Source organism: Nicotiana tabacum, chromosome 17 (assembly GCF_000715075.1).
Source record: "Nicotiana tabacum cultivar K326 chromosome 17, ASM71507v2, whole genome shotgun sequence".
Taxonomy (NCBI): Eukaryota; Viridiplantae; Streptophyta; class Magnoliopsida; order Solanales; family Solanaceae; genus Nicotiana; species Nicotiana tabacum.
The window spans coordinates 7937518-8009606 of record NC_134096.1 but is presented as its reverse complement, the minus strand read 5'-3'; the positions used below and the strand labels follow the sequence as shown (position 1 = coordinate 8009606).

The 72089-nt window shown below is 37.2% G+C and overlaps 1 protein-coding gene and 1 pseudogene across 8 annotated transcripts; one reads left to right on the top strand and one right to left on the bottom strand.

The window, feature by feature from the left end:
• The first annotated feature begins 37170 nt into the window (after nt 1–37170).
• Nucleotides 37171–47261, top strand: LOC142171505 (putative late blight resistance protein homolog R1A-3). 8 transcript variants are annotated; one of them, XR_012701044.1, is made up of 7 exons: nt 37177–37385; nt 37501–37615; nt 40703–40921; nt 41639–41938; nt 42755–45436; nt 45519–46253; nt 46329–47261. XR_012701044.1 is itself a non-coding variant. In XM_075233969.1 (7 exons), the coding sequence occupies exons 4-6, from the start codon at nt 40784–40786 to the stop codon at nt 46217–46219; spliced, it is 3903 nt and encodes a 1300-aa protein (XP_075090070.1). In that variant the 5' UTR covers nt 37181–37385; nt 37515–37615; nt 39850–39928; nt 40703–40783; the 3' UTR covers nt 46220–46253; nt 46329–47261. The 8 variants fall into 8 exon arrangements, 6 of the variants coding, with proteins under 6 accessions (XP_075090072.1, XP_075090068.1, XP_075090070.1 ...); XM_075233969.1 differs by adding an exon at nt 39850–39928 and having other exon boundaries at nt 37181–37385; nt 37515–37615; nt 42755–46253; XM_075233968.1 differs by adding an exon at nt 39850–39928 and having other exon boundaries at nt 37181–37385; nt 42755–46253.
• Nucleotides 47262–57220: 9959 nt separating this feature from the next.
• On the bottom strand, nt 57221–57924 carry LOC142171501 (protein TRANSPORT INHIBITOR RESPONSE 1-like; annotated as a pseudogene).
• Between the last annotated feature and the right edge of the window lie 14165 nt (nt 57925–72089).

Below are 72089 nucleotides of genomic sequence, written 5' to 3'. Positions count from 1 at the left end.
CTTAAGTGAAATCCGCACCTGCGATGATTTTTCCGCAGGTGCGGCAGTAAAGTTGTAGGTGCGACATAACTGGGCAGAAAAGAGGATTTTTTTAGGGTTTGCTTCATTTTCATGTTTGGGACTTTGAGAACTCGGATTAAGGCGAGATTTTGAGGCATTTTCAGAGGAAGCATTTGGGTAAGAATTCTTGACTCGTTTTTGATTAATTCTCATGAATCTACTGTTAATTACATCTTTTAATTATAGTTTTGGAGTTTAAAATTGGGAAACTAGTGTAGAACTTCTTAGACCATATTTTTGGGTTTTAAAAGGCTAAATGTGGTCGGATTTGAATAATTCTTGTATGGTTGGACTAAATATCGAATGGGTATTCGGATTTTATAATTTTTGTCGGGTTCCGAGACGTGGGCCCGTGTCGAATATTTGGAGCGAATTTTCAATTCTTAGCTAAGATCATTATTTCATTATTTAAATTAGTTTTCTATAGTTATATTTATAGTATGAAATTGTTTTGGCTAGATTCGAGCCGTTTTGGTTGGAAAATTGAGGGAAAAGCCTTCTAATTAATTGATTGAGCATGGTTTGAGGTAAGTGACTTGTCTAACCTTGTGTGGGGAAAATTTCCCTTAGGATTTGGTATTTACTTGATAATTTATGATATGTAAAGGCCGTGTACACAAGGTGATGAGTGTGTATACAAGCTAAATGTAAAAATTCAGTTTTTGCTACATAGTTTCCTTTTCATACCTTAATTGAGTTACTTTAGCACGTTATAGTCATCATCTTTAGCCTAATTTCACATGTCTACTTGTCTTATCTCCTATTTGCAACTTGTATCACATGTTTAGTTGAATTACTTGTTTTTCTTGATTTCCGTATTTATTACTTAGCTGTGTAAATTCTTTACTTCAAATTGCTATCCATAGATTATCATTTATTTAGTTGTTGTGTTTTGGCTTTCGTGTTATTGTTGAGGTGATTGTTTGGTTATTATTGTTTGCACGAGGTTTCTGTCGTGCCGTTGTTATTGTAGCATGAGGTTTCTACCGTGCAGTTGTTATTGGTTGCATGAGGTTTCTACCATGCGTTTGTTATTGTTGCACGAGGTTTATGTCGTGCCATTGTGATTATTGATACGCATGCGGTGGTATAAGGTCTGGGTGTTGAAACACATACTGTGAGATAAGGTGGGCTTGAAACGCGTGGCTAGTAGGGGAACTACTAGAAGTCATTCGGTGTGATAAGGTGGGCTAAAATGCGGGATGCTATTTCGAGAAAATAATTTTCAAAAACCAAATATAAAGGCTCCCGCTGTGATATACGGAAACACTGTGATTTGTTTTTACGATTTGGGACTACGAGGCGGTATCTCGGGAGTGCCCCTGTTGATATTCTTTATTTGCTGTATTGTTTGGTTCTTCTTTTCCTTAACATGTAAAATCCTTATTTTCCTTTCATGTTGTATTAGCTTTTCCGTGATTCCGTATTTTTATTTCTCGTAAATTCATTATTGTTCACTTCCCTGTCATTTCATTATATCATATTATCGTTGTCTTATTTTTTATTATCTCAAGTAGGGCCTTGACCCGACCTCGTCACTACTCTACCGAGGTTAGGATTGGCACTTATTGGGTACCGTTGTGGTGTACTCATACTACACTTCTGCACATGTTTTGTGTAGATCCAGGTACATCCTATCAGGCTTGATATTAGTGCGTTGTGTTGCTCCTTGGAGACTTCAAGATACATCTGTCCGCGTCCGCAGGCCTCGGAGTCCCCTTCTACCCTGCTTTTCCTTATTTCTTTATGTTTTTGATAGACAATGATGTATAGGATTGTTCAGCATTGTATCTAGAGCTTATGACTTATATCTCACCGTGTTTGGGTAAAATTGTACGTATTGAGCTTATAGTCTATTGGTAAAATTGTTGATGTTTTGAAATTTTAAGTTTTTATTTGATGTTTCCGCATATTGTTAGGCTTACCTAGTATTAGAGACTATGTGTTGTCACGACATCCTACGTAGGAGATTTGGGATCATGACAGGGGAGAGGGCAATAGGACCCCCGTAAAAATAAAGTGTGTAGTTGAAAATCCGGCTATAGGTCAGGGGGTTCTTATGCATTTTTCCTATTACCTACCATAGTACTCCTTCTGTTTCATTTTGTGTTGCACTATATCTTTCAGTTTGTTATAAAAAGACATTCGTAAATTTTAAAAATGGATTAACTTTAAATCTTTCATTTTATCGTTAATGACATACTTATGTAGGCACAGAAATAACAAATATATTTAAGGCTAAGTTTCAAAAAAAATTCTTTCTTGCCGGTAACACTATCACATACAATAACGTTAGAGGATTTGTGTAAACAATTCTTACAAATAGGTTGGAAATGAGTACTATGGTACTGTTATACTTTATATTTATTTAATTTTTAATACTTGTATACACAACTCCAGCTGAAAAAAATGAATTTAGTTAAATTTACAGAACCTGTTCTATATCCGCGCGTCCTTCCGTTCATAGAAAACATCTAAGAACAACACACATGGTTCTCTCTATTCAAGAACTTGTAATGTAGTTTGGATATCAATGGCTCGTAGATGCTCTTTAGTATTTACTTCCATGTTCCCAAATCTAAAACCTTAACCCTCACCACAATTTTACATCTGCAAAGACATGTCCTTATCTATTTGGTTTCTTTTTGTTTTGATTCTAATATTGTTTGCTTCTTCTTTGTGTTTTTTTCAGTTCGGACATCCCTAATTAACATTGGCAGATTACCACATGGGTTGGTCAAAACTTTCAACTCACTTGTTCTGCTTTCTCAATATGATTGGCCCTTGATTCACTTCTTTTTTTCCTTAGAATTTGATTTGATTAAATATGGTACACCTTTGATTCCCAAGTTTCTCTTAAAAGAAATTATTTGGTTTTAGAATGAAATAAGTCCAAATAGTGCGGAATGAATGTAGAGATAATTTATGTAGCTATTGGCGTACACATCGTTTTGCATGCGCTATTATTATTATTGTTCGGCTTGTAAGTGTATTTCAGCTAGGGGTATTTTTGTCTAAGTTTTTATTTTTGCATTAAAAATGCAGCTAAATATTGAATAATTTTGGAATAGTAAATTAACGGCTGAAAGGTTGCTATGTCCAATTCTTTTTCCTGATATGCCACGTGCAAAGGATAGAGTGCCCGTAGATGGATCTCGGCCCCATTTTAAGAGGTGGAACTGAAAATGAGTTTGAATTCTTGTCATGTGCCCCATCTCATATTTAATTGTTTTACCTTTTTTAGGCTACTGTATTTGCTTTCATTTTTAATCCACACTTCTCTATAAACTAATTAAATTACTAGCGAAGCAGAAGTTACATTCAAGAAGTTTTGAAGCTACAATATTAATTCAGTTTCAAGTACCAGGACTTAATAATAGTTTTATATTATATGATCATAAATAAGAACTAGAGAAAGGTTAAAGCCCATGCATACTATTGAACATTGTTTGGTTGCTTGAGAAATGTAAGTGTTGAGAAATGTAAGTGAAGAAGATGAGCAAAAACTCTATTGAAAGACATTAAAGCTCGTTTAAGCTTGAGTAAGAAAATTCAAATTTCCAAAATTGGAATTTGTTCGGGTAGGTGGTGTTGGATTATATTAGATACATCTTAAGGAGTTCGATTCTCAATTTTGGCATAATCTGATGGAGATTTAAGGTGGTTTGCATTGAAAATTTGAAGTAAATGATGAACATAGAAGAAGATGAGTTGTGTATCCCCTTTGTATCCCCTGTGCAATGTATATCTGCAAGGAACATGGGTGCACCAGCGAAAAAGCGAGAAAAAAGAAGTCGTACTAAGTGGGAATCGATACATATTTCTTAAGATAAATAACTCAACATTCAACCAGGTCCATCATTCAACCTTTTTGGAGCATAGGTCCAACATATAGTATTGAATCAATTTAACGAAATATATATAAAATTCCTAATTTAGCGAAAAGATCATGGGTTCACGTGCACCATTAAAACGGTCTAACTCCGCCCATGTATATCTATGTATATTGTTGTATGATATACATGTGTCACCGATAAATTTTTAGGGAGAAGGTCCAAAATTGCCCCTCTATTATCGCTTATTGTTTACGCCTAACCCCCATTATACTTTTCGTCCATTCCAATCCCTATCGTTAACAATCCCTTTTAAATTACCCCTAACCCTAACGACCGTCCACTGTGGTAGCTGACCCCTCCAACTTTTTGTCCATCTCAACTGCCACATCAGATGACCCCACCAAATTAAAACCCCTATCCAGAAACTTGACCCTAATAATACCAACCCGATTCTACCCGTAAGTTCCTACCTGATTGCCCACTACGTATATAGACAAAACCCACCTCTATTAAGAAAGAGGGTTATTAGGTTCATCCGTTCTTACCAAAAAAGCAAGAGAGAAATTCACAAACCTTTGCGTTTAGTGCTTAATGCGCTCAAAGGCACCATTTTTTCCCGTAAATCTATCGATTTCTGTTATTTTTCTTAGTTTCTTGTATCTAAATGAAGATTTTTCGTCTTTGGGCTTTGTGTTGTCTATTAAACATAGGGTTTTCAGATTTATGCTTTGTAGCTTAGGGTTTGCTCATATATGTTTGTAGACTTGTCCCTAGATCATTTAATGCTTTTACGTTGTGTGTGTCTTTGTTGTTTTTTATGCTTGCATGTGTCTTTTTTCTTCATACCCTAATTTTTATGGGATTCTGTGGCTCAGTTAAGGTTCAGAGGTGAAATTGTTGATATCTAGTTTTAAAAAACTCTTTTGGTTTTCGGGTTAGTGGTCCCAACTTATTTTAAATTTTAGATGTGTATGTTTGTGGTAGTTAACTGAAGAATAGAAATGTAATGACCTGGCCGGTCGTTTTGAGTATTACAATCCCGTTTCCCTATTTACTGCTCAATTTATGCTTTACAGTTATTTTATGACTTACCGGATTAATTGGTTCGGATCCGGTGAGGCTTTGGAATAATTTGGAATACTTAGTTCAAAGGTTTAGAACTTAAGTTGAAAAGGTTAATCAGATGTTGACTTATGTATAACGACCCAGAAGAATTTTTACTATGAAAACTAAGGTTTTGTGGTGCCGAGGAAGATTAATTAGTACAAAGGTTGTAGCTCGGACATTTTAGGTTGAACAATGCACTGGGAAGTAAAAGAAAAAGTTTTGCCGGAAGAAGGCCATTTCTGAGGCCCACTATTCAGTCGCAGAATCACTATGTGGACCGCATAATGGTCGCAGATTGAGGCAGCATTGCCTAGTTCCAGAGGCCATTTGTGCGACCCATTATGCGGGTCGCGGAAGCATTATGCGGTCGCATATGCGATCGTAGAGTGAGTTTTGAAGCTTTATTTTTTTGGTTTTACAAACCCGAACTCATTCTTATAAAATACTATTGTGGGTCATTTTAAAGGGTTTCATTTGATTTTTTAGAGAGTGGTGAGAGCATCTTAGAGAGAGAAAGTGAAGATTTAGTCAATTGTTCATCAATTCTTGTTCAAGGCTTGAAGATTTCACAAGGATCTTGCTAGGCTTCAAAGAAGTAAGCATCTCTTTCCCCCAATTCTTCAATTTCGATTTTTGGGATAAAATATGAGAGATTAAGAGTATCATTTATACATACACATACGAATAGGGTTGTGAAAAGATTGTTGAGTTCAAATGGGTAAAGATTAGGTTGAAAATGGTAGAAATCTTTAAAGACTTTAATTGAAGATTTGAGAATCGAGTTGATGTCGGAATTTTGTGAAATTTATATTGTTGGACTCGTGGTTGGATGGGCGTTCATATTTTATAACTTTTGTCGGGTTCCGAGATGTGGGCCCCACATGCGATATTTGAGTTAAATTTGGATTTTATTGAAAAATTTATATTTCCTTATGGAATTCATTACAATAATTGGTATTGACTGAATATAACTAATTATGGCTAGATACGAGGCTTTCAGAGACCAATTCTCGTGGAAAGGGCATAGCGGAATAAAGTATTTTACAGTTTGAAATAAGTAACAATTCTAAATTTGGTCCTGCGTATGAAACCTTGGATTATGTGTTTTGCGATTGGTTTTGAGGTGACACACATGCTAGGTGACAGGCGTGTGGGCATGCACCGTAAGAATTGTGATTTGGTCAAATTCCATGGAACTGTGTAGTTAAATAATCTGTTGATATCAGTACATTCTCTACGTGTTAGAGAAAATTGAGCTGAGACTTGTATTAAAAATCATGCTTAGATATATGTTGTTATTATTGGTATCCACTAGAGTCATTTCTGTGGTTGAATTATATGTTCAAATTGTAATTTCACACTCAGTCATGTTCATTCATTTCATATCATATCTCAGTCTCTGTTGCTATTTATTGATGCATCATATTATCATTTTTGGGCTAATTTTCATGACATCTTGAGCCCGTGAAAGGTTGATGATTAAGTGAGGCTGGGGGCTTAATTGTGAGGATATTTATGGGATCGGGCTGCACGCCGCAACATGTTTCATTGCCATATGCCATGATTGGCATGATATAGCACTTCGGCTGAAGGAGCCCCTCCAAAGTCTGTGCATATCCCTAGTGAGTACAGGTACCTTCTGAGTGCGAGTGCCGAGTGTCGAGTGCTGAGTGATTATGAGGAATGGGTGACTGTGAGGTTGGATTGAATGGGAGGACTGAGTGACTGTTACTCTGAGAGGATGCATTGATTCCATTATTGCTGCATTTCAGTTCTCATTATCACTGTTTTGGAAAAACTCAGAAAGACATTACTTATGTTTCAGTCAAATTTGATATGAAATTACTATGGAGTTTTAAATGTTGAACTTGAAAGCATGCCTACCTTTTCATGTTGGAAATTACTGTATTTGGACATAGTTGTGAAGCTCGTCACTACTATTAGTTCTTTATTTATTATTGTTACTTACTGAGTTGGTTGTACTCATACTACACCCTGCACTTCGTGTACAGATCCAGTGATCCCGTACACCGCGGGTGTTGATTCTTTCACACAGTTAATTTTTCAGAGATTCCGAGGTAGCTGCCATGTTTCGCAGACCTTGTCTCTCCTTCCATATCTCCTTGTTTACTATATTTGGTCTCAGACTATTATAGACCGTATTTTCCAGACTTGAAACATATAGATACTCATGTACTCAGTGACACCGTATTTTGGGAGTAAATTTATATTCAGTATTGGTGGTACTTTTTCCCTTAAATTAATTATCATGTTTCCAATATTTAAAAGAAGTTGTGGGTTATTGATGTTGTCGGCTTGCCTAGTATCGGGATAGGCGCCATCACGACATGCGTAACTTTTTGGCCGTGACAAGAAATGTCAACTTTCTGTGTTTCTTTTAGCTTGTTTTGGATTTATTGGTTGCTACCAAATATTGGGTCCCCTGTGTAACATACATTTGCTTTGAAAATGATGGTTATGTGGGTGTCATAGTGTTGTGTTCCCTACTTTGTTTATTGTAGTGGGGCTCTTAATTTGCTACTTTATTTTATGGCCCCCTCCCAATAATGCGTGTGTCCCTTTCTTACAGCGTGTACCTTATTAAAGTTGGTTTCTTTATTCATCTATATTTGTACCTTATCTATTTAATATGTGTCTTTTCTATTGTTTATTTAGATTTTCTACTTTTGAAGTATTTTTTATGTGTTGTACTTCTTCTGTACTTCTTGTTATTTCTATTTTCTATGCCTTTTCTATTGTTTATTTAGGTTTTCTGCTTTTGAAGTATTTTTATGTGTTGTACTTCATTTGTTTTCTCTTTTCTATGCATTTATGTTGTATTCTTGTATTTAACTACTTACTTGTTTTGTTCTTATTCTGCAGCCTATTATCAATGGTATTAGTTAATTTAATGTTTCATCATGGTGAAGATTGGATTAAAAAGCCACAACTGGTTATTCAAGCAAGAATGTGCACACTAAAAAGGTTATGACACTGACTTGCTTTCTTTTGAAGACTTAGTGGATGAATATAATCCAAAATTGGGGTATATAGGGGTGCAACAACTAATAGTTATGGGTCCCTCAGGTAGATACTATAGGATAGAAGGGGATGCTGGGATTAGGACTTTGTTGGATTTTGTTAGTGACTAGTTTACTGTTATTAACCTCTTCGCTGTAGAAGATTGTGAACTTACAATTGATGTACCTAACATAGTTAACTACATTGAGTCACACACATCAGAACTTGAAGTTGCCACTAACTGCAGTGGTACTGAAAGTGAAGAAAATGAGCCTGATGCTCCAAATTTTTCAGAATATGATTCTGATGGACTGGAGCAACTTCAAGCACAAAAGAAAAAGGTGCATCAATGATAGGTTGACTAACTATAAGGAGTTAGATAAGTCAGTGTCATTCAAATATATACCTCAAACTAGGAAAGTAATCTACATGTACTGTCTTGCAAATGGGTATGAATGAAAACAACTTAAAAGTGATCCATCAAGGCTCAGGTACATCTGTGAAGATCCCTTCTGCCCCTTTGTTTGTCATATTTCTAAGGATTTTGCAGGAGGTGGGGTTAAATTCAAGACCTTAAAATTAGAGCACAAATATGAACCTGTATTTGAGAACATTAGAGTTGAAGCAAATACAATAGTTGCATACTTCAAAAGAGGGTTGCAAGATGATCCAAAAGTTAAGGTTAAAGAGATGCGGGTAAGCTTGAAAGTTGCTTTTAAGATCAATGTTAGTGAATCTAATTGTAAGAGGGCAGAGAGAATGATCTTGGAGAAACTTGAAGGTAGTTTTTTAAAATGAATATAATAAGCTTGTGCTTATGGTAATGAACTTAAGTTTAGTAATCCTGGTACTGATGTGATAATTAATTTATCAAAGGATGCTCTTGCTGAAGGGAAAAGAAGGTTTTTAAGGATGTATATATGTTTTCAAGCAATGAAGTTTAGGTTTAAGAGTGGACTGTGACCTTTTATTGGGCTAGATGGAACATTTTTAAGAGGGAAAGCTAAAGGTCAGCTCTTGGTGGTCGTTGCTCAAGACTCCACAGATTATTTTTATCCATTGGCTTGAGCTATTGTTGATAAAGAAACAAAATTGACTTGGAACTAGTTCCTAAGTCATATATAAAAGTCATTGGACCTCAAGGTGGGTGAAGGCATCACTTTTATATCAGATATGCAGAAGGTATGAATAATTTACTAGCTTATTTTGTTGTCAATTAATACTTTAAATATGTAGTTACTAGAGTTTTATCTTTCTGCAGGGGTTGATTAGTTCAATCTAAAATGTTCTCCCTAAGGCACACTTTAGGTTCTGTGTAAGGTATATAGAGGAAAATTGGTCTCAATAAAAGAAAGGCAGGTTATGACATGTAGTACTTGTGGTGAACCTAGACACAATGCAAGGGGGTGTGCCAAGGTAATCAATTGTTTTACATTACTATTTTTAATTTAATATTTTTGCTTTCATCATCTAACAATAGCTTTCTTTTTTACTAATAGCAATCTAAAGAAAAGCAGTCCATTAGAGGAAGATCAAAAGGGATGCACAAGAAAAGGCAAAAAACTGTACTGGATGAAGCCACTGATGATGACCAACTCAGATCCCCAACTACTGAAAATATGCTAAATGAAGATGAAATACTATTATATGCACCCCAAGCTACCTAGATAATCCAATCCAACAACTTCAAGTTTATGCCAACCCCTTCAGTGCCAAGACATGAAGCAAGCAATAGTGCTTTTCCAAACTTCGACTACCCTGACTTTGAGGATGAACCTGACATGAATGTACGGCCAAAGAGTATATCAAAGGCAAAGACTAGACTCCAAATGAGACAAGAAATAGTGCTTTTCCAAATTTCGACTACCCTGACTTTGATGATGAACCTGACATGAATGTACGGCCAAAGAGTATATCAAAGGCAAAGACTAGACTCCAAATGAGGCAACAACAATATAAAACAGTTAGAACAAGGGCAATTGGGTTTGTTGGTGATGCAAGTAGTGTGAGTGAGCCATCAAAACTTCCATACTCAGCAAAAAAACTGACTTGGCAGGGTAAATCTGTTATAACTGGTAATCAACTTAATAGACAAAAACTAGTCAGGTTGCAAGCAAGAAGGGGTAATAGTAAGGAGCTGAACTCTGATGGGATTTGAATGATAACTGGACAAGTGGACTTTATTTAGGATGTAGCTAACACTCAGAACCAAAAATCTGATAAAGATACCTCGAACACAAAATAGTTTACATAACACCAAAATTACATTATTAGTCGTAACACTAATATTACATATGCAGAATCTAAACATAGGATTACTAAATAATCAAACCAGAATTCACTAAAAATATTACACATACATACTCATTAAACAAATATCATAACAATACACATCAAAGATGATTCTACAGAAGGTCACTTTAATATCGACGCTGCAATAAATCCAACAAACAATGCCCATGAAATCATAAGCAACATCCTCATGTTTAACACTTTGTCCTCAAATTTTCTGACTTTGGAAGTTTCAGCTTGGTGTAGAACCTTCATGGCAATTAATTCTTCTTTCAATTTGTTCCTTTCAATTTTAACCGCTTCCAAAGACAACATTGTAACCAAATCCCTATTATGGGATATTTCATCTTCCCATTCAAAATAACCTCAAGAACTAAACTGCGGAAGACAAAGCAAAGAAGAACATAAAGGCTTTACGTAGACCAAAAATCAAAACAAACTAATAAAAAGCCAACTTTTGTGATAGAATTAGAATTACACATGCCTTAGACTTCGGATATTTATAGAATCTCCTCCCGGGGCTAAATGTAGTCATTGAAGTCAAGTGGTTAGCAATAATGCCACATCGACACCTGATCTGGCAGGAACAACTACCTTGCGACATTGATGGGAGAGAAATTTGTAAAACATATGAGCCCTAATTTTTCAACAATGGAGCCTAAATAAGCATAGGGAATTACGGGTAGGGGTGTTCATAAAAATCCGAAAAACCGAACCACACCGAATCAAACCGACCAAAAAATCGATACTTTTTAGGTTTGGTTTGGTTTTGGTTTTGAATTTTAAAAATCGGTCAAATTTGGTTTGGTTTTGGTTTTAATCAAAAAATAACCGAAAAAAACAAATCAAACCGACTATAGAAATAACTATTTAAAATTTATTATTACATCTATATATATATATATATATATATATATATGTATATTTTTATATAAAGTTTATAATATTTTATGGTACATATTAGTCGTTTATATTTTTTGGCTAGTTTTTTGCTATTTTAATAGTCTAATTCTTTGCCTTTACATTCTAGTTTGATTGGTAGTTTTCTTTTGCTAAGTACAAGAATTTATTTCATGTTAAAAATAATTATTTTCTAATTGAGTTCTTAAATTATTCATCACTATTTGATTCAATTATCATCAATATTTCTTGGTAAATGATAGATTTCTCAAAGAGCAATTGGTTTGATAGTGTTACGTTGAAAATGTAGTCGCAGGAATATGTGTTTGGTAGTGTATGTCTCATATTAAGAAAAAACCCGAAAAACTGACAAAAACCGACAAAAATTAAATCGATAAAAAACTAAATTAATTGGTTTGGTTTGGTTCTAATATTTGAAGAACTAACTTACTTGGTTTGGTTTCTTTTTAGGGAAAATTCGATCCAAATCGAATCATGAACACCCCTAATTACGGGTAGAATCGGGTTGGTATTATTAGGGTCAAGTTTTTGGATAGGGGTTTTACTTTGGTGGGGTAATCTGATGTGGCGACTGAGATGGAAAAAAAGTTGGAGGGGTCAGCTACCACAGTGGACGACTGTTAGGGTTAGGTTTTAAAATGGATTGTTAACGGTTGGGACTGTAATGGGCGAAGAGTATAACAGGGTTAGATGTAAACAATAAGCGATAGTAAATGGGCAATTTTGGACCTTCTCCAAAAATTTTAACTCGATTTCAACTACAAATTTTGACTCCAAAATTAGTTCATCCAATCTTCCTCAAATTGTGTATATTGTCTCGATACTATGTGTTTTTGATAAAACATTGAAACAATTCAGTTTCATTTTATGTGAACTTTTTCAGAGTTTATTTGACTCCCCAAATAATAATAGGTTCACATAAAATGAAATAGACGAATTATATAATTAATAATTCATAAAATTTGTGAAAATTCACAAACACGTGGATCAAAAGTGCACATGTCATTTAACAAATTTCGTCAATGTCACATTCAGAAGGATCAAGATAATGATTCGATCATATTTGAGGGACTAAACTAAAAATACAAAAATTCCCTAACAACTGTAAGTAGTTCCTCCTATAACTTAACTTTTAAATTCACATGTGAACAAATGAGGCTTGTTCTGATGGTAAAAGCACCTCCACCTACGGCTGTTGGGTTTGAGTCATGTGAAAACACTATAGATCCTCCTAATTTGGGAGGAGTTTTAAAAAAAATCCACACACGACATTCCTCTCACTGCATGCAAGTGAAAATCAATGGAACGCTTGGAAAGCCTGGAAAATATGAGGAAGGAATTGGCGTGGTGGGACAATGCAGTGTTCTATTATCAAAAGGACAATTATATTAAGTCCCACAAATGATGCGGTGAGCGGGGTCTTGTTAAATCGTTTATGAGGATTTGCTAGCAAATAAAGGAGCAGATGGCCACCGATGAGTATGCTTCTCTCTCTTGATTTTTGGCTCTTTTGATCTGTAATTTTCTTGGGTTTTGTCTATTATTTGGTTATAATATTGAGATTTTAATTATTCTTGTCACATCACCTTAACGATTATAGACCCATTTGTAAATTTAACTCAAATCACTCCCGGGAAAGAAAATTACACAAACATATACTTGCATTTCTTACTCAAATTTTTAAGACTCGGGGCAATTGGTTAGATCATTATATCCTCCATTTTCTTCTTCTAGCGTATATGAGTTCCAAAATTATAAGGAGAGGACTATATAGTTTGAGGAGATCTTCATTTGCAAATTCTCAACTCTGATTGATTATATATTCCTTCAGGAGTTCTCTTTGGAAAATGACTCCAACACCCTTGGGTGATGCGAAACCATACAGATTTGACGATTTGAAAGATATGATTGAAAACTTTGACTGGGATATTGCAAAGACTATGCACGGGAGATTGTACAAAGGTGTCATTCGCGATGACAAAGGCGGACAAGTGCTAGAAGTTACTATCAAGACATGGGATTTCTTTTTTCCAAACCAGAGGTACTATGGTGACCATCAAATTTTGTGTATGTTACATATCGGATCCCGTTTCTCTTTCTCTCTCCCTCTCCCTCTCCCTCTCTCTATCTGAGTATTTGTGGCTAAACTATTTGGAAGATTTGCAGAATGAGCATGAAATATTGACGGATGAGAGTGGTAATCTCTACGACTAGATAAGCCTATCTAATTGCGAAAATAATAAAAATGAAAGTAAAATTTAATAACTAACTGCAACAGATAACCAGATAGCTGGTAACAATGTCGTTCGGCATGTACAATAACCAACACTCTAGAAATACACAGTATTCCCAAAACCCGGAACATCATAAGTCACAAGCTACAGAAGGAAACTAGTATCTCTATAAAAGATACTAGAAGTATATAAGGTAATTGACACAGAGGAGAATATAGGGGGACTCCGAAGTCTGCGGACGCGGCAGATATACCTTGAACTCTCCAACTGTCACTGCTCACTGATGACGTGGCTGATAATTAGCACCTCGATCTGCAAATAAAACATGTGCTGAAGAGTAACATGAGTCCACCATAATGGTACCCAGTAAGTGCCAACCCTAACCTCGGTCGAGTAGTGAAGAGTTCAGGTTAGGCCTACTATAATGTAATTAATAAGGCAGGGGAATATAACACTATATTAAGAGACTGGAATTTATCAAAAGGAAACACAACAAAAATAGCAGTACAACACACAAGGGTATATAGTAGGGGATCTTCCGAGATACCGTCTCGTAGTCCTAAAGTAAATAAGCAAAGAGATCTCCCAAGGTACCGCCTCGTAATCTCAAAAGTAAATGTGCACGCAGAACTCCCGAGATACCGCCTCGTAGTCTCAAAAGTAAATATACATGAAGAACTCCCGAGGAATCTCGAACCGCCTTGTAGTCTCAAAAGTAAATGTGCTGGGGTAACTCCCGAGGTATCGCCTCGTAGTCTCAAAAGTAAACACACAGCTCAAATCGATAAATACATCAGTTAATAGCAAGAATCCTAAAATTAAGACTGATAAAGAACAAGGAAAGAGCAGGAAAATCAACTAGGCATGCTGCACAAAGTTAAAATAAGTAGTTAAAGCACGTAGACATGTGATATTAGACTAGATATGTTAACTACACATGTTGGCATAACTAAATTAAAAATGGAAACAGGTTACTACTGAGTAAAAATCATGTTTTTCAATAATAGCCTGTGTACGCACTCGTCACCTCGCGTACACGGCGCTCACATATCACAATAGTACCAAATCCTAAAGGGATTTTCCCCACACAAGGTTAGGCTAGCCACTTACTTCAAACCAAGCTCAATCAATCTGTAAGAATGCCTTTTCCTCGATTATCCGACTCCAAATGGCCCAAATCTAGACAAACACAATTACATATCATAAATACAACTATAATAGACTAATCCAATTAATGAAATCAAGACTTTAACAAGAAATTCAAAAAATCGCCCTAAAAAGCCTCCCTAGGCCCATGACTCGGAATCGGGTAAAAGTCAAAAAATATGAACACCCATTCACTCACGAGTTCACTCCTAACAAAATTATCCAAATCCGATATCAAAATCCCAATCAAAACTCAAAAACTTAGTTGAAGAACTTCTCCCATTTTCCCCAAATTTTTCAACCAAATTCCTTAATTAGATGATGAAATCAACTACAGATTAGTGGAATATAACCATAAACGAGTTAAGAATCATTACTCCCAAAGTTCTCTCTGAAAAATTCTTGAATTATCGCCTTAATACGAGCTATCAAAATCCCAAAATAGAAAATGGGATAAAACCCTCGAACTTGGCCTTTTCTGCCCAGCGATTTCGCATCTGCGGGGTTCCATCGCAAATGCGGTAATGAATTAAGGTATCTGGGACCGCTTCTGTGGTTAGGTGGCCGCACCTGCGAACAATGGTCCGTTTCTGTGGTCTTCCCCCACGCTTGCGGTTCCTCTAGTGTATCTGCAGACATCACAGATGCGGCATTTTCCTCGCACCTGTGACCCCTGACCAAACCTCCCAACTCCAATTCTACGCTCCTCGATTCGCACATGCGTGTCCGCACCTGCGGCCAACCCCATCGCAGGTGCGATGACACCAGAAGTTGAAAAAAAAACATCAGTAGTTACACAAGTCCAATTACGATCCGGTAAGCATCCAAAATACACTCGAGGCCCCCGGGACCTCAACCAAACATACCACCAAGTCCTAAAATATCATACGAACTTAGTCGAGCCCTCAAATCACATCAAACAACTCTAAAAATATGAATCACCCTCCAATTCAACTTAATGAACTTTGAAATTTCAAACTTCTACAACCGATGACGAAACCTATCAAATCACGTCCGATTGACCTCAAATTTTGCATATGAGTCATAATTAACATTACAGACCTACTCCAACTTCCGGAATTGGAATCCTACCCCGATATCAAAAAGTTCATTACCCGTCAAACTTTCCAAAAATTCAACTTTCATCATTTCAAGCCTAATTTAGCTCCAGCCCTCCAAAACACAATCGGCACACGCTCCTAAGTCCAAAATCACCCAACGGAGATAACAGAAATGATGAAACTTCATTCCGGAGTCGGCTATACATACCTCCCACTACGATTAAAATTCTAGAACTTAAGCTTCCATTTTAGGGACTAAGGGTCCCAAAACACTATGAAACAACGAACAAAACCTCCCGACAAGTCACATAAGCAGAAAAGGATACGGGGGAAGCCGTAAACAGGGCTATTACTCACAAAACGATCGACCGAGTCGTTACATCCTCCCCTTCTTAAAACAACCATTCGTCCTTAAATGAGTATAGAGACATACCTGAAGTGGTGAAAAGATGAGGATAACGGTTGCGCATATCATGCTCGGTCTCCCAAGTCGCCTCCTTGACTGGCTGACCCCTCCACTGAACCTTCATGGAAGCAATGTTCTTTGTCCTCAGCTTTCGAACCTGCCTGTCCAAAATAGCCACCGGCTCCTCTACATAAGATAAATCCTTGTCCAACTGGATTAAGCTGAAATCGAACACATAAGACAGATCGTCGTGATTGTTCCGAAGCATTGAAACATGGAATACTGGATGAACCCCTGCTAGACTAGGAGGCAAGGCAAGCTCATAAGCAACCTCCCCAACACCTCGCAACACCTCAAATGGGCCGATAAACCTTGGGCTCAGCTTGCCCTTATTTTTGAACCTCATAACACCCTTCATGGGTGACACTCGGAGCCGGACCCACTCTCCAACCATGAATGCGACATCGCGAACCTTCCGATATGCATAACTCTTCTGTCTGGCCTGGGCTGTGAAAATTCGATCCTGAATCACCTTAACTTTCTCTAGAGCATCTTGACCCAAGTCTGTACCCAATAACCTAGCCTCACCCGGCTCGAACCAACCTACTGGAGACCGACACAGTCTACCATATAGAGCCTCATACAGTGCCATCTGGATGCTAGACTGATAGCTGTTATTGTAGGCAAACTCCGCAAGTGGAAAGAACTGATCCCACAAACCTCCAAACTCCATCACACACGCATGGAGCATATCATCTAATATCTGAATAGTGCGCTCGGACTGCCCGTCCGTCTGAGGGTGAAATGTTATGCTCAGCTCCACTCAAATACCCAACTCATGTTGTATGGCCCTCCAGAACCGTGATGTAAACTGCGTACCTCGGTCAGAGATTATGAATACTGGTACGCCATGAAGCCTGACGATCTGGCGGATATAAACTCAAGCCATCTGCTCGGAAGAATAGGTAGTCATCATAGGAATGAAATTAGCTGACTTGGTCAACCTATCTATAATCACCCAAACAACATCAAACTTCCATTGAGTCCGTGGAAGCCTAACAACGAAATCCATAGTGATCTGCTCCTATCTCCACTCTGGAATCTCTAACTTCTGAAGCAACCCACCTAGCCGTTGATGCTCATACTTCACCTGCTGGCAATTTAGAAACTGAGTTACATACTCCACTATGTCCTTCTTCATTCTCCTCCACCAGTAATACTGCCTCAAGTCCTGATACATCTTCGTGGCACCCGAATGAATAGAATACCGCAAACTGTAAGCCTCCTAGAGAATCAATTCACGCAAACCATCTACATTAGGCACACAGAGCCTGCCCTGCATCCTCAATGCATCATCATCCCCAATAGTGACCTCCTTAGCATCACTGTGCTGGACCGTGTCCTTAAGGACAAGCAGATGAGGGTCATCATACTGACTCTCCCTAATACGATCATAAAGAGAAGACCGAGAGACCACACTAGCCAATACTCGGCTCGGCTCAGAAATATCCAATCTCACAAAATAGCTAGCTAAGGCTTGAACATCCAATGCCATGGGCATCTCTACCGCTGGTAGATATGCTAAGCTCCCCAAACTCTCTGCCCGGCGACTCAAAGCATCAGCCACCACATTGGCCTTCTCGGGATGGTACAAAATGGTGATATCATAATCCTTAAGCAACTCCAACCACCTCTGCTAACAAAAGTTAAGATCCTTCTATTTGAACAGGTGTTGTAAACTCAGGTGATCTGTGTAAATCTCACAAAGGACACCGTACAAATAGTGCCACCAAATCTTCAAGGCATGAACAATAGCTGCTAACTCAAGGTCGTGGACAGGAAAGTTCTTTTCATGCACCTTCAATTGTCTGGACGCGTAGGCAATCACCCTACCGTGCTGCATTAACATAGCGCTGAGACCAATCCATGATGCATCATAATATACAGTATAAGTCCCCGAACCTATACGCAATACTAATACTGAGGCTGTAGTCAAAATTGTCTTGAGCTTCTGAAAGCTCTCCTCACACTCCTTTGTCCACCTGAACGGAGCATCCTTATGAGTTAGCCTGGTCATAGGTGCTGCAATAGATGATAAACCCTCTACAAATCGACGGTAATACCCCGCCAGCCCAAGAAAACTCCGGATCTCCGTATCTGAGGATGGTCTAGGCCAACTCTGCACTGCTTCCAGCTTTTTCGGATCCACGTGCTACTCATGATCCTCCCGAGTCTGGGAGTATACCAGAATGTTATCAGTAAATACAATGACAAATGAGTCAAGATAGGGCCGAACACACTGTGCATCAAGTGCATAAATGTTTTTGGGGTATTGGTCAGCCCAAATGACATCACAAGGAACTCGTAGTGACCATACAGAGTCCTGAAAGCAGTCTTCGAGATATCTAGCTCCCGAATCTTCAACTGATGGTAGTTTGAACGTAAGTCAATCTTGCAAAATACCATGTCACCCTATAACTGATCAAACAAGTCATCAATACGAGGTAATGGATACCTGTTCTTCATTGTAACTTTGTGTTCAGCTGGCGATAATCAATGCACATACGCATAGAACCATCCTTTTTCTTCACTAACAAGACCGAAGCACCCCAAGGTGATACACTAGGCCTAATGAAGCACTTATCAAGCAACTACTGTAATTTCTCCTTCAACTCTTTCAAATCAGGAGGAGACATACGATATGGAGGAATAGAGATGGGCTGGTTGCCCGGCAACAAATTAATGCCAAAATCAATATCCTGGTTGGGAGACATGCCCGGAAGATCAGCTGGAAATACATCTAGAAAGTCCCTTACTATTGGAACTGACTTAACTGTAGGGGTATCAACAATGACATCTCTCACATAAGCTAGATATGCGTCACACCCCTTCTCAACCATTCGTTGAGCTTTTAAGAAATGAAATAACTCTACTGGGAGTATACTCTAAGTTACCTCTCCACTCTAATCGTAGTAATCGTAGCATAGTCCATGATGAAAATAATATCAAAGTCTACCATGTTGAGCAATAATAAATCGGCTCTGGTCTAAAATAATATCAAAGTCTACCATGTTGAGCAATAATAAATCGGCTCTGGTCTAAAAACCACTAAGAACAACCAAACACGACCGACACACATAGTCTACAACAAGAGAATCTCCCACAGGTGTAGACACATAAACATGAGAACTCAAAGAATCACGAGATACGCCCAAATACGGGGCAAAATAACAGGACACATAGGAATAAGTGGATCCTGGATCAAATAAAATCGACGCATCTCTATGACAGATCGGAACAATACCTGCAATGACAGAGTTGGGAGCAACTGCCTTTGTACAAGTAGGAAGAGCATAATATATGGCATGGCCTCCCCCTCTAAGGCGACCTCTACCTCCCTGACCTCCACCTCGAGCTGGCTGAGCAGGTGGGGCGGTAGTTGGTGCTGTAATCATAGCCTGAGGACCCGGTGGAGCACGCGGTGGCTGAGAAATCTGTGGCGGTGCACCCCTCCTAAGTATGGGTCAATCCCTCACCATATGGAGAGTGTCTCCACACTCAAAAAAATCTCTCGGAGGGCGTGGCTGTTGTGACTGGCTCGGGCCAGGTATGTTAGACTGACCGCTAAGAGCACCTCGTGTAGGAGGTGCACTAGATACTGGCGGTGCATAATAAGGCTCCTGGGGCCTAGAAGGGGACGGAATACCACTAGTAGCTGGAAGAGCTGAGTGAACAGGGTGAGTCACATAGCCCATTCCATGACGAACTGCAGTTGGGGCACGAGTACCACTGTAAGTGCTAGACTCTCGAGACCTCTTGGCCTCCCTCTCCTCTCTCTCCCGAGCAAGTATACCCTCCAATCTCCTAGCAATACTCACAACCTACCGGTAAGAAATATCTATCTCCAACTCCCGGACCATGCTAAGCCTGATACTGGGGTGGAGTCCCTCAATGCAGTAAAAGAAACCCCACTCGACTCCGCTACATCCATAGTACGGAGAATACGATGAAACTCATCCATAAAACCATGGGCATCATTTGTTGCCAATCCATTGAAGATAGGAGGGTGGTAATTCTTGTACCTCTCAAGTCTGAGCTTCTCCAGCTCAAACGTTGCTGCACTAGACTCGGGTTGGATAGGAGCTAACGGTTGCATCGGTATAATCTCTGGAACTTGGTCAACCTGAACCCGTTGCTATGGGGTACGGGCTGCGGGAGACTGTGCTCCTCCCCCGGCCTGAGATGTGGCAGGAGCAAGTGGAATCAATCCAACCTGAGCTAAGGTGCTAAACATGCTTAGAAACGGGGCTAGAGTCTCTTGGAGGGCTGGTGCAGGAACAGTTACCTCAGGTGCTTTCCCTCCAGCTGGATCTACTGGGGGCTCCTCTATAGCAGCTTGTACGGGTGCTCTGGCTGCACCACATGGACGTCCTCGGCCTCTACCCCGGCTCCGGCCTCTTGCGGCTCTAGTATGAGAAGCAGGTGCCTGGTCATCAGATCCGCATGTATGTGTCCTTACTATCTTGAGAGAATAGAATACAGAAGTTTAGAATTTCGAAGTCAACAATTTCACACGACAAGGAATCAAAGAAGTGTAATTTTTCCTAATTGTTCCATAGCCTCCCTAAGATAAATACAGACGTCTTTGTACCGATCCGCGAGACTCTACTAAACTTGCTTGTGACTCACGACACCTATGAACCTAGAGCTATGATACCAACTTGTCACGACCCAAAACTCCCTCCAAAAATGTCGTGATGATACCTAATCTCTACGACTAGGTAAGCCTATCTAATTGCTGAAATAACAAAAATAGAAGTAATATTTAACAACTAACTACAACAGATAACCAAATAGCTGGTAATAATGCCGCTCGACATGTACAATAACCAACACTCTAGAAATACACAGTATTTCCAAAACCCGGAACATCATAAGTCCCAAGCTACAGAAGAAAACTAGTATCTCTATAAAAGATACTAGAAGTACAGAAGGTAATTGACACAGAGGAGAATAAAGGGGGACTTCGAGGTCTGCGAACACGATAGATATACCTTGAAGTCTCCAACTGTCACTGCTCACTGATGACGTGGTTGATAATGAGTACCTGGATCTTCACACAAAATATGTGTAGAAGAGTAGCATGAGTACACCACAATGGTACCCAATAAGTGTCAAGCCTAACCTCGGTCGAGTAGTGACGAGGTCAGGTCAGGACCACTGGTATGTAATAAATAAGGCAGGGGAATATAACAATATATTAAGAGACTGGAATTTAACAAAAGGAAACACATCAAAAATAGCAGTACAACACATAGGGGTAAACAACAGGGGATCTTCCGAGATATCGTCTCAAAGTCCCAAAGTAAATAAGCAAAGAGATCTCCCGAGGTACTGCCTCGTAGTCTCAAAAGTAAATGTGCAGGGAGAACTCCCGAGGTACTGCCTCGTAGTCTCAAAACATATACATAGAGAACTCCATAGGAACCGCCTCGTAGTCTCAAAAGTAAATATACAGGGAGAACTCCCGAGGAACCGCCTCGTAGTCTCAAAAGTAAATGTGCTGGGAGAACTCCCGAGGTACCGCCTCGTAGTCTCGAAAGTAAACACACAACTCAAACCGATGAATACAGTAGTTAACGGTAAGAATCCTATAGTTAAGACTGATAAAGAACAAGGAAAGAGCAGTAAAATCAACTAGGCATGCTGCACAAAGTTAAAATAAACAGTTAAAGCGCGTAGACATGCGATATTAGACTAGACAGGATAACTACACATGTTGGTATTAGTCAATTAAGAATGGAAACAAGTTACTACTTAGTAAAAATAAGGTTTTTAAATAAAAGCATGTGCACGCACACGTCACCTCGCGTACACGACGCTCACATATCACAACAGTACCAAATCCTAAGGGGATTTCCTGCACACAAGGTTAGGCAAGCCACTTACCTCGAACCAAGCTCAATCAATCCGTAAGAATGCTTTTTCCTAGATTATCCGACTCTGAATGACCCAAATCTAGCCAAACACAATTACATATCATAAATACAACTATAATAGACTAGTCTAAGTAATGAAATCAAGTTTTAACAAGAAATTCGAAAATCGTCCTAAAAAGCCTCCCCGAGCCCACGACTCGGAATCGGGTAAACATCACAAAATATGAATACCCATTCACTCACGAGTTCACTCGTACCAAAATTATCTAAATCCAATATCAAAATCCCAATCAAAACTCAAAAATTTAGTTGAAGAACTTCTCCCATTTTCCCCCAAATTCCTTAATTAGATGATGAAATTAACTATAGGTTAGTGGAATATAACTATAAACGAGTTAAGAATCATTACCCCAAAGTTCTCTATGAAAATCCTTGAATTATCGCCTTAATCCAAGCTCTCAAAGTCCCAAAATTGAAAATGGGATAAAACCCTTGAACTTGGCCCTTTTCTGCCCAGCGATTTCGCATCTACGGGCTTCCAGTCGCACCTGTGACGCCGCGGAAATGACTTAAGGTATCTGGGACCGCTTTTGGGTTCAGGTGGCCGCACTTGCGTGTGCGCACTTGCAGACAATGGTCAGCTTCTACGGTCTTCTTCCAATTCAACAAGTCCTTAAACATCATACGAACTTAGTCGAGCCTTCAAATCATATCAAACAATGCTAAAAACACGAATCACCCTCCAATTCAACTTAATGAACTTTGAAACTTCAAATTTCTACAAACGATGCGGAAACCTATCAAACCACATCCGATTGACCTCGAATTTTGCACACAAGTCATAATTGACATTACAGACCTACTCCAACTTCCGGAATTAGAATCCGACCCTGATATCAAAAAGTCCACTGCCGGTCAAACTTCCCAAAAATTCAACTTTCGCCATTTCAAGCCTAATTTAGCTACGGACCTCCAAAACACAATTCGGACACGCTCTTAAGTCTAAAATCACCCAACGGAGCTAACAGAACCGACGAAACTCCATTCCGGAGCCGTCTTCACACAGTACCCACTACGGTCAAAATTCTAAAATTTAAGCTTCCGTTTTAGGGACTAAGTGTCCCAAAATACTCTGAAACTACGAACAACCCCCCCTCCACAAGTCACATAAGCAGAAAAAATACGGGGGAAGCAGTAAATATGGGGGTCGGGGTTATTACTCTCAAAACGACCAGCCGGGTCGTTATAGAAGTCTATATAAATTATTATAGGGATTTTAATTTTTTTCTAAATTTAGGAGATAAGAGAAATGTTTTTATTTTTCTATAGATTTATCATATGTTAATTTTCATAATGAAACAATAAAAAAATTATAACAAATAATGTTTAGGATAATTTATTGATAGTTGAAAACTTATCAAGAAAGAATGAGTTCAAACCATGCAGATTAAATTTTTACATCAATTAAGCATATAGTAAGAGATAACCTCCTAATACAGTATGAATAAATCTCATCACTTAAATTAACTTTTGAGATTTAATAAACTTTACTTTTTAAAATTACTTTTGAATATGAAATTTTCTAGTTTGAAATCGCCTTCAAATAGTATGGATAGATGAAAACCTTTTAATTTTAATTTTTAAATTGCTTTAAAACAGTATGTGTAAATATGAAAATCTTGTAAATATTTACCGATATTTCTTTTTGTTGCTCTATTATTTAAAAATTAAGTTTACTTTCTCTATGGAAACTTCTAGTTGACTAAACCAAAATTAATAATTTTACCAAATAAGAAAAAGAATGTGCCAAATGAGTATTTGCTAAGAGTACTCTATGCAAAAGTAGTCTAAGCAACAGAACATTTAAAGGAGTGTTGTGGTTACGGAAATGTGGGATCCACGTGTATCAATGACACTTTGCATTTAAGAATTGCAAACAATGTAGGAGTTTTTTAGAAATTACATATATGCCCTTGGTGGACCATCTTTCCAATTCTATATAATAAATAAAAAATAATAATTCTTTCTTAGTTAACTCCCCTGAGCATAATTAAGGATTTATCAAATGGACAATGTAGATAGCCATGGTACTCCCTAGTTCTATTAGTGCATGATAAAGAAAATGCATAAGTACGTCCCCACCTATAGCCGGATTTTCAATTACATACTCTATCTTTGCGGGGTTATTATTACCCCCTAAACTATTTTAAAATAGAATAAATTCACCCTTAAAGTACCATAACCAAATTTTCGTTAGGCAGTGACCACACTCGCTTGACACATAAGATTTCATTAAAAAAAAAAAAATTCTTTTCCTTTCTCTTTTCTCTTCTTCATTACTCCAGTAAACCCAAATAAGAAAGATTCACTCATATTTTTCTATTTCTGTTGCTACGCTTCTTTAATGGCTATTACAGTAGAAGATTTTTGGATGGTGGCTATAATTGGTGATTTTGAGTGGCATAAACATGATGGATGTTATAACTAAGAGGTGAGTGATGATATATAGTATGAGAAAAAGTGTGTCTGCTAGGTTAGAAGAAAATTTTTTCTAATTAAAATTTCAATACCTTTATTTTTCCGGGCATGGGAAGGTTTTCTGATGACGAATTTTCACTCCCCCCCCCCCCCAATTTGAGTGTATTTTGGTTTGCTTATGAATAGATCTTTTTGAGAGTTTAATTTATGTGTGAAAAGGATAGAAAGAGGAAGAAGAAAAACAGAATAAATGGAAGAAGAATGGTTAGACAAAGTCGTCGTCGAGTGAATATCCGCCTGAATTAGAGAAGAAATGAAAAAAGAAGTAAAAGAAAAAGACAAATAAAAAGAAAGAGGTAAAGGAAAAGGAAAAGAAAAAAAAATTAAGAAATTATATAACTCACTAAAAATAGTAAAAAAGCAAAAAGAAAAAATCTAAAAATCTTTTTTTCTTGCTTGTCACTCTCCCAAGGAGCGTGAAATACACACTCTGCCACGTAAGCTTTAGGTTTTCCAAAATTGAGCATGTTTGGTCACTGTCAAAATATCTTTAAACAATCTATTTGTTTGATTTAGTGGGAACTTTGATAAAAGAAGATTTCAGCAGAAACACTAGGAAAGTCGTGTCAAATTCCAAAAATTGGAGTACCAAAGAATGCACCACAAAAAACAAAATAGTAGAAATTACATCCCAAAATACAACACTAGTCACAAGAAAAAGACCAAAATGGCATAAACTCTAAAAATTTCACTTCTAACTATGAATAATTCCGCTAAATTTTACAACCAGAGTTTATGATTCTCTCCATCGCAATTTATGTAACACTCTTTTTTTTTAATCAGTCCCAAAAAGAATATCATCTTTTCTTATTTAAAAACAATTTATCTTTAATATTTCAACTTTATCCTTAATGAATTGATTTAAAGCCACACATACATTTATAAATTTTTTTAAACTGTAAATTTTCAAAGCCTTGCCTTCTTTTTTGAACTTGGTGACAAGTCAAACATCGCCTTATAAAAGAGTAAATATATCACCAGTGCTCACTTCTAATAAACATAAAGAAACTAAAGACGAAAAAAGGCCCAAAATAGTCTAGTATCTTTGGACTTTAACTCAAACTAGTCTTATTTTGTGTTAACCCAAAATATCATCTTTAATTTAAACATTCATTTATATTTTCTATGATCTCGAAAAGTACTATTCATCATTTCTCGACTTGCGTGCGCAGTCCGAATTATATTTTGGAAAAGTTTTTATATGAAAAATTGATTAAAATGTAAAATAAAGTATTAAAACTTAAGTGAGTTGACTTCGATAAACGTTTTGAGCAAACGGATCTGGATCAGTATTTTGACAGTTCCAGTAGGTCCGTATCGTGATTTGAGACTTGGGCATATGCCCGGAATCGAATTCGGAGGTCCCTAACTCAAATTATCGCTATTTAGAAGAGACTAGAAATATAAAGGCTAAAGATTTCCAAAGTTTGACGGCGAAGTTGACTTTATTGATATCAGACTCGGATTGAGATTTCGAAAATTGGAATAGCCTTGTTATGTAATTTATGACTTGTGTGCCAAATTTGAAGTTATTCCGGATTCATTTAATATGTTTCGGTACAAGTTTTGTAAATTAAAAAGCTTGAAACTCATAAGTCTGAATCGATGTGTGAATTATAATTTCGATGTTGTTTGACGTGATTTGAAACCCCGAGTAAGTCCGTATTATATTTCGGGACTTGTTGGAATATTCGGGCGAGGTCCCGAGGGGTTCGGGTGAGTTTCGGACCATTGCCAGGCCATTTTTAGCTGCTGGTTTTTTACTACACCAATGTGCTATGCGATAGCGGGTAATTGTCTGCGATCGCGATCAGTAAAATGGGAGAAATTGACTAGTGCCTCGCGATCGCGAATTACCTTTCGCGATCGCATAGAGGAAATGTCTCCTACACTGACCCGACTTTGGAAGCTTATATTTCGCAATTTATAAGAATTTGGAGATGATTCAAAAATGAATGTTGTAACCCTTTGTGTCTAGTTTTTATAAAAGCAAACCATTTGGCATTTGGAGTTGTGTACAAAAAGTTATAGTTGGTACACTACAGGCTGTTCGGGAAGATGTTTGGAAATCACAAAGAAGAAATTTGTCTTACTTTGATAGCTTATATCTCACAATATATAAAGAAATAGGAGATGACCAAAACATGAAAGTTGTAGATCTTTCTGTCTAGTTTTCATAAAGATAATCCATTTGTTATTTGGAGTTTTGTACAAATAGTTATTATTATTATACTTGAGGCTATCCGGAAGATTGCATAAAGATAATCCATTTTTCACTTCTCACGATTTTGAGCTCGGGTAAGACGGGTTTTGGGCGATTTTCACGGAAAAACATTGGAGTAATTGTTCCTTATCCTATATTGATTATATTTTATGATTGCATAGTCATTTACAACATGAATTCGCGAATTAATGAAAGAAAAATCATTTTTTTATAAAATTTTCCAAAAATGTAAAACTAAGATTTGAAGGTCAATCCGATGTCGGAATTCGATAATTTTTGTATGGTTGAACTCGTATCAGAATGAGTGCTCGAATTTTATATGTTTTCCCGGTATTCGAGACATGGGTCCCACAGTTAATTTTTAAAATAAATTTCGGATTTTAATCCGGAAAATTAGTAAAATTCATATGTAATTAATTCATACGATTCGTTTTGAGTATATTGAATTGTTTGTGACTAGATTTGAAGCTTTAGGACACTAATTTGTGAGGCAAGGGTGTATTGGAATCTTGAGTTGGTTGCAAATCGACCTAAGTGTCGTGGTTAACCTTGATTTGAGGGAATAAAATCCTTGAATGATTTGTTATATGAAATTGTCACGACCCAATTTCCCCTCCGTGTGACATCGTGACGACACCTAGTATCTATAACAGGTAAGACTAACATTTTTCTTTGGAGAATATTGAAATAAAAATATAAATTTAACCAACTATTTAAAAATACACAACAAATTCCAAAACCTGAAATATCGTGAATCACAAACTACAGAAGAAAAAAAAATCTAGTGTCTATATACATCAGAATCTAACAAGGAAAATACAGAAGATAACGGACATGAGAAAGAGTAGAAGGGGACTCCGAGGTCTGCGGACGCGGCAGATATACCTTGAAGTCTCCAAAGCTGTCCCGGCTCACTGATAGTTCGGCTGATAAGGTGCACCTGGATCTGTACACGAAAAACATGTGCAGAGAGTAGCACGAGTACACACAATCGGTACCTAGTAAGTGCCAAGCCTAACCTCGGTCGAGTAGTGACGAGATCAGGTCAGGGCCCTACTGGCAAATATATAATAAAAATAATATAGAGTATAATACCGCAATAAAATAAAGGCTGAAATTTAACAACAATGAAATCATAAAAGGTAATAGCTCAGTACACAGAAATCACAACAGGGGATCTCCCGAGATACCATCTCGTAGTCCCAAACGTAAATGTGCAGAGGGATCTCCCAGAATACTGTTCCGTAGTCCCAAAGTAAATATGCAAGACAGAAGGATCTCCCGGAATACCGTTCCGTAGTCCCAAAGTAAATATACAGCGCGAATGATAAAAATATAACTACATCACGAAATTCTTATAATTTAGACTAAGTACCAGTCAGGGAAAAAGCAGGAAATTCCCTAAGCATGCTGCACAGAATTCACAATAACAATTAAGACACGTAGACATGTTGGATTAGACTAAACATGATAGCTACACATATTGGAATAACTCAATTAAGAATGAAAATATATTAGTACTCATTAAAATGGAATAACTCAAAATAACAGGAAAAAACTTGTTGTCGCTCAGTAAGAAAATCGGGTTTTACCACAACTAGCCCGTGTACGTACTCGTCACCTCACGTACACGGGGCTCACATATTACAATAGTTCCAAATCTTAAGGGGCTTTCCCCCACACAAAGTTAGGAAGGCCACTTACCTCGAACCAAACTCAATCAACCGGTCACAATGCCTTTCCCACGAATATCCAGCTTCGAATGGCCCAAATCTAGCCAAAAGCAATTACATATCATAAATACAACCAAAATAGACTCATCTAATTAATGAAATCAACACTTTAACAAAAAATCTGAAATTAACTCAAAAATTGCCCGTGGGGCCCACGTCTCAGAATTGGGTAAAAATTACAAAATAGGAAAGCCCATTCCACCACGAGTCTAACCATAGAAAAATTACTAAATTTCAATAACAATTCGGCCCCTGAAATCGTCAAATTTATCCAAGAGGGTTTTCAAACTTTTCCAACTTAATTCACCAATTAAATGATAAAAACAACTATGGATTCGGGTAATTTAACCAATATTGAGTTAAAAACACTTACCCCCGTTGTTTCCTATGAAAATCTCCCAACAGTCGCCCCAATCCGAGCTCCAAATGTTAAAAATGGAAAATAGGACGAAGTCCCATTTTCTGAACTTAAACTTTCTGTCCGGACCTCTCTTCTTCGCGAACGCGACAGGTCCCTCGCGTTCGTGAAGCACAACTAGACTGCCCACAAATTTAACCCTTAGTGTGGACGTCACGGTTGTAGATTTTGGGGTGCTTCGGAGGAAGTACAGTGGTTGACGAGATTCAGGAATCTGTGGTTCATGCCAAGATTTGTCTATATGGAGCTCTACTTTTGTGATCGTTGTGTATAAATAGCGGTAAGGGTTACCCCAAAAAAGAATCGAAGAGTATGTTAAGAAATGGGATAACTCAACAGTGTTGAGTCAGCATATCAAAAGAAGAAATTGGCCTTGGGGGAGATAATTCTCCACCGGTGTTCGTGGAAAGCCTATGAAGAGGGCAGACCAACCAATGCAATACCGCCCACTTGGCTCAGTTATGAGAAACACTTTTGAAAGAGTTTGTTTCCCAGACTCTCCGTAATGCGTGGCACATAGGATTTGAATTGTTGCGTCAGGTCACCATTACAGTGAGAATATGCCATTAGGTTTAATAAGTTCACCCGTCATACTCTTACTTTGCTTCCTACAGCCAGAGAGCGAGTCCACAGACTCATTAAAGGACTCAATTATGATTGTAAGATTTTGTACGACTCGGGAGCTACAGGCTGATACTTTATTTTTGCTAGTGGTAGAAATTGCCAAGATATTATAACGTGTTCGGGGTAAGGAAAAAGGAAACTAAGAATACAAAAAAGTCTCGAGGTTCTGGAGGATTCAGTAGATTTTACTCTGCAAGTATAAATTATTATGGCGGGGGCTCCAGTCCGCACATCGGATTACTCGGGGTGCTCCAGTAAGTTCTTTTAATGCACCACCGACATGAGTTTTGTAAAATGGTTATTCCAGTTATCTGGCACAGACTTAGTATGAGTAGCCAAAACCGCAAAGGGGTTGTTATAAATGCGGTGATATTAGGCACATAATGAGAAAATTGTCCCAGATTTAGGAGAGACATATTTCATCAAAGCACTCAGGCTATGTGCCCCATTGCAGTTACTACACCACCCACACGATCAGTTGGGGGTGAAGGACGGTCGGGTAGATGGCGTCCTAGATGTGGAGGTCCAGCCGTTGATATATTGTTTTTATGGTATGACTGAGGTCGCTACATTAGATGGTGTCGTTTCAGGTACGACCTCGATTTAATATAAAGGAATAATTTCCTTAACTTGATTCGGTTCTGAGTATCGAGACGAGTCCTCCTATTGTGCTCCACTTATGAGTGAGCTTCATAATGCTATAATATACTTATGTGTTTACTCTTGTTGGGAGATTCTATGGGGATAACTACGCCTATCATTCCATGTTGGTTACTAATAAGAGCTGCGAGGTTTAAGGAGGATTTCTGTTACTCATTTCGGTAAGTTTTGATGTAATATTTGGATAATTAATTACAAATTATGAATTATATGCCCTACCGGTGTGGGGTTCATTATGTGTTGTGATTTTGTTTAACGAAAATTATTTATAAGGAGAAAATGGAAAGTTTCAATTGGCACGATGCACATATAACTTGTGATTCAGAACTGACGATGAGATCCTCGCATTTTAATATAAATTGATATGTTTAAATCGGGCTACGAGTTGCGGTGGAAGTTATATAAAGACGAGATCCTTGTGAGGAAAATTCTTGTGTTTAAGTTCTCCATTATGAAATTAAATTTGTACTAGTACTAATAGGGAGTCATGCCTGTTAGGATTATTTGAAAATTCTTGTATGAAATTCTCTATGCATACTTGCCAAATTCGTGTTGTAATTATTAAGTTTTAACCTACGAGGTAGGTGCCCGCCCAGGTGGCGTTAAATGTGACTCGTTAATTTGGGTAAATAATTATGAGGTCTTCATGCCTCGCATCTCGTTAACAATATTGTGAAGGTTTGAAATGAGATTTTTGTTAACATGAAGTTAATTGACGGTTCTATAATTGATTATGAACAACTATTAAGACTAGATTGACCCAGAAGGGTGCTCCGTTCAGGTGGACCGAAGAGTGTGAGGAGAGCTTTAAAAAGCTCAAGACAACTTTGACTACAACCCAGTATTTGTATTATTTACAGGTTTGAGGTCTTACAAGGTGTATTGTGATGCATCTCGTATTGGACTTGGTGTAGTATTAATGCAAGATGGAAGAGTGATTGCTTATGCGTCGTGGCAGTTGAGAGTCCATGAGAAGAATTATCATGTTCATGACTTCGAATTGGCAGCCATTGTTCATGACTTCGAATTGGCAGCCATTGTTCATGCGCTGAAGAATTGGAGACACTACCTTTACGGTGTGTCATGTGAAGTATTCACAGATCATCGTAGTCTACGGTATCTATCCAGACAAAAAGATCTTAATTTGAGGCAGAGAAAATGGTTGGAACTGTTGAAAGACTATGATATCACCATTTTGTATCGCCTTGGAAAGGCCAATGTGGTGGCCGATGCTTTGAGTAGAAAGGATGTTAGTATGGACAGCCTTGCGTATATTCCAGTTGGTGAGAGGTTATTAACTGCAGATGTTCAGACTTTGGCCAATCAGTTTGTGAGCGCATCAGAGAGCGACAGTATGATGATCCTCATTTGCTTGTCCTTAAGGACACGGTGCGACATGGTGGTGCCAAGCAGGTTGATGTGGGAGATGATGAAGTTTTGCGGATGCAGGGTCATATTTGTATTCCTAATGTGGATGGGCTTCATGAATTAATTCTTGAAGAGGCTCACAGTTCCCAGTATTCAATTCATTCGGGTGCTGCCAAAATGTATCAATATTTGTGGCAACATTATTAGTGGAAGAGAATGAAAAAGGATATAGTTGCATATGTAGCTCGGTGTCTGAATTGTCAGCAAGTTAAGTACGAGCATCAGAGACCTGGTGGTTTGCTTCAGAATTAGAAATTCTTGAGTGGAAGTGGGAGCGTATCACTATGGATTTTGTTATTAGACTCCCACGAACTCAGAGAAAGTTTGACGCAGTATGGGTCATTGTGGATAGGTTTACCAAGTCAGCACATTTCATTCCAGTGGCAAATACCTATTCTTCATAGCGGTTAGCTTAGATTTACATCTGCGAGATTGTCTGCCTTCACAGTGTGCCCGTGTCTATCATTTCTGATCAAGGTATACAGTTCACCTCGCACTTCTAGAGGGCTGTACATCGTGAGTTACGCACGCGGGTTGAGTTGAGTACAACATTTCATCCACAGACATACGGACAGCCAGAGCGCACTACTCAGATATTGGAAGATATGTTTCGCGCTTGTGTTATAGATTTTGGAGGTTCTTGAGATCAGTTCTCGCCACTTGCGGAATTTGCCTATAATAATAACTATCAGTCGAGCATTCAGATGGATCCATATGAAGCATTATACGGTAGATAGTATCGTTCGCTAGTTGGCTGGTTTGAACTTGGAGAGGCTCGGTTGTTGGGTACCGATTTGGTGCAGGATGCCTTGGATAAGGTCAAGATTATTCAGGATCAACTTCGCACAGCACAGTCTAGGCAAAAGAGTTATGCCGACCGTAACGTTCTTGATATTGCATTCATGGTTGAAGAAAGAGTATTGCTCCGGGTTTCACCTATGAAAGGTGTAATGAGGTTCGGAAAGAAGGGCAAGTTGAGCCCTAGGTATATAGGACCCTTTGAAATTCTTGAAAGGGCGGGCAAAGTAGACTACATGCTTGCATTACCACCTAGTTTATCAGCAGTCCATCCGGTTTTCCATGTGTCTATGCTCCATAAATATCATGGTGATCCGTCCCATGTGTTATATTTCAGCTCAGCCCAATTGAACAAAGATTTGACTTATGAGGAGGAGTCGGTAGCCCGGCAGGTCCGACAATTGAGGTCTAAGAGTTATCCATCAGTTCGAGTGCAATGGAGAGGTCAGCCGGTAGAAGCATCTACATGGGAGTCTAAGTCGGACATGCGGAGTAAATATCCACACCTTTTCACCAGCCGAGGTACTTTTCTAATTCCGTTCGAGGACAAACGTTTGTTTTAGAGGTGAAGAATGTGATGACCCAAAATGTCATCTTTAATTTAAACATTTATTTATGTGTTCTATGACCTCGAAAAGTACTATTCATCATTCCTCGACTTGTGTGCGCAGTCCAAATAATTTTTCGGAAAGTTTTTATATGAAAAATTGATTAAAATATGAAATAGAGCTTTAAAACTCAACTGAGTTGACTTTGGTCAACATTTTGAGCAATCGGACCCGGATCAGTATTTTGATAGTTTCAGTAGGTCCGTATCGTGATTTGAGACTTGAGCGTATGCCCGGAATTGAATTCAAAGGTCCTTAGCTCAAATTATCGCTATTTAACGGAAACTAGAAATATAAAGGCTAAAGATTTTAAAAGTTTGACCGTAGAGTTGACTTTATTGATATCGGACTCGGATTGAGATTCCGAAAATTGGAGTAGCTCTATTATGTTATTTATGACTTGTGTGCCAAATTTGAAGTCATTCTGGATTCATTTAACATGTTTCAGCACAAGTTTTGTAAATTGAAAAGTTTGAAACTCATAAGTCCGAATCGAGGTGTGAATTGTAATTTCGATGTTGTTTGACGTGATTTAAAACCCTGAGTAAGTCCGTATTATATTTCGGGACTTGTTGGAATATTCGGACGGTGTCCCGAGGGGCTCGGGTGAGTTTCGGGTGGTTTCGGACTATTTCTAGTCCATTTTAGCTGCTGGTTTTTGGCTACAGCTGTGTTCTATGCGATAGTGGGTCATTGTTCGCGATCACGATGAGTAAAATGGGAGAAATTGACCAGTGCTTCGTGATCGCGGATTACCTTTCACGATCGCATAGAGGAAACTTCTGCTGCACTGACCCGACTTTGGAAGCTTATATCTCGCAATCTATAAGTATTTGGAGATGATCCACAAATAAAAGTTGTAGCCATTTATGTCTAGTTTTCAAAAAAGTAAACGATTTGGCATTTAGAGTTTTGTACAAAACGTTATGGTTATTACTCTACAGTCTGTCCGGGAAGATGTTTGGAAATCGCGATGAAGAAATTTGTGTTACACAGGGGTAACTTTGACAACTTATATCTCGAAATTTATAAGGAATTAGGAGATGGCCAAAACATGAAAGTTGTAGATATTTGTGTCTAGTTTTCAGAAAGATAACCATTTGTTATTTGGAGTTTTGTACAAATAGTTATGACTATTATACTATAGGCTGTCTGGAAGAGTTGGAGAAGGATGTTGGAAAAATTTGTTCTTCGCGATCGCGGGAGAATGGCCGCGATCGCATAGAGTAAAAAATGCTGGAAAATTATTGTGCTTCACGATCGCGGGAGTTTGGCCGCGATCGCATAGGGTAAATGACTGGGCAACAGAACTTAAGTTCTGGAAATGGGATTTCGTCCCATTTTTCACTTCTCACGATTTTGAGCTCGTGTAAGACGAATTTTGGACGATATTTACGGGAAAATATTGGGGTAAGTGTTCCTTATCCTATATTAATTATATTTCATAATTTCATACTCATTTACATCATGAATCCGTGAATTTATGGAAGAAAAGTCAGATTTGTATAAAATCTTCCAAAAATGTAAAATTGAGATTTGAAGGTCAATCCGATGTTGGAATTCGATAATTTTTGTATGGTTGAACTCGTATCGGAACGGGTGTTCGGATTTTATGTATTTTTATTAGATTTAAGACATGGGTCCCACAGTCAATGTTTAAAATAAATTTTGGATTTTAATCCGGAATATTAGTAAAATTCATATGGAATTAATTCCTAAGATTCGTGTTGAGTATATTGAATTATTTGTGATTAGATTTGAAGTTTTTGGACACTAATTCGCGAGGCAAGGGTGTATTGAAATCTTGAGTTGGTTGCAAATTGAGGTAAGTGGCGTGGTTAATCTTGACTTGAGGGAATAAAATCCTTGAATGATTTGTTATATGAAATTCATGTGAATGACGTATAGGCGAGGTGACAAGTGTCTATATGTCGTCAAATTACTTGTTAGCATAATTATTTGAAATCATAAATTATTTTAAGACATAAATTAATTATTATATTAATTATTTCTCGCATATTCCTTGCTCAATATTATGCCTTGAATCCATGCTATAATTGTTACATGTTTATTTGACTTATGTGACTTAATTGCTACTTGACATTTAGTATATTAGAAATTAAATTGCCTATTTTCTCTCTGATTTCCTCAATTAATTGCTACTTGTCATTACTTGTTCCTAAATAATTTATAAATATTGTGTTCATTGTTGCCTAATAATTACTTACTGAATGTGGCATTTATTGGAGTATTTTTATTATATTTAAGAGTTGTTAAATTATATTGTTGGAGTGGGTTGTACACCGCAACGGAAATGAAAAGGAATATATTGGGAGATCGGGTTGCACGCCGCAACAAAAATTTATTGAAGAGTTATATTGTTGGAGTGGGTTGCTCGTCGCGATGGAAATGGATTGAAATAATAGTTGGTTATGACTGCCGAGTTGGCTTCAACTGTTGAAATGAGTTACTTGTTTTATTTCTATTATTGTTGTTATTACTATTATTGCGTACATGTTAATGTAAGTGACCTGCCTTAGGGTCGTCACTACTTCGTCGAGGTTAGGCTCATCACTTACAGAGTACATGCAGTCGGTTGTACTCATACTACACTTTGCACTTATTGTGTAGATTCCGGAGTTGGTCCTACCGGCGTATTGTAGATTCTGCTCAGATTCAGCTACAAGTGGAGACTTGAGGTATAGCTGCACGACGTTCGCAGTTCTGAAGTCCCCTTCTACTTTATTTTAGCTGTGTGCTTTCTTTCATATAACATTATTTTATTCAGACCCTTGTTTGTATTATTCTACAAGCTCGTGCACTTGTGACTCCAGTTTTGGGATGATATTTAGACATCGCTATTATTATGGATTATTCACTTTATTTCAGATTTTATTTCCGCACTTGTTTCTTTGTTATTAAGAAATCTAAAATTGTTAAAAAAAATAGTTTAAATTATTCTAACGTTGTTTTGCCTAACAAGTGAAATATTATGCGCCATCACGGTACTGAAGGTGAGAATTTTGGGCCGTGACATATTTCTTTCACATGGAGCACTAATAATCCACATTCTTTAATAAAGTGATACACTTTTAGTCTCCATGTTTGATATGAAAAAAAAATATTTTCCGAAAAGTATTTTTCAATTTTCTCATGTTTGGTTGGCTTAAATGTTTTGAAAAATATTTTTCTCATCAACTCATTTTTCTCCAATTGGAGAAAAATATTTTCCCTGTCAAGAGAAGAAAACATTTTCCAAAATATTTCTTCAACCTTCCACACCCTTTTCTTCAAGCTTTTCTTCACTATTTACATTTTCTGGCCATATACATAGACTATACATTTATTATACATAATTATACACATATAATACATAAATTATACATATATTATACATCCACCAGCTATTTTTAGTTTAAGTAGTTAGGTAGGCGGCTACTTGGGTTAATTCTTCTTCTTTTTATGATGTAGAAAAAGTATTCTTTCATTTCAACAAAATGATGTAGCAAAAAGTATTTTTTTTTCATGATATAGAAAATGTATTTTATTTCATTTTAATAAAATAAGTACCTTTTCATGTTGTAGAAAGAGTACTTTCTTTTTCAACAAAAAAAGAGTATTTTCTTTTTAGTTGTGTAACACAAATTTCAATGTTGTTTTAGTGAGAAAAAGTAAAGCAACACATTAGTCCCTTTAGGTTTTTATAAATTTTTTAAAAAATAATTAAATTTTTGAAGAAAATAGAGTTTTGAAAATGTTGGGTAATTGGGGTTGGGAGAAGGGGACGGGAGGGGGAAGGGGAGCACGAGAAACATGGTGATTTGAGAGAAGGGGGAGGGGTAAGAAAAGTAGCATAAAATAATTTCTAAAAAATATTTTATTCTCTAAACAAACCAACCAAACAAACAATGAAAAATAAATGATAAGAACTCTTTTTTTAGGAAAATATTTTCTTATGAAATTTTGTTTTTTCATATCTGAAGACTAAAAGTGTATCATTTTATTAAAGAATGTAGATTATTAGTGCTCGATGTAAAAGAAATAGAATTAGTTTGAGTTAAAATACAAAAGATAGTGGACTATTTGGGGTATTTTCTCTGCTAAAGACTGTATATTTCAAATTGGCGTCCAACCAATTTCTACCTAACATCAATGATATGGTGCCCTTATCCTATTTCGAATTTTTTTTCTTATCTCTTAGTTGGTTTGTTGAAAAGGGGAGAATTCATACATACACAAAAACAACAAAAACAGAGAGGAGCAACCATTACATAATCTGTGTTGACTCAGTATGTATCTCAGAATTTTCATCTTCAACATCAATTAAAAAGGTTAGTCAACCATGGTCTTACCTAAACAAAGTTTATTTAACTGAATTTTTATATCTGCAATCGTGTTTTCTGCAATGGCTTTCTTCAGCTTCTTTGTATTCTTTCTCCTGATTAGGTTTTATGCATCAGATCTTGAGAACATGAAAGGAAGGGAAGGAACAGTTACAACAATGGAAAGAGGAAAAGAAATTGAAGGAGAAAGAGAGAAAGGGAAAGCAATCAAATTATCGGTATGTCATACAATTTGTACAGTCATATATAAAAGGGAAGGCACACAACCCTTAATAGTAGTATCTGTTCAAAGTTACCAATAGGTTTCTGCCAGAAGAAAACCAAAGTGTTTTTTCTCTCACTCGCTCATAAATCGTTTTTCTAATTTTCTCCCTAATATAAGTAATATTAAGAATTCTCGAAAGAGGAAGCCTTTGAATTTATGATAATGGGACTCTCAACAGTAATTTCAGTCAAAAGCTACAATTATATACAATTTGAATATAACCTTTTATTGTACAGAATGAGGTAAAAAAATTATATATACATACAACTTATATACAACTTGTATAAAATTATGTTAGTTGTATATATTGTATGCCGTTTATACAACCGACATACAAGATATATACAATTTACTTAATGGTTGCCAAAATATAAAAAGGAAGAGAAAAGCCTTGCCTTCATCTATTGAGTAACAAGAATATATATACAAATAGTAAATCCTAGTCCTAACAAATATGAAAAAATACACCTACGACTTCTACTCGAAAAGTTGTCACCCGTCCTCCCTGAATTATGTGCATAAACACATGTATCCAAATACTTGAACATGCCCATACATAGGCACTCGACCGTATAAAAGCTCATAAGGGGTTTTTCCATTCAAAGTTAAGGACAGAGCTCGATTAATCAAATGGCATGCTGCCAAATACATCCCCCCCCAAAAAAAAAAAAAAAAACTCTATAGGTAAATTACCTTGAAAATGCAAGGCCCGTGCTACATTCAATATGTGATGATGTTTTCTTTCCACGCTTATTGAATTGTCTCTCTATCATTGCAAAAAATTTCTTCACAGTCTGGCTACTTCTTTCTTATCAATCAATAAAAAATCTACCAGCACGCGAATAATCATCTTCAATAATAAAAAATACGATGCACCTCAAGACGAAGTCATTCAATAAGGTCCCCATAAATTACAATGAATTAATTCACAAATGCTAGAAACTCTAAAATTACTCAAAGAAATTTTTTCTCTCTTTTGTTTTGTCCGATGATACACATCACAACTCTTATACAAAACGTCAATTTTTTTTTACATCTACAACAAAAATTGATTAGGTCACTTGTAGAGAAGGATGTCCCAAATGCTTGTACCAAAGATTCAACAAGTCAATGCCACCTATCTTCAGCGCACACACCCTCGACTTGTTCTAAAAATAGTAGAATCCATCTCTTCGTTCACACACTCCGGTCAACATCCTTGAGGTGATGTCATGTATAACACATAAAAGTTTAATGCATAGGAAAAAAATCTGAGAGATCCATCAATCGCGACATAGATTTCAATTGCACGTTAAGCCGGACACAAAGAATATTTTTCAAAACCAAATTTCCTACAAGCTTTGTTGAACCCTCGTTGGTGGCTACAACATTGCTTTCATCAGGCGAAGCACAGGACATCTATATATTTTTCGCACATTATGCAATAATTTTAAACAACCCGACATATGATTAGATGTCCATGTGTCAATGATCCTTTATGATCTTTCTTTTTGGTTCCAATATGTTAATTTTTGAGGTTATGCCTCTTTTCCTCTCCCTAAATTGATCCTCTAACCTTTGAATCTTAGTATTCATTGGGCAACAAAGAAATATAAAGATGAAAATGTGATTAAATGCTAGGTTTAAGTGATTATTTCCTCCTTTGCTTAATCACCTCTACTTCCTTTACTTCACCTCATACTTACACACAAGCACGAATCCCTTTCTTAAAACTCATGACTTATGTTGCTCTTCTAACACCTTATATAGAATGAATAACTTTAAATAGAATGATCATAAGAAATATTAAGAGAAAGGGATTGAAAAAAAAAACTAATGACTTATGTTACTCTTCTAACACCTTATATAGAAGGGAAAATGCATAAGTATCCCCTGACCTATAGTCAGATTTCCAATTACACACTTTATCTTTGCGGGGGTCCTATTATCCCCCTGAACTATTTTGAAGTAGAATAAATTCACCCTTAAAACACCACAATATTTTTTTTAGGAGGTGAACCACACTCGCTTGACACATGGTATTTCATTAAATTTTTTATTTATTTCTTATTCTCTTCCTCATTTTCTCTTCTTTTTTCCTTTCTTCTTTATCTATTTGATTTATGTCACCTAGCCAAGCTGAACAACAAGGATTCACCTTAATGTCTTCAATCAGTGACTTCTTTTTTTTTTTTGTTTTTTGTTAAGCTTGGCTTAAGGTCTTTAATGGCTACTGTGGTTGAGGGTTTTGGATGGTGGTTGTGGGCGGCGTAATCAAAATTAAAAGGTGAGTGATGGTGAATGATCTTGAGTATATATGTGCTGTTGGGTTAGAAAAAAAATTCTTTCGGTTAAAATTTCATTGACCACATTTTTTTCCGGCGTAGAAAAGATTTTCCGATGATAGATATTTTTTCAGATCTGAGTATATTTTGTTTTGCATATGAATAAATCTTTTTGAGAGTGTTATTGTGTGTGATAGGAGGAGAAAGAAGAAGCATATTAGCATGATAAATGAAAGAAGAAAAGCCAGACAACGTCGCCGGCGAATGATGTCGAAAAGTGAAGACGGAACTGTAGGAGAAAAGAAAAGAAGTAAAAGAAGTCAAAGGAAAAGAACAGAAAAAAGGAAACGTGAGAAATTATATATTTAATTTTAAAATATTAAGAAAGTAAATTTTTTCTATAAATTAAAATTATAATTTTGCCTCACTCTCTCAGGGAGAGTGAAATATACACACGCTCTGCTACATAAGCCTTTAGGGTGCAAATAATTCTATTTCAAAATAGTTCAGGGGTAATAGCCCCCGTAAAGATAAAGTGTGTAGTTGAAATCCGACTATAGGTCATGGGGGTACTTATGCATTTTCCCTATATAGAATGAATAACTTTAAATAGAATGATCATAAGAAATATTAAGAGAAAGGGATTGAAAAAAAAAATCAAAGTAAATCGCCAACAATGGTACCTTGCCTTCTCTTCTATTACATGACTGTATCTATATTCATTCTATTTTTTTCACGGCATATAATGGATCCATTGATTTGTTATGTATGTGAAGGGAAATCAAGTGAGTTACGATCAAGCGGACTCAATATTGTTGGAGCCATGGGGAGGCACTGGTGGATCAGAATGGAATTACATGCTGAAAAGTCCTATTAAAGAAATATTGATTGCTCATGGAGATGTTATAGACTCCATCATGTTCAAAACCATTATTGAACAAGGTACTACCATCGACTCACCAAAGTTTGGTGGGGATGGTGGTCAAAGAGACAAGGTAAGTCCAAAAATATTGTGGTCAACATATTTATTTCTCGTAATTGTCACGTTCTTCTCAAGTTTATTTTGTGTCATGTCATAGCAATGAGCTTAAATTATGTAAAAAATTTAATTATTAAGACAATTAAACCAGTTATTCGTTTATCTTACAACCTTCAAATTACCTTATCAAACTCTTGATATGAAAAATCATGTAATAGGTTAACTTAATATGATAGTGTAGCAACGTTTTGCAATTTTAGTATACACAGTGTAAAATCTATAGTTATATAAGCATCTTTCAAGTCAAAGATGTGAATGAACTTGTTGCTTCATATTTAAACAAGAGTGGGTTGCTCTAGTGGTGAGCACCCTCCACTTCCAACCAAGAGGTTGTGAGTTCGAGTCACCCCAAGAGCAAGGTGGGGAGTTCTTGGAGGGAGGGAGCCGAGGGTCTATCGGAAACAGCCTCTCTACCCCAGGGTAGGGGTAAGGTCTGCGTACAAATTACCCTTCCCAGACCCCACTAGTGGAATTATACTGGGTCGTTGTTGTTGTTGCTTCATATTTAAGTTTGATGCTTCCTTTGCATTGGGGGATTCAACTAAGTGTCCAAATTTGCTTTAGGTCAGAGATTTTGAATCCTAATATGACATGCTTGCACTTTTCTGAATTCTTGTCAAAATTCACGACTCTGCTACTTATTTAATCGATATGTAATTTGCAATAAACTCAGGTTGTTATTGAAGCGACTCCATTGGAATATTTAACAGGCATCAAGGGGACATTTGGACGTTTTTACGACCATTCGGTTATAAAATCTCTATGTTTTATAACTAATGCAAAGAATTATGGACCATTTGGGTGTGAGGCTGGTGGAACCCCATTTTCACTTGTAATGAAAGAAGGTGTAGCTATTGTGGGATTTCACGGGCGTTCTGGGTTGTACCTTGATGCTATTGGTGTTTATTTGCAGAAACTTGCTCCTCCCACTTCAGCAAAGGAACCTATGGTTGAAGACATTGAAATCTGTGACGTATGTTGTGATTATTCCCACCTTCACATAATCACCTCTACTTCCGTTTCTTCACTAAATACTTCAGCAAATGAACCCGAAGCTAAAAATATTGAGGCAAATGAACGTATGGTTGAAGAAATCGAAATCCATGACGTCTATACTACTTTTTCTCTTAATATCATGAATCGGATAAATTTTATTTCTTGTTTATTCTATTTTATTTCTTCCCAATTAATTGTGACTTTATATACTAAACCAACAGATGCATGCCATGTGTCTGCACATAAAGTTCTTTCACTTAATATATATTCTTTCGTTATTAAATCGCTTAACCATTATAAGTTAGTATGATTTGGTATAAATACCGAGTATGAGCAAGTTTTTGCTACCAGAGACATGTGCATTCACTATTTTATAACAAAGAATAGGAACTTATTGATAGAATTATAAACTTCTTGTTGTAAGAATAAAGAAAAAAACAACTAAACATTATAAAGCTTATCAATCCTGGTTAGTTATGATTTTCAAGAGGTTGTGTTTATATGTTTGACAGTTACTTATATTCATCTCTTCCTCAGAATGGTTAGAATAAATCTTCACTAAATCGTCCATCCCTCTGTTTAGTGCATAATGTAGTAAATTGAGGGGGGTGGGGACGGGGACACCAGCCGAACATATTCTTTTAATGCAGTTGAACATATGCATAGTAAACCATTTTCTTGACATGCTTATTTTGGATACATAACTAGTTGCTCAAACTCTAAGAACATAATATATAGAGAATTAACTGTCTTTCTTTGTGAGAATTTGATATAATGTTTGGTCTTTTGGCAGGTGTCATTTTCTACCCTTCGCAAGGACACTCTCAATGTTCTGGATTTCATAGAGAGCTTAAAGAATGAAGAAATTCAAAAAGCTGTTGACGTGGATCTAACTGAAAAGATGGTATTGGAGCTGGACTTCCTCCTTTTGAATCTCCATCATCTTTCCAAGTATCATGCTGAACAACTTTCTCCATTCATGACAGAATATGAGATTCTTCAGAATGTATGTGGCAATATAAGAGATTTCCACGAGTTGATAGTGAATGGTTGCGTTGGGCATGAGATTGTTGAATATGTCTTACCTCAGTTTCAACTAATGGCTGAGAGAGTAGGACGCTTCCTATGGCCTAATCAAATTGGTGGGCACTCTCGACTCTTCAAGCTAGAACATCTATTCTTTGAGATTATTCCAACTCAGTTGGAGGTTATGCACATATGTTTTACAAATTTGAACGCTTCAACATCAGCAGAAGTTGGACACTTTATTAAGAAGCTCCTAGAAACCTCTCCGGACATTCTTAGAGAATATCTGATTCATCTACAAGAGCACATGATAAATGTTATTACCGCTAGCACTCCAGGGGCTCGAAACATTCATATCATGATAGAGTTCCTATTAATCATTCTCACTGATGTGCCTAAGGACTTTATTCATATTGGCAAGTTGTTTGAATTCCTAGCACGTGTTGGAGCACTAACCAGGGACGTATCAGCTATTGCTCGCGACTTAGAAGAGAAATCAAAGAATGGAGAGAGTACCAATGTAACAAACAGTGCAACTCTAGGCTTGCTTGAAAATATTGAACTCCTGAAGAGAGAACTCAAAGATGTTTACTTGAAAGCTCCGGACTCATCTCAACTCTGCTTTCCCATGAGTGATGGACCCCTGTTCATGCATCTTCTACTTAGACACCTAAATGATTTGCTCAATTCCAATGCTTATTTAGTTGCTTTGATAAAGGAAGAAATCAGGCTGGTGAAAGAAGATCTAGAATTCATAAGATCTTTCTTCGGGAATGTTGAGCAAAAATTGTATAAAGATCTCTGGGCAGGTATTTTAGATGTGGCATACGTGACAAAAGATGTCATTGATTCAATTATTGTAAGAGATAATGGCCTCTTGCATCTTATTTTCTCACTTCCCGTTGCCATAGAAAAGATCAATCTTATCAAAGAAGATGTCTCAAATTTATTTGAGAAGATTCCCAGCAACATGGGCGTCATTGTTGTAAACTCTCCCAACAAGCCATTTGAGCGCAATTCATCAATAGCTGGAAAAATAATCGTAGGTTTTAAAGAGGAGACATATTTGATAATTAGGAAGCTCACCAGTGGACCGAAAACGCTAGATGTCATTTCGATCACTGGTATGCCAGGTTCCGGTAAAACTACTTTAGCGTACAAAGTGTATAATGATAAGTCAGTTTTTGGTCATTTTGACATCCGTGCATGGTGTACAGTCGATCAAAAGTATGACGAGATGGAGTTGCTGAAAAAACTATTTAATCAAGTTACTAGCTCAACTTTGAAATTCAGTGAGAATATTGATGTTGCTGATGAGCTACGAAAATATCTTTTTGGAAAGAGGTACCTTATAGTCTTAGATGATTTGTGGGACACTGCAGCATGGGATGAGTTGACAAGACCTTTTCCTGAAGTTGAGAAAGGAAGTCGAGTTATTTTGACGACTCGAGAAAAGAAAGTGGCTATGCATGCACAACGCCACAGTGATCCTCTTGACCTTCGATTGCTAAGACCGGAAGAAAGTTGGGAGTTATTAGAGAAAAAGGTCTTTGGAAAAGAAAGTTGCCCTGATGAACTAGTGGATGTTGGAGAAGAGATAGTCCAAAACTGTAAACGGCTTCCTTTGGTGGTTGATTTGATTGCTGGAGTCATTGCGGGGAAGGAAAAGAAAAGGAGTGTGTGGCTTGAAGTTCGAAATAATTTGAATTCCTTCATTTTCCAGAAAGAGGAGGACGTGATGAAGGTTATAGAATTAAGTTATGACCATTTACCTGATCCCTTAAAGTCGTGCTTACTTTACTTTGCAAGTTATCGGAAGGACAGAGCAATTCCAGTCGAACTTTTGAAAAGATTCTGGCGTGCCGAAGGATTTGCGGAAGACACAGAGATGAACAGTGTGGAAGAAGTGATGGATGTTTATTTGGATAATTTAATTTCCAGTAGCTTGGTAATTTCTTTCAATGAGATAGGTAAACACACGACTTGCCAAATTCATGATCTTGTGCATGACTTTTGTTTGATAAAAGCAAGAGAGGAAAAGTTGTTTGACGAGATAAGTTCAAGTGCTCCATCATCATCTTCTTCAGATCTGATGCCACGTCAAATGAACATTGAATATGGTCAGGGGCACTTTGGGCATAACAATTTCGATTCAAAAAATAAAAGGCATTCTGGTAAACACCTCTATTCTTTGAGGATAACTGACCACATATATCATGACAATAGTCTTCTTTATGATATATGCCACCTAAGACACTTGAGGCTTCTTAGAGTGTTGCAACTGGATAGCTTTTTTATCAGGGCGAATGATTCTTTGCTGAATAAAATATGCACATTGGTTCATTTGAGGTACTTATACATTCGGACAGAAGTTAAATCTCTGCCTTCGTCTTTTTCAAATCTCTGGAATCTGGAAACTCTGTGGGTGAATAAAAGTGGACCCCCCTTGGTAATATTACCAACAATTTGGAATCTTGTAAAGTTGCGAGTGCTGGGCATAGCTGATTGTTCTTTCTTTAATTTGGATACAGATGAACCAATACTGGTAGCAGAGGACTCAAAGTTAGTGAGCTTGAGATTACTACTGGGACTCGAAGTTTCCTATTCAAAAGAAACAGAGGATATTTTCAAAAGGTTTCCCAATCTTCAAGAGCTTCGATTTGATCTCAAGGAATCATGGGATTGTTCAACAGGGCGATATTGGTTCCCGAAATTGGACTTCCTAAATGAACTAGAATCTCTCAAAGTAACTTTTAAAAGTTCAAATTCAAATGATAGTGTGCTCTCTGTAGCGACAAATCGGCTTTGGGATTTTCACTTCCCTTCGAGTGTGAAAATGTTGTGTTTGTGTGAGTTTCCTCTGACATCCGATTTACTATCAACAATAGGAAGACTGTCCAACCTTGAACAGCTGTACCTTAAAAACGCAATCATCGAGGGGGAGGAATGGAACATGGGGGAGGAAGACACATTCCAGAATCTCAAATGTTTGACATTGCAGCGAGTGAATCTTTCTAAGTGGGAGGTTAGAGAGGAATCCTTTCCTGCGCTTGAGAAATTACGACTGCGGTACTGTCGTAGGCTTAAGGAGATTCCGCCTAGTTTCGGGGATATTTGTTCCTTAAAAAGTATCGAACTGGTGAGGAGCCGTCGACTTGAATCATCTGCTCTGAAGATTAAGCAAGATGTTGAAGATATGATGGGGGATATTCAGGTCCTTGTTTATAACTGATCAAGTCTTGAGCACTTTTACCCTTGGAAAATATGTGAGTATAGACGAATTTATTATCTCATTTTTATTATATGTGGCAGAGTTTGACCAGTTGAATCTTCTTTTGCAGAATGCATGTAAGGAATACATCCAGCTTTAGAGGCTAAAGATAAATCCAGCATTCTCCCTGCTAGTTACATTTGTTCTTTCAAATTGTTGTTCTTGTATAATCTCTTTTCTTCGGCATGGCTTGAATTGTTTGCATATCATATGTTACTCCTCAAGTCCAGAAACATACATGGGAGTGCAATGATGGAATAATACTTTTAGGAAGTGGATTTGGAGGATAGCAAGAAGTGGGAAACCTCTGTACTATATGAATGTTATCTTATATCTCAGCTTTTTCAAGTTTTTATATATTTTTCACAATCAGTCCAGCATAGAGTTTCAATTGTGATGCAGGCTGGTGGAATTCACACGCACCAAGAATAAGCCCATAGACGTATTTGGAGTTGAGGCTGGCTGTATAACAGTGAAGATGTGAATTCACTTTACATAACAGTGAAGAAAGAGTAGATGGTGGTGCAACTTCAACTGTAATGCAGAAAATTCAAATTCTCTGGTCTTTATACCTACCTCGCTGGCTGCCAGTGGTGAGGCGCAACAAGTTGATGCACATGGGATGAAAGAAACAAGTGCAATTAGATGCAGCTGTAGTTACATGTGTAGATAATTTTTCTGCACAGGCTGCTGCTACTCTTGCTCGGTCTTCTGTGAAACAACAAACAAGAAGCTCACACTTTCATCCTCCCAAATTGACAATGCCTTGATTGTTGTTCAACAGCCCGGCTCAACTGCAGCACTAGTTTTAGTGATGCTAAGCTTCGATAGCACTCTGTCACAGACTCGCCAATTTTGGCTGCAAAAGCTAACTCATGATGTGAAAAGTTGTGAACTGCTTGTAAACTGTCCGGAAATCTCTCTCCAATGTAGGCTACTTGGGCATTCAACTTGGGTTGAAGCCATGTTTTCTTTCTTTTTCGCTATGGCATCTTTTTTCATATTTCCTGTTCCTTTCTTTTTACTGTTCAAAGATAATCCACGATTTTAAGTCTGTGAATGTAAAATACCACCACAACACTACGCCTTTAATGTGTGCTAATGAGTTCAAGTGATTGTATAACCTGCAAGTGACATGCTTGAATATAGGCGAGTACAGTGATGAAAAAGTTATGAATGCAATACAATGCCATTAATGAACAGTGTGATAAGTTTGTAGTTTCGAAGCAATTTAATCAATTGTAAAAAGAAGAGCCTACAAATAGGCAAATAACAGATACTAAAAGTTCAACAAATGGAATTCCATTTGCATCATGTTGAAAGGTCATGACATGCAATTGACAAATCCACAAGTGGGATCTGGGGAGAGTAGTCAGAGGCAAATCCACGACTTAAATTCTATGGGTTCAACTTTTGGAATTTTTAGTAATGAACCCATTATATTTTTAAAGTTATGAGTTCATATCTATTATTGTTGCAATTTTAATAGATTCTTACACATAAATTTATGCTCCGCATTGAAAGTTATGAATTCAGTTGAACCCGTTATCTTAATATTACATATGCCCCTGAAGGTAGTGTGTACGCAACCTTACCCCTATCTTGTGCAGGTCGAAAAATTGTTTTCGATAGACCCTCGGCTCAGTCCAACAAAGTCGCAACATATATATAACAATGAAAAGAGTCATGGAAAACAGCACATACACGGGTGTACATGCCCCCTCCCGCCCAAACATATAATAGTAACGAACAACAGGAAGAGTTCAAACTCTTTATTTGTAACCAATTCAGTGTTGTCAAAGGCGCGCTTAAAGACCTCTTAAGCCCTGAAGCGAGCACGAACCAGGTTGAGCGCTTCGCCTCGCTTAGCGGGCACTTCAGTGCCGTGATCACGGCTCTAAGACATGTTTTTCCTTGCCAATGAGCATAATCCTGAGGATCGATACCAAATTGATATTTTCCTTTACTATACTTTTTTCAATTTCTTTGTCCATATATTTGTTATTCATGCTTATGATTATTAGTTTTGGACGATACTTACATATATGTATTTTTTTTTCTCTATTGCGCTTTTCTTCAATAGAGCTCACGCTTTATTTGCGCCTTGTGCTTAAAGCCCCAATCCTTTTTGCACTTTTCGCCTGTGATAATACTGAACTAATTGCTGTGAAGTCTTTCAATAAATGGTAAAATTTATGGGATATGAGCTTCGATCCTCTCCATAACTTTTAGCTCCCAATGTTACCACCACAACCAGCAGTGCAAATACACAAGGCCCGGGCAAATAAATGCATGAGAAAGATTAACATAGAACTAATACCTGCACCCTTCCTAAACAGAAGCCACAGAGCAATTCCCGTTACTGTATCGCGTTGATGTTGCATCTTCATCAATTATCCAAACAAAGTTATGTTAAATTTCGAATTTCAGTGATGACTAAAAACAAAAGTTAAACACTCTCTACTAATGTATCTATCGCATGTGCAGGTTAACAATGCAAATCACAAGAAGGAAAGTGCATCAGAGTAGGGAAGAAACAAAGGAAGGTCCAATGGCAACTATCACATTCAAATCCTTCTATCAAGTGCGTACATCAGGAAAACAAGGAAAGAAAGTGAATCAGTCAACTATGCAAAATAGACAGAAGACTATCAAGGAAGGAGGAGGGAATCAATCAATTGTGCAAAATCAACGGAAGACTCAACTTCAGTGATTGGAAATAAGTTCAAGGCAAATCCAACATATTAACTAAGCATGAATCTGGCCCTGATTCGTAGACCGGATTCAAGAGGCAACATTTGGGTCCTACTCTTAGAATACATTACCTCAAAAGAAAAATTATATAATCAACGATTTTCCAAAATCTCATAGAAATGAACCAACAGCCTCATTAAGCTCTATATAAGAAGGGAAGAAAGGACTGGGATTTTACGCAACTTTCATACAAGTTTTCAATCTTTCTACTTCGTAAAAACATTGTATTCCTAAGCTTACTAGTGTTGCAAAAGATAGAGAGAAAAAAGAAAGCGATTGAAAGATTGTGTCAAGAATTTATTTGTTACTCGTTGGTGGTAAACGTGAAGAAAATCACTCTCATTTTGTAATTGTTCGATTGAAGATCTAAGAGAACCCTTGTGACCCAAGGGAACTGGATGTACGTGCTACATCAGTACACGAACTAGTATAAAAATCTATGTCTCTCCTATATATTTTTATTACTCTCAGTTACTTTTATTTGTTGTACTAATTATTGTCTGCAGAACCTTGGTAGTCAACTAAGAACAAAGTTAGTCGACTAAAGATTTTTTACAATTCACCCTCCCTCCTTGTACTTTCAATTGATATTAGAGCAAGTCTCACACTCAAAAGAAATTATTTGCTTAAAAGCAATGTGAGTAAAAAATCATGTGAACAAACATTGTTGTTGGAGTACTATTTAAAGAAGGAACATCACAAGTCAGGCCACGTACTTCAATTGACAATATTTATCACATTGGAAAGTGCGTATGGAACCATATGCAAAGTCATATGACATCAAAGTCTGGCGTGTCATAAAAAAAGGGAGATCTCCCCACGCCACAAGGAAAAAAGGACTAAACTACTGAAGGCTGGGTATCTTCTGATCCACTAGACTTAGATGATTATACTGACGAACGGGCTGATATGGTGCAAGTAAATACCAAAGCCAAGAACCTCATGTATAATGCAATAAGTGGTGAGGAATATAAAAAGATCTCAAGCTATGAGACTGCGAAGCAAATATGGGTCAAACTAGAAGGTACCTATAAAGGAACAAACAAGGTCAAATAAACAAGAATAAATCTACTGGTTCATGACTATGAATTATTTCAAATGAAGGATGGAGAATCAGTGGAAGAGATATTCTCTCGATTCAGCAAAATTGTTGGAGACCTGAAATCCTTTGGTAGACCAGTCAAAAATAGAGAACAAGTCAAGAAAATATTGAGAAGTCTACCTACAGTCTAGAAACCCAAAGTCATTACATTGGAATGCCTAGACCTTGATAAAATGTTATATGATGATTTGATGAACTCAGAGGTGATATTATTGTCTTTGAAAAGACTCACTTGAACAGACGAGTGCAAGAAGAAAAAAAGAAAACCGCTGCGTTTAAAACAACATTGCCTGAGTCATCATCATCATCAGAAGAAGAAGAAGAAGAAGAAGAAAAAGAAGAAGAAGAGGAGGAAGAGGAGGAGGAGGAGGAGAACATAGCTGTGCTCTCTAAAGTAGTATCAAGCATGTTGAGAAGAAACCGAAATAGCAGAAGAGGCAAAACAAACTTCAGGAATTGAAAAAACCAGTGAATGAAAACGGCAAGAATGATGGAAGATGCTATGAATGTGGAAAACATGGTCATATTCAAGCAGAATGCCCTGAACTGAAAAAGAAACTCAACAGAAATTATCAAAAGAAGAAATTGTTTGGAGCATGGAACGATGGAGAAGGATCTGATCATGAGGAGATACCCAATATGTGCTTCATGGCGATCAGAGATGAAGAAAAATCCGGCCACGAGGAAGTAAATGAAAGAAAAAGTGAGGTACGCTCACCTATGTGTCCTAAATGAAATGAACTTCAAGAATTTATTGATATTGATCTTGCAGATATTGAAAAGGTTCTACACGAACTTTGAAAGATTCAACGAGAAAAGAAAGGATGGGAACTAAAACTAGAAGTATGTGAAATTAAAAGAGACATGCTTCAAGAAGAAGTTCGTGAACTTCAATTACAACTGAATGGATTATGAAAATCCACTAACCATAGTTCTATAAAATCATACCATTCAACTCCTCATAAAACATATTTGTGGCAAACAATTCTTCATCATGCATTCGCTCAGTTTAGAGATGAAAGGGAAAATATCCCTTAGAATTTTAATGGTCCCTCTTGCTTTTATTGTGGAAAGTCTGGTCATATATCTAATCATTGTAGGTTTAGGAACAACAGAAGCTGGGTTTGGCGACCTAAGGCATCAAATCTAGCAAACAAGCAGAAAACTAACTAATGAGAACCCAAGCAAGCTTGGGTACCTAAAAATAAGTACATTTTTGATACAGGAACATCGCAAAAAGAATCGAAGAGGAAAATGGTATCTTGATAGCGCGTGTTCCAGCACATGATATGTGACAAACAAATTTTCAAAATAGTCACTAAACTTGATGGTGAGTCAGTCACCTTTGGAGACAAATCAAAAGGGAATGTAATTGGTATTGAAAAAGTCCCCCTCAGCTCATCTTACAATGTGGAAAAAGTCTACCTTGTGGATGAACTTGTATACAACATGCTCAACATTAACCAGCTATGTGTCAATGATTATGCAGTTCGTTTTATAAAGAAAGGGTAAATCATTGAAGAAGAATCAGGTAAAACCATTCTATATGAAAGTAGAGATAGAAATGTATACACCCTTTGTAATATTGATATCATGTCAAATCAACTCCATCTAGTCTCTATAAATGGTGATCCTTGGGTATGACATAGAAATATTGGTCACGCTAGCATGCATACTATTAAAAAATTTTCTAAATAGGATCTCGTCACTGGTCTTCCAAAATTAGACTTTTCAAAAGATCATATTTGTGATGCATGTCAATTAGGTAAACTAACCAGATCTTTTTTCAAAATCAAAGACATTGTTTCTACTACAAAACCTCTTCAACTGTTGCACATGGATCTCTTTGGCCCAACCAGGACTGCTAGCATTGGTGGTAGAAAATATACTTTTGTTAAATTAGATGATTTTTCTCGATTTACCTGGATTATTTTCTTGAGTCATAAAGATGAAGCATTGAAGAATTTTGAAGTCTTCTGCAAAAAGGTTCAGCGAGAAAGAGGATATTATATCTCTTCCATAAGAAGTGATCATAGAGGAGAATTGAAAGCAAAGTATTCGAAAATTTCATCAATAACCAGGGAATCTCCCACAACTTCTCATCCCCCGGATAACCACAATAAAATGGAGTAGTGGAATAGAAAAATAGAACTCTTCAAGATATGACAAGAACTATGATTGTAGAAAACTCACTTACACACCACTTCTGTGCAGAAGCAATAAGGATTGCATGCCATATTATCAACAGGTGTGTAATAAGACCTATTCTCAGAAAGACTCCCTATGAGCTGTGGAAAAGTAAACGACCCAGCATTAGTTAATTTCACTCATTTGGATGCAAATGCTTTATTCACAATAAAAGAAAGGACAACCTCGATAAGTTTGATCCATAAAGTGACGAATGTATTTTTCTCGGATACTCTCTGCCAAGTAGAGCATATAGAGTTTACAATAAACGAACCTTATCTATTGAAAGATCTGTTCATGTTGTGTTTATTGATACTAACCCCTCTTCGAGGAATGAGAAACTTCCTGATGATGAGGAAATTACTATAGTTCTAAAATCTGTTCAAGCAATTGAGTACACTAATGAAGGAGTTGCTGATCAGCAACATCATTCGACTGACAGTCATATGGAAAATCAGGAATCACATACACCTGAACCATCAAGTCCTATTGAAAAGGAAACAACTACAGTTGTACCAAACGAATGGAAAAGTGAACCTAGATATCCCCATAAATTTATCATTGTTGTTTCTCAAGAAGGCATGAAAACTAGAAGATCGCAAAAGCAGATTTCAAATATTGCTCTCATCTCATAGTTTGAACTAAAAAAGGTAGATGAGGCCCTTGGAGATGACTGCTGGATAAGTGCATTGCAAGATGAACTTGATCAATTACAAAAAAAGTATGGGAGCTTATTCCTAAACCTCCTAATGCATCCATTGTTGGAACAAAATGGGTCTATAGGAATAAGCTAAATGAGTCCGGCTAAGTAGTAAGAAATAAAGCCCGATTGGTCACTCAAGAATACTCTCAACTAGAAGGAATTGATTATGAAGAAATATTTTCTCTAGTTGCCAGCTAGAATCAATTATTATTCTACTAGATTATGCTGCTCACAAGTGCTTTAGATTATTTTAGATGGATGTAAAAAGTGCATTCTTAAATAGATTCATATCTAAGGAAGTACGAAAGTCAAGCAACCCACATGGTTTGTAAATGAGCCTTTTTCGAACCATGTCTACAAGTTCTCTAAAGCTCTATTTGGGCTTAAATAAGCTCCTAGAGCATGGTATGAAAGGCTAAGCTCTTTCTTAGTCAATAATGACTTTAATCGAAGTAATATTGACACCACTCTTTTCATTAAACATTCAGACAAAGGTAATTTGATTGTAAAAATTTACGTTGATGATATTATTTTTGGAAGTACTAACTCAGAATTGTGCAAAGACGTTTCAAATATCATGAAAGGATAATTTTAGATGAACATGATGGGAGAATTCACAATCTTCCTTAGGCTGCAAATCAAGTAATCCCAAAAAGGGATCTTTATCAGCCAAACAAAGTACACAAAAGAGCTTATAAGAAGTTTGGTAAGTCCGATACCAAAGCTATAGGGACTCACATGAGTCTGTCAACCATCCTTGATGAAGAGATAAATGGTACGAGTGTTGATGAAACAATGTATCGAGGTATGATTGGATCTTTACTTTATCTTACTGCAAGTCGACCATATATTATGTTCGGCATTTGTAAGTCGCAAGGTATCATTCAGCTCCCAAAGAGTTTCATTTAACTCTTGTTAAATGAATTATTAAATATCTGATAGGAACAGTCGACTATGGACTATGGTATGAAAGATTAAATGTTTTTATCTTAAAGGTTTCTCAGATGCAGATGTTGCAGGTGACAATTGACAGAAAAAGTACGAGGGGAACTTGTCAGTTGCTGGAAAAATCACTTATTTCCTGGCATAGCAAGAAACAGCCTTGTCTACTAGTGAAGTAGAATATCTGATTGTATGCAACTATTGTACACAAGTTCTATGGATTATGCATCAACTTTAGATTATGATTTTCATCTCAAATTGTTCAAATTATGTGTGACAATACTAGTGCTATTTATCTTTCTAAAAATTATGTGTATCATTCTAGAGCTAAGTGCGTTGAAATCAAGCATCATTTTATTCGTGATCATGTTGCAAAAGGTGATATTGTGTTAGAATTTGTTAACACTGAAAATTAGCTTGCCGATATTTTTACAAAACCTCTGCTTGAAGAAAGATTTTGTTCCTTTTGCGATAAAATAGGTATATTTTCAATTTCCTTATAATTCTCATTAGTTCCATATTTGTTTCGAAATTCTGTTACAATGTTTTAAAATTTCCGCCCAAAATATCTTTTATTGATTTGTTTACTCTTTGCATGCATTAATTATGAGATTGACGATGTGTCTCTAGAAGGCAACTTTTCAGTTGTCTTTCACACGTCTCTCTCTAATTGAGGCAAATTTTCATCACCCATCTCTCTTTATTAGACACCCCCTCATTCATATATTACTCACGCACACTCTCAAAAACCATGTTTTCTTCTCATGGGTAAATCCAAACCCTCTCCATCTTTCCCTATGCTTCCACCAGTTAAAACAAAATTACCCACATTGATGAACATGTTGACATTGAATCGTCGAAGGGCTCAGATCATCAAGTGTTTTGAAGAAGAATCTAGTGATTCTCTAGAAGAAATTCTCATTACTCAAAAAAGGACCAGCAAACGACTAATGGAGTCGAATCTCAAACAATCATCACAGAAGAAAGGGAAAATCAAAAGCATGGATTTAGGCCCCGAGGACAAGATGAACTTTTATGGTCCTGAGGAAAAGTCCTAATTGGTTGCCTACAAAGGGAGGTCGATTGCTTATGGATGCACTGTAAGTTTAAAATCTATGAAGAATTCTCACTGTGATGTTGTCTCTGTGTTTGAAACTCAAAAACTCTTATCTCTATTTGCTATTGTTGGTGATACCATTTATGAAAATCTTGTGCGTATGTTATATGCAACTTGTTTGTGGATGACAAAGATGATTTGGAATTTATGGTTCTTGGGACTTGCATCATTCTTGATTCTTATCAGTTTGAAAATATCTTTTCAACTAAGTTTCTTGGGTATCAGTTTGAAAATATCTTTTCAAACTAAGTTTCTTGATTCCTAAAGTTTTGAGCATTTTGTGTTAGCCCACATTATTGTTACCACCATCCTACCTTGCATTGGGTCCCTTAGCACCTTGTCTATCATACACGTGTTTGTTTTGTACTGTCTTATTAATGGAAAAAACTATTGATTGGTTCACCTGGATACGTCAATTCACGCTTGAGAGTATTAGGGATGTCTCTTCCTCTGCGAACAGTTTGCCCTATGGCCTACTAATCTCTCATATTTTGCAAGTGATGAAAGTAGATTTATCTCCCTTTTCCCCTAAGATCTTCTCTAGCACTTATGACAAAACAACAATCGCTATGATGGGGTACACCTTAGTTGAAGGGACTTGGGTCAAGAAAGACAAACCCCCAGAATCTACAACCCCAACATAACAGGGTACTGGAGGAATTATGTCTGAAGTCAACCAATCTTCATCCTCAGATCAGTTGTTGCTAATGTATCAAAATATTGTAAGTATCAAGGATTTGCTAACCACTATGTAGGAAACAAGTAGGCAAAATCAGGAAAGTAACAAAGAAAACTGGAATAGATGTGGCTAGATTAAGAATCAATCTTCAGACCACAAAAAGACAAAGGATCAGAGCTATGCAGAATGTCACTGATCATTTGATTAAAGTCACCAAGGAGATTGATGCCTCTTATGACAATTTCTACACCAACGCGATCAACATTCTAAAGTATTTCCTTGGAAGGAATTGTTGTCTGGGATGTTTCAACTAAGACTACTTGGTTGTATATATAAGTACTACATGATGGTTATTTTATGTCATTATCTATCATTTTCTATGTATCTTCTCTTGTTATTTTTTATTGATATCAAAGGGGGAGAAAAAAGAGTATAAAGACAGGGGGGCTAGATAGGGGGAGGATGAAGACGAGAGAGAACAACATATAAAAGGATATAATGTGAAGGAAAGCATTACAAAATCCTTGAAACTCTTTTGTTTATTGTCAAAAAAGTGGGAGATTGTTAGGTTTCGAATTTCAATGATGACTCAAAACAAAAGTTAAACACTCTCTACTAATGTATCTACCACGTGTGTAGGCTAACTATTCAAATCACAAGAAGGAAAGTGCACCAGGGTAGGAAAGAAACAAAAGAAGGTACAACCACAACTATCACATTCAAATCCTTCTATCAAGTGCGTACATCAAAAAAATAAAGAAGGAAAGTGAATCAATCCATATGCAAAATTGACAAAAGACTATCAAGGAAGGAAAGGGAATCAATAAATTGTACAAAATCAACGAAAGACTCAACTTCAGTCATTGGAAAGAAGTTCAAGGCAAAATCTGGCCCTGCTTCGTGTGATGTATTCAAGAGGCAACCCTTGGGTCCTACTCTTAGAATACATTGACTCAAAAGGAAAATCATTTAATCAACGATTTTCCAAAATCTTACAGAAATGAACCAACAACTTCATCAAGCTCTATTTAAGAAGAGAAGAAAGGACTTGGGATTTTACGCAACTTTCATACAAGTTTTCAATCTTTCTACTTCTTACAAAATACTGTATTCCTAAGCTTACTAGTGTCTCAAAAGATAGAGAGAAAAAAGAAATTGATTTAAAGGTTGTGTCAAGAATTCATTTGTAATTCGTTTGTGGTAAACGTGAAGAAAACAACATATATAGTTATTCAATTGAAGATCTAAGAGAACCCTTATAACCCAAGGCAACTGGATGTAGGTTTCACATCGGTACACAAACCAGTATAAAAATATCTATCTCTCATGTTTATTTTTATTATTCTCCATTACTTTTATTTCTTGTACTAACTTTTGTCTGCAGAACCTTGGTAGTCAACTAAGAACAAAGTTAGTCAACTAAAGAATTTTTACAATTCACCCTCTTGTACTTTCAAGTTAGGGGCGTCAAACCTCCATCATGCCACTGTCCTATATATGTAAAGTTTATCGATAGCACAACTTTCTGGTCTCATTTACAGATCACCCCTCTCATCTATAACTTCAAAATTAAGCTCTGGTAACTTATGACCTAGAAGCTTATATGCTCCAAAAATTATTGAACCATAGTCTCAAGCTTTGTAGCATTGGCCAACATAGCCTCAGTGCAAAAGGGGAAATCTTTGATGTCAGTCACGTCGGGTTTGCCGATCAGTTGAAAACTATGAAATAAGTCTGCAGTAGTTCAAAACTGGAATTGGCACAATATCGCGAAGTGGCTGCCCTTTCTCAATTCGGCTCAGACCTTGATGCTGCGACTCAGGCATTACTCAATAGAGGTGAAAGACTAACAGAAGTAGCGAAACAACCACAATATGCCTCCAACCAACTTACTGAGGCTTTAAAAAGTAGAGAGCACGTAGTGAAAGCCTAGATTGTTATCCCCAGCAAAATCTATGGAAAGTATCTCTAACTTCTTAGCATGGACCGCAATGTACTCAAACATACAATCTATAAGGAGGACAGAAAGCAAAAGTCAATGCAATTCCTTGCAGTGTTGCACAATTTCCCTAATACCATCTTCAAGTGGTCCAATAGTTAAGTAATCAGGATTTTGAGGCTTGATTATACACGAACAAAATAAGATCATGTTAGGACAATACCTTACAATAGTAACCAAGTAGGCGTTCTAGAGAGGGAGAGAATCAACTCGATAATAGAAATGTATACATTGCTTAAATAAGTACTATGCGTAGCTCGCGCTACAGTACTATTCTGAAATCCACTGGGAAAATATCAAAATGCAAAAGTTAACAGAGAAATTGGTATCACATTAAGTGGAAATTGATGACACAGGGAATTGAAGATCAGAAAAACAAAAAGATTTTCTCTCCCTTCTCTTTAGATTTTCTCTCACTATGACCCACCCAATGACCAACCACCCCAGGACCCACCAGATCTATCAAAGCCCACACCTAGTGAAAAAGTGACAACTAACCTAATCAATTCCCACATTGACACGTAGCTTAAACCCACCTACCACCACAACCAAATTTCTTCCGACCACCAAATCTGGAAACCCCAAATTCATGAAGGCAGTGGAGAAATCCACTAGTTCTCAGTCAGAGGTACATCTCAAAAACAATAGCAACAACAATGATTTTGAAACACATAAACAAGAGCCTTCTGGGCAATCGGAGATGGAAGATGAAGTTCCAGATTCTCAAGCAGCAAAGACTAACCACAATAGTAAAAGTTTAGTTTAGAATTTCCCGAAGGTATCATTAAACTTTGATAGATTAATCACAATAAGAAGGCAAATGCATCAGAGGCTCCAAATGGGAATGAACAGATAGGTGCTAATCCGACTAGGCCAACATCAAATCAATTACAGAGTGCAATATCTATGTATCCACATGGTGCTGGGATTAGAATATCTACCATAGCTATGAATAGAAAAAACAATCTAGGTACTTCCAAACCATCTTTTCGGCTGATGTTCAGGCAAAGTTGGCAATTGGGAATTCAGGTAATATCCAGTTTCAATCAAACATGGTATGCATCTTGGAAAAATGACTGTCTTTTTTATTGCTGTTGATTATTTTGTGTATATTTCTCAATATTGTAAATTTACCGTTATTGGGAAGTTTTATAGGGGAAAACCAACGATGGATGACACAAGGAGAGAGTTAGTTAGTCAATTTCAGTTGAACTGTTATAATTTCATATTTTGATTATTAGCATGTGTATCTGAATTTTGATAATGAAGTTGATTTTACTTATGTGGGAACTCAATCATTTGTGAATATTGGAATAGCCCTAATGAAAATCATGAAATAGACCCTAGATTTTAGGCCAGAAGTGGAAACATCTATTGTTCCAGTTTGAATATTAATACATCAGCTGCCATGGCATCTATTCAGGTGGGACGTTGTTTCTAGAATGGTAATTGCAATTCGGACTTTTGTAGCTCATGATATGGCCACATATTCCAAGTCTAGAGGAAATGCGGAATGAAAGTTGAAATTGACTTGCTAAAACCAAAGTTAGATGAGTTATGACTTGGGTTCAACACTTTAGATGGAAAGGAAGGTGGGGTATGGATGAAGATTGAATATTGGGGTGACCCTATCTATTGTCAATATTGTTTCATGCAGGGCCATTTGGAAAGTCATTGTAGAAATAAAATAAGGTATGAGAGGAACAAAGCTCAAGTGGAAGAAAAACAGGTCAGTGCCAATGTCACAGAGATGGAGGATGATTTTCAGAGTGTAAGCAGAAGAAGGAAAACAAGAGATAATCCAACAAAAGAAAAACCATAAGTAACCACTAGCAAACCACACGCCACACAAACTAACAAACACAATAGCAGGAAGAGTAATGGGGTAGTTTTCAAGGAACCAAGCATCACACATTCAGAAAAGAGTATAGTTGAAGTTCCAGGCAAGGGTAATGGAGTTGATAAAATTCTAGAGGAGATGAATGAGACATTCAGGGGAAAGAAAATTCAGGGGAGTCAGGAAAAGATATCCACAAAGAATCCAAATAAGCAGAGAAAACAAAAGAGAATAAACAAGGAAAAGAAACAAGTCAAATGGCAAGAACAACAAGTGTCAAATGTACAAAATGAGGAAGTAGAGGCAAATACAAATATTTCTAGACAGGAGATAGAAGGCAATAAAATGGAAAATATGAGGATGGGGAAGGAAGATTAGGAGGTAGAGAAGTCAATGAACACTAGGGAAGATCAGGCTACATTAGAAGAAATAGTTCACGAGTCACTTGAAATGACTCTTAAGGAATTAGCAAGACACATGAAGGGTAGAAACACAACACCTACTACTCTTATGGAGAAAAATAATGTTGACACAAGTACAAAGAAAAATGATAACAATAAGAAGACCTCAATTGTAAAGGAGAGGCTAAGTAGACAAAGGGAGGAAGCGACCACATCTCATGTTATTGATCTTGGACAAATGCAAAATGCTTTCAACAAGTTAATAGGTGGAACCAACTTGGAGACCTCATAGAAGAAACTTGAGATTGACAATGAGAGTCCAGAAGAATTGTTTGAGTCATTTGAGGATGAAGAGGATAGTGCAAAAGAGGATGGTTATGAGGATGGTGAAAGCTTAGAAGATAGTGGTGACTATGCTAGCGTTGACAATGAGGATAACAATGAAGGTAATAGTGAAGATAGTGATGAGAATATGGAGTCACTTATTGAAGCGTTTGCTCCTCAAACTAACCCAAATGAAAACTTTGCAATGGCAGTGGATGAAGTACTTGGAAAGGCTCATCCGTCATCTAGAGGCAGCTCAAATCCAAAGGAAGGTACTGGTTCAAAAAGAGGAAGGGGTGGAAGGCAATCCAACAAACATCCTGTGAGCTTATCATAAGGTCAAAAACTCTCTAAATAAGTTTATCATGATTAAATCTCTTTTTTGGAATTTTAGGAGCATAAAACTTATGGGTGCCCTTGAGAGACTTATACAAATGATTGGAAGCTAAAAATTTCCAATTATTGCAATATCAAAACTTTTCTACAAGGTTGAAAAATTGGACCAATACAAAAGAATGTTGGGCTATGCAAATGTATTCTCCAATGTTAATAGTTAGATATGGATATTTTGGGATGAACTAGTGGTATGTCAGGTGGTGCAGTATGATGAGCAACAAGTTACATGTGAAGTGACAGTGGATGGAAGTTCTCTTTTGATGTCATTTGTTTATGCTAAATGTAAAGCAAGTGAGAGAGAAGTTCAATGGGATAGTCTTAAGCTTATATCTGATACTTATAAGATACCTTGGATTGTGGCTGGAGACTTTAACTGCATTCTTCATCCTATGGAAAAATGGGAGAAAGTCTACATAGAATGGCTAAAAGAATGGCTTTTTTTACAGTGTATCATATATTGTGACCTGATGGATGTTGGGTATACTGGCTTCAATTTTACTTGGTGTAAAGGATGGAGTCCTAATATGAGACTTTGGAAGAGATTGGATAGAGTGCTGTTGAATCAAGAATGGATGAATTAGTTTGCTACTACAAATGTCACACACTTAGTTAGAACTGGTTATGATCATTTCCTTCTATTCATCGAAGGGATTTCCAAGAGTAAGGAACCTATTAAATATTTTAAATTCCTGGACTTTTGGGTTGATGAACCTGACTTCATGGAGGTGGTGAAACAAGTATGGAATGAGGAGATTAATGGCTCTCCAATGTGGAGATTTTATTTGAAACTAAAGAATACAGCAAAAAGGTTATATGAGTAGTGTAGACACTCTATTGGTAACATTTTTGATAAAGTAAAGGAGCTAGAAGATAGGGTAGCAGACCTAGAGGCTATATCCATTGCTAGTAACTCTGAATACAATAGAATTGCTCTCTACCAGGTTAATGTAGAACTGATTAGAGCAGTAAAGAAAGAGGAGAATTATTGGAAACAGAAAGCTGGGATTGGATGATTTGTAGAGGGTGAAATCAATTCCAATTTTTTTTCATTCAGTTGTAAAGGGAAGGAAGAAGATACTTTCTCCTAAGAAAATAAGGAAGGGGTATGGCAATTGAATTGAATGAGAGGAAGACATAGCCAATGAAGCTGTGGATTTTTTTTAGAAACAATTTTCTCGGAAATACATAATAAAGACCTATCACCAGTGAAACTACTACCAAAGATTATAGGGAGTGAAGAGAATTTGGCACTGAATGATATCCTACGATGGAGGAAATAAGGGATGTGGTGATGTCGATGTGCAGCCATAGTGCACTAGGACCTGGTGGAATGTCTGGAAAGTTCTAGCATTCTTGTTTGGAGATCATCAAGAATGACATTTTTCTAATGCTACTTGATTTTTTTGCAGGTACTGAATTACCAAAGGCATTCACACATACATGCCTTGTACTCATACTTAATGTGGGGGTGCTCACAACTGTTTAGTGAACTCAGAACAATATGTCTGAGTAACTTCACTTGCAAGATCATCTTAAAGGTGTTGAATTGAAGACTGGACCCATTGATGTAGAAAATGATCTCTCCTAACATAACATGTTTTATTAAAGGGATATCAATCACAAAAAATATTATGTTGACTCAGGAGATGGTATATAGCATCAGAAAACCAAAGCAACATAGAAATGTAGTACTGAAGCTTGACATGACAAAGGCTTATGACAGAGTTGAATGAGACTATCTATGCCAAGTACTTAGACAACTTATATTTAATGAACTATGGATAGACAGAGTATGGAGAACCCTCTCAAATGTATGGTACTTAGTGAACACAAATAGGGGTAGATATGATTTCTTTAAGTCAACTGGAGGAATCAAGCAGGGGGCCTTTATCACCCTCATTATTTGTCATAGGATCTAGACTTCTTTCAAGATTGATAGACAGTTTAGTAAATGCTGGATTTATTCCTTATGTTGTTGATAGGAAAGAGCCTATTATTACTTATATATCCTATGTGGATGACACTATTTTTTTCTCCTATGATGATCCAGAATCTTTAAACATGATGATGGCTAATTTGAAAATCTATGAACAATGCTCACGCCAATTGGTAAATAAGCAGAAGTGAAGTTTCTTCATGCATCCAAATTCTCCCAGTGATACAATTGCAGAGGTGGGCAGAATCATTGGTGTCACAACTTCAAAATTCCCTATGCAATACCTTGGGTGTCCTATTTATGCTAGAAAGAAAAAAAGGTTGCGTACTTTAACAATATGGTGGCAAAGGTAGCTGCAAGATTACAAGGATGGCAAGGGAAAATGCTTTCTTATAGTGGTAAAGCTACTCTTGTCAAATCTGTGTTGTAAGTGGGGGTGGCAAACATACGGGTCGAGTTAGATATGGGCGGGTCAGAAATGGGTAACGCAAAAACTGATAAATTATCCGACCCCACCCACTTTTAATACTGATAAAAAAATGAGTTAATCGGCAGATAATATCGATATCCATAATATCCATTGTTTCTTGAGCATGCTCACTTTTGGGAGAATTCATAGTCCCCCAAACTTGAAGAACCCCCAATTTGAGGCTTTACAAATGTAAAAGTTAAACCCATTAGTCATTTATTGGTTATCCATTTTCTAAATGAATGATATGGTTCTTATCCATATTTGACCCATTTTTAAAAAGTTCATTATCCAACTCATTTTTAATGAATAATATGGGTGAATAACTGTTTTTTCTTATCCATTTTTCTACCACTAGTTGCAAGCACTACCTCTTCATCAGCTCTCAGTGCTATCTCCACCTAAAACTATTATTAAACAAATAGAGAAAATTATGGCTAATTTTTTCTGGGGAAAATTGGAGGACAAACACAAATTTCATTGGATGAAGTGGTCTGATTTATGCTACCCAACTTCTGAAGGAGAGGTAGGATTTAGATCCATCCAAGATTTTTGTATTGCTTTTGCTGCCAAGATGTTTTGGAATTTCAGAAATAACAACTCCTTGTTGAGAAAAATTCCGATTGCCAAATATTGTAATAGGGGTCACCCTATGTCAAAAAAGAGGAGATATGGCCAGTCACATATCTGGAGAAGGATGGTGGAGATCAAAGATGCAGTGGAACCTTTCATTCTCTGGAGAATAAGCGATGGTGATTCTTCATTCTGGTGGGACGGATGGACTGGCTTGGGACCATTGGCCTAGCTAGCAAATGGTAGGCCAACTCCAATGAATATCAAAGTCAAAGATTTCATATCAAATGGTAAGTAGAGATGGAATTTTCTTTGTATTCACACTGATAATTTTCAGCATTCTCACATCTAAAATTTCTTTTCCTCTTTTATATGAGGCCAACGTTATTTCTTGCTAAGTGTTACACCCTAATCTACAATGCCCTTAATGTTGCTCTACCGCCGGACTCAATTTTTGCATTGAGGTGAGGTGAGACTCGTTCTGATTCATTCGATCACGAACTCGTTTGACTTTGATCACCAAAGCTAATTCATGAGGTGAAAAGTTGTGAACTAGTTATAAGCTTATATTCCTGAATTGTTTTGCTACTTTAGGTTTGCCAAAATTGATCATGTTTGGTCACTGTCAAAATATTTTAAAAACTCTATTTGTTAGATTTAGCGGGAACTTTGATAAAAAAAAAATTAAGAAGAAACACTAGGAAAATCTGTCAAATTTCAAAAATTGGAGCACCAAACACTGCACCACACATAAGAAATAGGAAAAAATAGTAGAAATTACTTCCACAAGAAATAGACCAAAATAGCAGAAACTCTAAAAATTGCACTTCCACAAGAAATAGTCAAATTTTATGTGAGACTTTTTTTTTAATCAGTCCCAAAAAGAATGTCATATTTTCTTATTTAGAAACAATCTATCTTTAATATTTCTACTTTATTAATTTTATTTACAGCCACACAAATATTTATGGTTTATTTTAGACCACAAATTTCAAAAGTTTTTTTTTGAACTTGGTGACAAGTCAAACACCGACATATAAAAGAGTAAATATATCAACAGTGCTCACAAAGTTAAAGAAACTAAGACTATTTCAAAATTGGCGTCCAACCAATTTCTACCTAACATCAATGATCTGGTGCCCTTGTAGATGAAGTTTGAAAATAACCCCACACTTCAGAAAATAATTTTTTATACCAGTGAACTTTGTTCCATTGTCGCTCCTGAAAATTTTAACTCGTTTAATGGATTGTCTCTCTACCATAGCAAAACATTTCTTCACAGTTTGGCTACTTCTTTCTTATCAATCGATAAGAAAATCTATACAGCGCGCGAATAATCATCTACAATAGTAAAATATATGATGCACCAGAAGACGAAATCATTCGATAAGGTCCCCATAAATCACAATGAATTAATTCACAAATGCTAGAAACTCTAAAATTACTCATAGGAAAATTTTCTCTCTTTTGTTTTCCCAGATGACACACATCACAACTCTTATTCAAAACGTCAAACTTTTCCTTAAAATCTACATCAAAAATTAATTTGGTCACTTGTAGAGAAGGATGTCCCAAATGCTTGTACCAAAGATCAAACGAGTCAACACCACCTATCTTCAGGCACACACCCTCGTCTTGTTTTAAAAATAGTAGAGTCCATCTCTTTGTTCACACGCTCCAATCAATATCCTCGAGGTGATCATGTTCTGTATAACACATTATAGTTTAATACATAGGAAAACAATCTGAGTGATCCATCAATTGCGATAGAGATATCAAATTGCATGTTAAGCCGGTCACATATAGAATATTTTTCAAAACTAAATTTACTAAATTTTTGTTGAACCCCCGTTGGTGGCTACAACATTGCTTCCATCAGGTAAAGTAACAAGACATCTATACATTTTATGCATATTATGCAATAATTTTAAATAATCTGCCATATGATTAGATTCCCTTGTGTCAATGATCCTTTATCATATGTAACGACCCGACTTGTCGTTTTAAGAATTAACGTTCCGTTCAGTGACATACGATTCCGAAAAACTTCACAATATGTATTATAACGTACATGTGCGGTCCAGTTTGGTTTCCGGAAGATTCATAATTAAAATGAAAGAATAATTCTTACTTTTGAAGCTTAAATGAAAAGAGTTGACCAGAGTTTTGACTTTTGAGCAAACGACTCCGGAATGGAATTTTGATGATTTCAATAGTTTCATATGATGATTTCAGACTTAGGTGTATGTCCGGATTTGGAATTGGAAGTCCGTCTAATAATTCGACGCATTTTGGCAAAAGTTGAAAAATGGAAGATTTTATTTAGAAAGTTTTACCGGGAGTTGACTTTATTGATATTGGGGTCGAAATTCGATTCTGGAAAGATCTTTTCCTTATGTTATTGATAGGAAAGATCCTATTATTACTCATTTATCCTATGTGGATGACACTGTTTTGTTCTCCTCTAATGATCCAGAATCTTTGAAGATGATGATGGCTAATTTGAAAATCTATGAACAATGCTCACGCTAATTGGTAAATAAACATAAGTCGGGTTTCTTTATGCATTCACATTCTCGTGATGATACAATTATAGAGGTGGGTAGAATCACTCGTGTCACATCTTCAGAATTCCCTATGCAATACCTTGGGTGTCTGTGATGACCCAATAGGTCATTTTTAAATTTAACATTCAATTCTGTACTTCGAGACCTCGAATAGCACCATTCAACATTTCTCGACTTACGTGCACAGTCTGTATATTTTCTCGAAAAACTTTTATGTGAAAAAATGAAATAGTGCTTTAAAGCTCACTTAAGTTGACTTCGGTCAGTATTTTGAGCAAATGGACCCGGATTTTTATTTTGATGATCCCGGTGGGTCCGTATTATAATTTTGGACTTGGGAGTATGCCCGAAATCAAATTCGGAAGTCCCTAACTCAAATTATTGACATTTGACGAAAACTAGAAACTTAAAGGTTAAAGATTTCCAAAGTTTGACCATAGATTTGACTTTGTCTATATCAGACTCCGATTGAGTTTCCAAGAGCTGGAATAGCTCCGTTATGTCATTTGAGACTTACCTGCAAAATTTGAGGTGATTCCGTATTGATTTAACATGTTTCGGCGCGAGTTATAGAATTTAAAATTTCATAAACTCTTAAGTCCGAATCGAGTTGTGATTTGTAGTTTCGACGTTGTTTGATGTGATTTAAGACCTCGAGTAGGTACTCGTTATGTTACGAGACTGGTTTGTATAACTGGACGAGGTCCCGAGTGGATCGGGTGAGTTTCAGACGAGTTTCAGGCCATTTTTAATTGCTGGTTTTTGGCTACAGCAGTGTGCATCGCGAGAACTTTCTGCTGCACAGGGCTGATTTTGGAAGCTTATATCTCGTAATCTGTAAGGCATTTGGAGATGATCTAAATATAAAAGTTGTAGCCCTTTGAGTCTAGTTTCCAGAAATATAAATATTTTATTATTTGGACATTTGTACAGAAAGTTATGATTGATTTACTGAAGACTGGTACTGTAATTATTTTTCTTGGTAGTGTGCATCGTGAGAAAATTTATGTTGCACATGGCTGAATTTGGAAGCTTATATCCCGCAATCTATAAGGAATTTAGAGATGATCAAAATATAAAAGGTAAACCATTCATCATTTGGACATTTGTACAGAAAGGTATGATCCATTTACTGAAGGCTGATGCTGCAAAGATTTCCCTGGAAATAATGAGACAAGTCGCATTTCACACATACGACTCGTCTGGACAGAATGTATAAGTTCGGAGTCCGGCATTTTTGTTCATTTTTAGAGTTTTAGACCTCGGTTTTGGGCGATTTCAGAATAGCTTTTCATGATTTTGAATTGGTTAAGTATTCTTTATCCGAAATTAGTTATATTTCTTGATTTCATACTTATTTACATCATTAATTAGTGAATTGAATGGAAGAAAATGGGGTTTTTTTTTGTAAATTCTTCCAAAATGACAAATGAAGATTTGAAAGGCGATCCGATGTCAGAATTCGATAATTTGTAGATGGTTGAAATCGTATCGAAACGGGTGTTTAGATTCTGTGAATTTTTGTCGGGTTCCAAAAAATGGGCCCCACGTTAACTTTCGAATGACTTTTCTGAAAATGACTTACACTAAGTATTTTTCGAATTGTGAATAATTTATAAAGCTCCAATTGAATTGTTGGCCAATAAATTGATATGCTTGATTAGGTTGGAGACTAATTCGAAAGGAAAAGTTGTGGTCGAGTGATCAATTCCATTGCGAAGCAAGGTAAGTGTCGTGGTTAACCTTGACTGGAGGGAATAGAACCCTTGAACTATGTGTTATGTTAATTTCATGTGTAACGACGTATAGGTGATGTGACGAGTGTCTATACGTTGTCAAATTTCTTGTTTCCTTGTTTATCCGTATTTCATAAATTGCTTTATTTCATGACTTAATTGTTTTATTAATTGTTTCTCTTATCCTCATTGCTTAATATTATGCCCTGAATTCATGCTTTAAGTGCTACGTGCTTATTTGACTTATGTGTCATAATTGCTATTTGATATTTGCCATTATATATATATAGTTGTCTAATTCCTCCACGATTCCACATTTATTTGCTACTTGTCCCCGCTTGTTTCCTAAATAAATCATAATTATTGTATGTCTTGTTGTCTTATAGTTTGAACAAATTTCATCCGTAAGTATTGATAATTGATATTGTTTGGGGAGCGGGTTACACGTCGCAACATATATGAGAATAGTTATATTGTGGGATCGGGTTTCACGCCGCAACAAAATTGATTTTGAAGAGTTATATTGTGGAATCGGGTTGCACGCTGCAACCGAATTGATTAAAGAAATGATGGATTGTAACTATCGAATTGGCCTCGATTGTTGATATGAGATACCTGCATTTGCGTACAGATTAATGCCTTAGCCTTGTCACTGCTTCGTCGAGGTTAGGTTCGGCATTTACAGCGTACATGGGGCCGGCTGTACTCATACTACACCCTGTATTTCTTGTGGAGATACCGAAGTTGGTCCCAGCTGCGTACTGTAGACTTGCTCGGATTCAGGTACTCAGAGGAGACTTGATGTATAGTTGCATGACGTTCGTAGCTCTGAAGTCCCCTTCTATTTTATCTTAGCTGTGTATTTTCTTTCACACAACTTTATTTTTATTCAGACTTTTATTTGTATTATTCTAGTAGCTCGTGTACTTGTGACACCAGTTCTGGGATGGTATTTAGACATCGCTATTAATTTGGCTTATTCACTTATTTACAGATTTTATTGAAGTTATTAGTTTCTTTATTATTATTATTATTATTATTATTTAAATTAAATTGTTAAAAATGATTAAAATTATTCTAACGTTGGCTTGACTAGAAAGTGAAATGATAGGCATTAGCATGGTTCCGAAGGTGGAAATCTCCGGTCGTGACAAGTTGGTATCAGAGCACTAGGTTACCTAGGTCTCACGAGTCACGAGCAAGCTTAGTAGAGTCTGAAGGATCAGTACGGAGATGTCGACACTTATCTCCCAGAGGCTATGGAGTTTAGGAACAATTTCACTTCTATTTTTCTCTGTCGTGCAGTTTTATTCTATCATTGATGATTGAACTCTTCTATTCTTGTTCTCTTGCAGATGGCGAGAACACGCACTACACTTACAGCCTGATAGGAGCCGGAGCCCCCAGTGACAGCTACGACTAGGGGGCATATACCGTAGCAGAGGCAGAGCCCAACCTCGAGCTCGAGCAGCAGCACCTGTTGTGGAGCCTCAGGTGGATTTTGAAGTGGAGGTTCCAGCTCAGACTTTACCTGTTGGACCAGTTCAGGTCTTAGAAGGATTCATAGCTACTCAGTACTTAAAGACGCTCTAGTCCGTTTGGTGAGCCTAATGGAGGGTGTGATCTAGAATGGTACATTTCCAGTGGCACCGTCCGTCTCACAAGCTGCAGGAGGAGCACAAACTCCCACTACTCCCTTTCCGGAGCAGTTAGCTCCCCTAATATCAGGTTCCAGCAATTCCACCAGTTGGGGTAGTTCAGCCGGCTGTTGTGGCCCAGGCCAGTGATAGGTCCGCCATGTCTTCTGAGGCCTTATTGAGATTGGGCAAGTTTACTAAGAACTTCCAGTTCACTTCAGTGGTACACATTCCGAGGACCCACATGATTACCTTGACCGCTGCTATGATGTGCTACGGAATATGGTAATAGTTAAAAGCAACGGGGTCGATTTTGTTGTGTTTCAGATGACTGGCTCCACCAAGAGGTGGTGGAGAGATTATGTAATTGCTAGACTAGTGGATTCGCCTGCACTTACCTGCGAGCAGTTCTCATAGCTATTTCTGGAGAAGTTTATTCCTATTACAATAAGAGAGGAATACTGTATGCATTTTGAGCGTCTCCAGCAGGGTAGTATGACTGTTACCCAATATGAGACCCGATTTGTGGACTTAGCACACCATGCCATCGTCTTGCTTCATACTAAAAAGGAGATAGTGAGGAGATTCATTGATGGACTTACTTATACCATCACGCTTCAGATGGCTAAGGAGACAAGGACTGATATTTCCTTCCAGACAGCTGTGAGTATTGCTAGGCAGATCGAGTTAGTTCGTGCTCAGGAAAGAGGAATAGTGTTAAATAATAGGCCCCGCCATTCCGGTAATTTCAGAGGTGCCTCATCTGGACGCAAGGGTACTTATGGTAAGGGTCATCCTCCTAGGCCATTTTATTCAGCATTTCAGACATCTGACGGTGCTTCAGGGAGTCATGGTCCTGATATGCCTTACTCTGGGCAGCCAACATTTAGTGCACATTCAGCTCCTATCGCTGCACTACCACTCAAAGTCACTACATCGATTATCCGTCTCGTTCGGCTCAGCTTTAGCTTCAGCAGCCACGACAGCAGGATAGGTGCTATGAGTGTGGGAATATTGGTCATATCAGGAGGCATTGCCATTAGTTATTGAGAAACATACCGCATCAGGATTCTCGTGCCATCATACCGACACCGGTTGCTCCACCGCCCGTCCAGCCATCTAGGGGAAGGGGTCAGGTAGCTAGAGGTGGAGGTCAGACTGTTAGGGGTGGAAGTTAGACTATTAGAGGTGGAGGCCAGCCAGCTAAGACATGTCCTAGAGATGCAGTTCAGAGTGGTGGCGCTCGACCCTGATTTTATGCTTTTCCAGATAGGCATGAGGCCGAGTCAGCTTTAGCTTCAGCAGCCACGGCAGTTTGTCATAGATATGTTTCAGTTCTATTTGATCCAGGATCTACTTATTCCTATGTGTACTCCTACTTTGATTCATATTTGGTTATGCCTCATGATTCTTTGAGTGCTTCTGTGCACGTGTCTACACCGGTGGGGGATTCTATTATTGTAGATCATGTCTATCGTTCGTGTGTGGTTACTATTGGGAGTCTTGGGACTAGCATGGATCTTATACTTCTTGATATGGTAGATTTTGATACCATCTTGGGTATGGATTGGCTGTCACTCTATCATGCTATATTGGATTGTCACGCTAAAACGGTGACCTTAGCCATGCCCGGGTTATCTCGAATAGAGTAGAAAGGGACTCCTAGCCATTTTACCAACAGGGTTATCTCTTATGTGAAAGCTCGGCGTATGGTCGAGAAGGGGTGCCTAGCTTATTTTGTTTATATTCGGGATCCTAGTGCGGATGTTCCTTCTATGGATTCAGTCCTAATTGTCCGTGAGTTTCCAGATGTATTTCCTGCAGATTTGCTGGGGATTCCACCCAACAGAGACATTGACTTTTGTATTGATTTGGCTCCGGGCACTCAACCCATTTATATTCCACCATACCGTATGGCCCCGCCGGAGCTAAAGGAATTGAAGGAGTAGTTACAAGACTTTATTGATCAGGGATTCATTAGCCTAGCGTCTCACCCTGGGGTGCACCTGTGTTATTTATAAAGAAAAAAGATGGTTCAATGCGGATATGTATAGATTATCGGTAGGTTAAGAAGGCTACTATCAAGAACAAGTATCCGTTGCCAAGAATTGATGACATATTCGATCAGCTTTAGGGTGCCAAGTTGTTTTTAAAGATTGATTTGAGGTCTGGTTACCATCGTTGAAGATTAGGGCATGCATTGTTCCTAAGAAAAGGTTTTGGACTCGGTATGGGCATTATGAATTCCTAGTGATGTTATTTTGGCTGACAAATGCCCTAGCAATATTTATGGATTTGATAAACCGGGTGTTCAAGCCCTATTTTGATTCTTTTGTGGTTGTATTCATTGATGATAACTTGATTTACTCCAACAATCGAGAGGAGCATGAGCAACATCTTCGAATTATGCTTCAGACTTTGAAAAATAATCATTTATATGCCAAATTTTCAAAATGCGAATTTTGGTTAGAC

Coding starts and splice junctions, on each gene's coding strand:
- LOC142171505 (XM_075233967.1), top strand. CDS start 37,526: ATGAAAGGAAGGGAAGGAACAGTTACAACAATGGAAAGAGGAAAAGAA. Junction 37,616..40,702: donor GGAAAGCAATCAAATTATCG/GTATGTCATACA, acceptor ATGTATGTGAAG/GGAAATCAAGTGAGTTACGA. Junction 41,939..42,754: donor AAGACATTGAAATCTGTGAC/GTATGTTGTGAT, acceptor GTCTTTTGGCAG/GTGTCATTTTCTACCCTTCG.